Here is a 72089-nt window from a genome sequence, read left to right as displayed (position 1 = left end):
AACTCACACCCCAGAAGTGACTCGAACCCATACTCCCACAACTGGTATGTACAGGGACGCCTTAATCCGCTTGACCATCACGACCGGACAAAAGGAAGTGATAGCCGAGGCTATATGAACCACTTCCCCGCCGGCACTCGGATGGTAATCTTGGGCATAGCATTTTATCAAATCACCTCATTCTTTGGGGCACACGTGAGGAACACAAATGCAAACAAGCCTGAATGGTCCCCAGGACTATATACAACTGAAAACTCACACCCCAGAAGTGACTCGAACCCATACTCCCACAACTGGTATGTACAGGGACATACCGGTCGTGATGGTCAAGCGGATTAAGGCGTCCCTGTACATACCAGTTGTGGGAGTATGGGTTCGAGTCACTTCTGGGGTGTGAGTTTTCAGTTGTATATAGTCCTGGGGACCATTCAGGCTTGTTTGCATTTGTGTTCCTCACGTGTGCCCCAAAGAATGAGGTGATTTGATAAAATGCTATGCCCAAGATTACCATCCGAGTGCCGGCGGGGAAGTGGTTCATATAGCCTCGGCTATCACTTCCTTTTGTCCGGTCGTGATGGTCAAGCGGATTAAGGCGTCCCTGTACATACCAGTTGTGGGAGTATGGGTTCGAGTCACTTCTGGGGTGTGAGTTTTCAGTTGTATATAGTCCTGGGGACCATTCAGGCTTGTTTGCATTTGTGTTCCTCACGTGTGCCCCAAAGAATGAGGTGATTTGATAAAATGCTATGCCCAAGATTACCATCCGAGTGCCGGCGGGGAAGTGGTTCATATAGCCTCGGCTATCACTTCCTTTTGTCCGGTCGTGATGGTCAAGCGGATTAAGGCGTCCCTGTACATACCAGTTGTGGGAGTATGGGTTCGAGTCACTTCTGGGGTGTGAGTTTTCAGTTGTATATAGTCCTGGGGACCATTCAGGCTTGTTTGCATTTGTGTTCCTCACGTGTGCCCCAAAGAATGAGGTGATTTGATAAAATGCTATGCCCAAGATTACCATCCGAGTGCCGGCGGGGAAGTGGTTCATATAGCCTCGGCTATCACTTCCTTTTGTCCGGTCGTGATGGTCAAGCGGATTAAGGCGTCCCTGTACATACCAGTTGTGGGAGTATGGGTTCGAGTCACTTCTGGGGTGTGAGTTTTCAGTTGTATATAGTCCTGGGGACCATTCAGGCTTGTTTGCATTTGTGTTCCTCACGTGTGCCCCAAAGAATGAGGTGATTTGATAAAATGCTATGCCCAAGATTACCATCCGAGTGCCGGCGGGGAAGTGGTTCATATAGCCTCGGCTATCACTTCCTTTTGTCCGGTCGTGATGGTCAAGCGGATTAAGGCGTCCCTGTACATACCAGTTGTGGGAGTATGGGTTCGAGTCACTTCTGGGGTGTGAGTTTTCAGTTGTATATAGTCCTGGGGACCATTCAGGCTTGTTTGCATTTGTGTTCCTCACGTGTGCCCCAAAGAATGAGGTGATTTGATAAAATGCTATGCCCAAGATTACCATCCGAGTGCCGGCGGGGAAGTGGTTCATATAGCCTCGGCTATCACTTCCTTTTGTCCGGTCGTGATGGTCAAGCGGATTAAGGCGTCCCTGTACATACCAGTTGTGGGAGTATGGGTTCGAGTCACTTCTGGGGTGTGAGTTTTCAGTTGTATATAGTCCTGGGGACCATTCAGGCTTGTTTGCATTTGTGTTCCTCACGTGTGCCCCAAAGAATGAGGTGATTTGATAAAATGCTATGCCCAAGATTACCATCCGAGTGCCGGCGGGGAAGTGGTTCATATAGCCTCGGCTATCACTTCCTTTTGTCCGGTCGTGATGGTCAAGCGGATTAAGGCGTCCCTGTACATACCAGTTGTGGGAGTATGGGTTCGAGTCACTTCTGGGGTGTGAGTTTTCAGTTGTATATAGTCCTGGGGACCATTCAGGCTTGTTTGCATTTGTGTTCCTCACGTGTGCCCCAAAGAATGAGGTGATTTGATAAAATGCTATGCCCAAGATTACCATCCGAGTGCCGGCGGGGAAGTGGTTCATATAGCCTCGGCTATCACTTCCTTTTGTCCGGTCGTGATGGTCAAGCGGATTAAGGCGTCCCTGTACATACCAGTTGTGGGAGTATGGGTTCGAGTCACTTCTGGGGTGTGAGTTTTCAGTTGTATATAGTCCTGGGGACCATTCAGGCTTGTTTGCATTTGTGTTCCTCACGTGTGCCCCAAAGAATGAGGTGATTTGATAAAATGCTATGCCCAAGATTACCATCCGAGTGCCGGCGGGGAAGTGGTTCATATAGCCTCGGCTATCACTTCCTTTTGTCCGGTCGTGATGGTCAAGCGGATTAAGGCGTCCCTGTACATACCAGTTGTGGGAGTATGGGTTCGAGTCACTTCTGGGGTGTGAGTTTTCAGTTGTATATAGTCCTGGGGACCATTCAGGCTTGTTTGCATTTGTGTTCCTCACGTGTGCCCCAAAGAATGAGGTGATTTGATAAAATGCTATGCCCAAGATTACCATCCGAGTGCCGGCGGGGAAGTGGTTCATATAGCCTCGGCTATCACTTCCTTTTGTCCGGTCGTGATGGTCAAGCGGATTAAGGCGTCCCTGTACATACCAGTTGTGGGAGTATGGGTTCGAGTCACTTCTGGGGTGTGAGTTTTCAGTTGTATATAGTCCTGGGGACCATTCAGGCTTGTTTGCATTTGTGTTCCTCACGTGTGCCCCAAAGAATGAGGTGATTTGATAAAATGCTATGCCCAAGATTACCATCCGAGTGCCGGCGGGGAAGTGGTTCATATAGCCTCGGCTATCACTTCCTTTTGTCCGGTCGTGATGGTCAAGCGGATTAAGGCGTCCCTGTACATACCAGTTGTGGGAGTATGGGTTCGAGTCACTTCTGGGGTGTGAGTTTTCAGTTGTATATAGTCCTGGGGACCATTCAGGCTTGTTTGCATATATATATATATATATATATATATATACATATATATATATATATATATATATATATATATATATATATATATATATATATATATATATATATATATATATATATGCAATTGACGATCACAAAACACTGATCATTTTATGCGGAAAATCCACAGAGAAATATGAAATGAGGTGAACGTTTCGGCTTTGTTAAAGCCTTTGTCAACACCAGACTGACTAAGGAGAAGGGAGAAGGGGGAGGATATATAGGCCGACACCTGACCAACCCATCCCTAGGGTTGGTCAGGTGTAATTAACCAAAATCAGGTATAGCTTAGCTTAAAATGGTCAAAGAGGATTAAGCGGTCAGAGAATAAGGATGAAAGATTAAAGAAAAGCCTCATGAACACACAATATATGAATATACAATTATAATGAGACATTGTAAGCCTCTCTATCAGAGTTGTTTCTTAAACTGTTGTGCAATATTATAACTTAAAAATGGATCAAGTTTGTACATTCCAGTACTAACATTAAGAAGATTTGGACACTGACTGATTAGAGCAGACTCAATCAAATTCCGTTCCACGAAATCCCCACAATTGGTAATGCTTTTTGCCCCATCCCAGTTAATATTGTGATCGCATAAACTCGTATGTAGATACAATGCATTAGACGTTTGGGCAGTTCTAATACTATAAGCATGTTGTGACAACCGCAATTGTAAGGACTTTCCTGTTTGTCCAAGGTACACAGAATCACAATCATTGCAGGGAATTGAATACACACAACCTGCTGTATCAGGGGAGTTTTTTATTAAATTGGATTTGATCGTACTATTAGTGAACACCAAATTTATATTAAGTTTCTTAAAAATCAGAGACAATTTTTCAAGTCCACTCGCATAAGGTACCACCAATGAGTTAATAATTTTTGGTTTCGCCTTAGGGACGTGATTATAAAACGTACGTTTGGCTTGTACAAACGAGAAATCCAAAAACCTCTTAGGATATTGTAAACTCTTCCCAATTTCATATATTTTAGCAATCTCTTCATCAAAAAACTCAGGGCTGCAAACCCTCAAAGCTCGTAGAAACATTCCTGAAAATACTGCCTGTTTAACTTTACTATGATGATTCGAATAAAAATGAACATACGACCCCACGTTGGTAGGTTTCCTATACACATTAAATTTGAACTTTCTAGCGACTCTATGAATCATAATGTCCAAAAACGGAAGAGTACCATTCTCCTCAGTCTCACAAGTGAATTTTATTGAAGGTACCAAAGAATTGAGTTCATTAAGAAAAACTATCTGGTCTTTGTTGCACGGCCATAAGCACAAAATATCATCAACATACCTATACCAAACCACATTAGCCGGCATAATCCTGGATAAGATTTTTGTTTCAAAGAATTCCATATACAAATTGCTTAAAACTGGGGACAGGGGATTGCCCATCGCCATACCAAATGTTTGTTTGAAAAATTTTCCATTAAAACTAAAATAATTGTCTTTTATACACAATTTAATAAGTTCCAATACTTTATTGGTCTGCAAGCTCAAATTATATTTAGGCAGTTCCTCACGTAGAAATTCTAACAGATCATCAACAGGAACTTTAGTGAATAAAGAGGTTACATCGAAACTTATAAGTTTAAAATCAAAATTTAAATTCAGTGTGGATAGCTTATTAACTAAGTCCACATTGTTTGTCAAGTGTGAGTTGGAAATAGTACCAACTATAGGGGACAAAACTTTGACTAACCACTTAGAGAGTTTATAACCCGCCGAACCAATTGAACTAATAATCGGCCTTGCCGGATTATATGGCTTATGAGTTTTTATAAGACCATACATGTAAGGAAGAGAGGGGGATCGACTTGTTAGCCTAGATATCAACTCTTTATCGCCTTTACACACAGTTTTAAGAGTTTTGTTAAAATGTGCAATCACTTTTTCAGTAGGATCTCTGTTAACCAATAGATAAGTATCCCTGTCTTCCAAGAGTAACTCCATTTTTCGGACATAGTCATCTTTATTCATAATAACTACTGCATTTGACTTATCAGCCTTGGTAATATGTAATGAACTATCTTTTTTGAGATTTTTGAACGCATGAACAAATCGACTTGGACAATTAGGAACAGAATTGTTAAGTAAAACGCCATACATCATACCTTTGCACACATTAATATCTTCAACTGAGACATTGCTATACTTTTCAAGATTGCTGAAACCTTTGGCAATATCTACATAATTGACTGTTCCGTTAGATGTGGCAAAGCTCAGGCCATATCCTGTTCTGTTCTGTTCCTAATTGTCCAAGTCGATTTGTTCATGCGTTCAAAAATCTCAAAAAAGATAGTTCATTACATATTACCAAGGCTGATAAGTCAAATGCAGTAGTTATTATGAATAAAGATGACTATGTCCGAAAAATGGAGTTACTCTTGGAAGACAGGGATACTTATCTATTGGTTAACAGAGATCCTACTGAAAAAGTGATTGCACATTTTAACAAAACTCTTAAAACTGTGTGTAAAGGCGATAAAGAGTTGATATCTAGGCTAACAAGTCGATCCCCCTCTCTTCCTTACATGTATGGTCTTATAAAAACTCATAAGCCATATAATCCGGCAAGGCCGATTATTAGTTCAATTGGTTCGGCGGGTTATAAACTCTCTAAGTGGTGTCGGAAAATCCGACACCATAATATCATACAGATAATAGCTGTATTGTATAAACAAGTTACCCATAGAAAACGTAACTTGTAGTGGAATTACCGTCTATAGAAAACGGGATATCATCACCACATACTATTATAATTCACCAGCTATTTTGCTGGGAATTATTCTTAAATACATTAGTCTTTGGACTTTACCATCATAAAACATCTTATATAAATTAACTTAATTATCAATATTAAAGTAGAGTAAATGTGACCCTTCTATCACTTTCTGACATGTGGACAAAGTAAGCCAGGCGTCAGAGGGAGGAGGAGGGCAGCCATTGTTGTTTATGTTGAGACCAGAGGCTCACACGGGAGCAAATTCGGCTCCTGTTAAATTTACTTGGACGTAGTGTTATGGAAACCAAAGGTGTACCATTTTCAACACGCTGTCTACATATCAAGTTAAGTGTTCTTTCCGAAACCCATTATCTATCATTAGTGGCCATTAATGTCATTGGGTAGGGTTACCCGGTTAGAACGCGAAATCGCCTCAAACTAAAGGTAATTAAGCCAGGTCTTCAATGTTCCATGTACAGTTTTCTCTGAAATACTTGTCATATATAGAACCTGGCTTCACAGCTAGCGCACTTTTGACAGGTCAAGACGAGGATGCAAGATTATGTGCACCAGTTACTGGGTGATAGAAGCTACCTCAAAGAGGATAATTTGGTGTCTACACCCTAGTTATACCTGGTGGACTAACCTGCTGTACTATAAGATAAGGAACCTTTTCAATGTATGTAGTTACTGTAGTTTGATTGGCTGCATATATATTAATTTAATAACCCCCCCTAATGTGTAGAGGATCGATTTGTGAGATTAAGAGATTATTGCAGAAATACAGTCCACTTATCATTATACAAATTGCTATCGAAGTATATAAATTAACGTAAATATATATTCATATAAATTAAATAAATATAAATCTCACAGGTCGGTTCCCACATTATTTGGTCATCTTCGAACCGGATGACGGATTATTTGATCCTATGAACCCACATTTGGTCATCTTAGTACCGGATGAACCAGTTAACCAGTGGATTCATTAAATATACTAGTGCAGTGTTATTTAAACAAAGCCAGCAGTCAAGACGGCAGCCTAGCCTCGAGGGAGCTCAGGAGCCTCCCTCAGCCCAGTTCAGCTTCGTCAGCGGTTTCATGCACACCCACAGATATTTGGTGGCGTGTTATTTCGTGAAATGACAGCGCTAATATAGAAGCCAGCCAAAGTAGTGGCTGTGGTGTCGCGTGATTGTTCACGGATTTCGTGGTGTTACATTTCGCGAGAGATTATCTACGAATTTTGTGGAGTTTATTTCGCGAGGTCACTAATAATATTTAATACTTCTAGATAATATTAGAAGTTTCATAGAGGCTAATTAAGAGGCTATTATCAATAATTGTGTATATTATTTCTCCAAAATAGAGAATCATTTAATATATATTGCACTAGTGATCACAGTATAATATTTACTAATTGCCAACCCACAACAGGGTAGGATATGACTAGTTGAACTATTATTGCTCATCCTAGTCCCATTATTACCATAGTCAGTTGTACTATATTGATCAACCTAACACCATTAATGAATGGTCCAGACCCTATTTTGGGTGTAATTTTTATCAACTCGAGTTGAGTTGTGTATATATAATAATTTACTTATGATCATTACACCTTTGAGTGATTAATTAGTGTCTCTACCATCCTAGGGTGATATAGAAGAGCTAACTTAAAGGTACTTCCAGTGACACTGGTTTATCACTCAAATCATTAGTGTGTATGATTGTATATATATAATGTGTATTAATTTTAAGTGCTAACCTCTAGTAGAGGTAGGATTATTGCCTAGTGAGTGCAGAATTTACCCTAGGCTACCATTAGTGTTTGTTCAGTATTATGAGCAGCCCAAGTACAAGTCCCACAAGGCTTCACCAACGAGCCAGTATGGATAATGCAGGGAGAATGAAAAGAACCCTTGCAGGTCTTAAAGGCCACTTAACAAGACAGATCAAGAAATGTGAAGATTTGTCACAACAATCAACAGTTGATTATGCTGACCTGGAAAGCTATTATCAAGCAGCTGCAGGTAAATTTGTGCAAATCAAATGTCAAATAGCAACATATGTGGCTGAACTTGCCAACACTAATTTATCAGAAACAGAAATAGACGACATTATGGTTGATCTTGCGAATTATGAAGATCAAACTCAGGCCACGTTACAGCCTTATGTCAAATTAATTGCCCAGAACAAGGCAACAGCAACAACAACAACAGTTGCATCTAATACGAGTCAAGCAGAAGCTCGACTCCCTCCAATTAATTTACCCACTTTCTCAGGAAAAGATGAGGAAGATTGGGACGAATTTTGGAACAAATTCGTTGACCATGTAGACTCAAAACAATCTTTACCAAAGAGTAGTAAATTCTCTTATTTGCAAGGCCAATTATCAGGTGAGGCTAAAACAGTAGTATCCCATCTGAGATTAACTAATGACGGCTATGATCTGGCAGTAAAACTCCTCAAGGATAATTATGCTGATCCAGAAGTAAGAACATCACATTTAGTTCATGAGCTGTTGCATTTACCCCCACCGGAGGCTTCAGCTGATTCACTCCAAGTCTTCAAGCTGGAGGTAGAATCAATGATCAATGCCCTCAGCCTGACAGCAGATACAAACGGGGCTGAGTGGGTCTTGAAAATAATTGTCCAGGAGAAAATACCTAGGGACATATTGAGACAAATGAGTGCTCATTACAATAAAAGCATCTTATCCATGAATGAAATATCTGAAGGTTTAAAGTCAGTAGTTCATCAATTACGAACACATGACAAATTAAAACCACCAAGTAAACCCTCAGAAACCAATAATAGTAAACCACAGAGTACCAAAGGTACTCCAAATCAATCTAGACAATATAATTCAACACCAACGTGGAACAGTAGCAGTGTGGGCGTATATGCAGTGGGACCCTCCAAGCCTATAGTTACTGTGTCACCCAAGAACGTGACACCAAAGGGTACTGGAAACTATGGAACATGTTTGTTCTGCAATGAGAAACATTCAATGTACCACTGCTCTAATTTTCCTGATAGTGACGCCCGTGTTGAGCGACTCAAAGATTTGCAACATTGCACGAGGTGCCTCAGGAAACATAACATCAAGGATTGTGATACCCAATTACACCCTTGTAATAGGTGTAACAAAGGTCAGCACCATGCAGCATTGTGCAGAGACACCAAAACAACGTCTCCAAACCCCAAGGTGGAAGATAGCATTCCCACCACAGTACAGTACTGCAAGGTGCAACAAACAAAGAGTGTCCAATCGGCAAAGTCTAAAGGTAATACGACTTTGCCTACTGCCCAAATTACCATCCTGAATAAGAGGGCCAAGGTCCATACCCGTGGGTTGTTTGACCAAGGATCCCAGAGAACATATATTACTAAAAAGTTGGCAGATGAATTACAATTAAGGCCTGTAGCCCAGATGTCATTCAACATCTCAGGGTTTGTAACAGATGCAGGACCTCAAGTCTACCAGGTGGTACAACCATCAGTACGTTTAGGCAGGTACGTCTGTCGAGTACAAGCCATTGTGGTGGACAAAATACCAGTAGACCTACAAGTTCAAGGTCTGAGAGCAACAGCCAAATTCCTGAGAAATAGAGGAATAAAATTGGCAGATAATATTAAGTCTGATCACCTCAACGACTTCGGTGTCCTTGTAGGGACAGACTATTGCCATCGATTCATCGGTAGCCCTACTAAATATCAGGGTATAACCATGTTAAACTCTGCAGGAGGTAAATTACTCTCAGGCCCAGTATCAAGCCTGAGGAGACCTATGCCTGCAGATAAACAATACCAGTAGAAATCTAAATTTGTCAGCTGATTATATTTCTCCAGTAGCATTATACTAAGGAGATTACAGCTGACTATAGTAACAGAGGTTGATGTTAGTATCATCATTTAAAGCTGGAGATGAGTTCATGAGGCCTCAGTGGCAAATCAGTGAACAGTAGCCTAAAACAGCTACAAGTCACTGCGACCAATGTCACTGAACCCACTGCAGTCTCAGAACCATACTTTACTTTAATGATGAGCTATTCAATCCTCTGAATCAATTAACTAAATTAAACCCCAATAAATCTGATGACTGATTTGATACATTTATTATTTAATCAAGATGTATTCCATGGGCCTCAGTGTTTATATATCAGTGACTAGTTACCTGAACAAACTTCAAGTTATATCTAATATCACTGATCTCACTGCAGTCCCTGAATCATACTTGACTGTAGTACTTGATCACATTCAGTCTTCTGGGTTAAATAATATGTAATAAGGCTTGAATATTAGCCTTTCAAGAGTTGACAGGGAAATGAAATCGCATTAGACTTCTAACCCCTGCAACTCTAGTACGGGACATCCGTCCTGTACGAACAGATGCACAAATGTGTGATTACTAACATCAAATTAATCTATTAATTCGAAGGAGGAGTATCGGTGTTCGTCTGTTCTAAAGAGGACTTCGACCCGTGAGCAGCCCCCTGGGGAATTATGTCGGAAAATCCGACACCATAATATCATACAGATAATAGCTGTATTGTATAAACAAGTTACCCATAGAAAACGTAACTTGTAGTGGAATTACCGTCTATAGAAAACGGGATATCATCACCACATACTATTATAATTCACCAGCTATTTTGCTGGGAATTATTCTTAAATACATTAGTCTTTGGACTTTACCATCATAAAACATCTTATATAAATTAACTTAATTATCAATATTAAAGTAGAGTAAATGTGACCCTTCTATCACTTTCTGACATGTGGACAAAGTAAGCCAGGCGTCAGAGGGAGGAGGAGGGCAGCCATTGTTGTTTATGTTGAGACCAGAGGCTCACACGGGAGCAAATTCGGCTCCTGTTAAATTTACTTGGACGTAGTGTTATGGAAACCAAAGGTGTACCATTTTTCAACACGCTGTCTACATATCAAGTTAAGTGTTCTTTCCGAAACCCATTATCTATCATTAGTGGCCATTAATGTCATTGGGTAGGGTTACCCGGTTAGAACGCGAAATCGCCTCAAACTAAAGGTAATTAAGCCAGGTCTTCAATGTTCCATGTACAGTTTTCTCTGAAATACTTGTCATATATAGAACCTGGCTTCACAGCTAGCGCACTTTTGACAGGTCAAGACGAGGATGCAAGATTATGTGCACCAGTTACTGGGTGATAGAAGCTACCTCAAAGAGGATAATTTGGTGTCTACACCCTAGTTATACCTGGTGGACTAACCTGCTGTACTATAAGATAAGGAACCTTTTCAATGTATGTAGTTACTGTAGTTTGATTGGCTGCATATATATTAATTTAATAACCCCCCCTAATGTGTAGAGGATCGATTTGTGAGATTAAGAGATTATTGCAGAAATACAGTCCACTTATCATTATACAAATTGCTATCGAAGTATATAAATTAACGTAAATATATATTCATATAAATTAAATAAATATAAATCTCACAGGTCGGTTCCCACAAGTGGTTAGTCAAAGTTTTGTCCCCTATAGTTGGTACTATTTCCAACTCACACTTGACAAACAATGTGGACTTAGTTAATAAGCTATCCACACTGAATTTAAATTTTGATTTTAAACTTATAAGTTTCGATGTAACCTCTTTATTCACTAAAGTTCCTGTTGATGATCTGTTAGAATTTCTACGTGAGGAACTGCCTAAATATAATTTGAGCTTGCAGACCAATAAAGTATTGGAACTTATTAAATTGTGTATAAAAGACAATTATTTTAGTTTTAATGGAAAATTTTTCAAACAAACATTTGGTATGGCGATGGGCAATCCCCTGTCCCCAGTTTTAAGCAATTTGTATATGGAATTCTTTGAAACAAAAATCTTATCCAGGATTATGCCGGCTAATGTGGTTTGGTATAGGTATGTTGATGATATTTTGTGCTTATGGCCGTGCAACAAAGACCAGATAGTTTTTCTTAATGAACTCAATTCTTTGGTACCTTCAATAAAATTCACTTGTGAGACTGAGGAGAATGGTACTCTTCCGTTTTTGGACATTATGATTCATAGAGTCGCTAGAAAGTTCAAATTTAATGTGTATAGGAAACCTACCAACGTGGGGTCGTATGTTCATTTTTATTCGAATCATCATAGTAAAGTTAAACAGGCAGTATTTTCAGGAATGTTTCTACGAGCTTTGAGGGTTTGCAGCCCTGAGTTTTTTGATGAAGAGATTGCTAAAATATATGAAATTGGGAAGAGTTTACAATATCCTAAGAGGTTTTTGGATTTCTCGTTTGTACAAGCCAAACGTACGTTTTATAATCACGTCCCTAAGGCGAAACCAAAAATTATTAACTCATTGGTGGTACCTTATGCGAGTGGACTTGAAAAATTGTCTCTGATTTTTAAGAAACTTAATATAAATTTGGTGTTCACTAATAGTACGATCAAATCCAATTTAATAAAAAACTCCCCTGATACAGCAGGTTGTGTGTATTCAATTCCCTGCAATGATTGTGATTCTGTGTACCTTGGACAAACAGGAAAGTCCTTACAATTGCGGTTGTCACAACATGCTTATAGTATTAGAACTGCCCAAACGTCTAATGCATTGTATCTACATACGAGTTTATGCGATCACAATATTAACTGGGATGGGGCAAAAAGCATTACCAATTGTGGGGATTTCGTGGAACGGAATTTGATTGAGTCTGCTCTAATCAGTCAGTGTCCAAATCTTCTTAATGTTAGTACTGGAATGTACAAACTTGATCCATTTTTAAGTTATAATATTGCACAACAGTTTAAGAAACAACTCTGATAGAGAGGCTTACAATGTCTCATTATAATTGTATATTCATATATTGTGTGTTCATGAGGCTTTTCTTTAATCTTTCATCCTTATTCTCTGACCGCTTAATCCTCTTTGACCATTTTAAGCTAAGCTATACCTGATTTTGGTTAATTACACCTGACCAACCCTAGGGATGGGTTGGTCAGGTGTCGGCCTATATATCCTCCCCCTTCTCCCTTCTCCTTAGTCAGTCTGGTGTTGACAAAGGCTTTAACAAAGCCGAAACGTTCACCTCATTTCATATTTCTCTGTGGATTTTCCGCATATATATATATATATATATATATATATATATATATATATATATATATATATATATATATATATATATAAATATATATATATATATATATATATATATATATATATATATATATATATATATATATATATATATATATATATATATATATATATATATATATATATATATATATATATATATATAGAACGTCGAACTCTGCCTACTTCTAGGCCCGATTTGCCTAGTAAGCCAAGTTTTCCTGAATTTAAATATTTTTCAATATTTTTTCTTATGAAATTATAAAGCTATCCATTTTATTTTATATGAATGAATTATTTTTAAATTTGAGTTAAAACTAACGTAGATATATAACCGAACCTAACCAACCCTACTTAATCTAACCTAACCTATTCTAAGACTGGAGTTTTGCTAGGTTCCCAGCCATATTGGTGTGTCCTTAAATGAGCGTGTGGATGCTGCCATTAAGGAAGCTATCCACAATTGTCCCATCTCCCGTAAAGGTGCTCTTAATTCTGACTTCTACCCAGTTATTCATTTCTCAATCCTTGCCCGTTGGCAGGGTCGTTGGTCTTCTGTTACTGGTAAAAACTGCGTGCTCATAAGGGTAGTGTGTCCCTATGGCCTTCCTCCTACCTCCGTAACCGGGGGTGGGAAAGGGCTTTGGCAAGGTTACATATTGGTCATACACGTTTAACTCACGGGCACTTAAAGAAGCGCCGCCCTGCTCCTTATTGTCCAAACTGCATTGTTCCTGTCATGGACGTGGATATATCCTTGTTGAATGTCTTGTCCTCCTGGACGTGCTTTCATCTTGCTTCTCAACTGTCCCTCGCGGTCACCTGTCCCTATATAGCATCCTTGGTGAATCAGACACATTTGATATCATTTGCCTTATGCACTTTTGTTCTTGTATTGGCATCCTAAGTAATATTTAGCCCCTTTTGAATATCCAGCATTTGATGATGCTACATTGTCTCCTCAGCTTGTTGCCATCTTTTGATAATTACTTACTGAAATGAATTACTTATTTCTAAATGAACATTAGAAATATTCAATAAATATTTCCAAAATCAGTGAATAATGATGCATATTTCTAAAATAAGTAAAAATAATTGATTTGAATTGATTATTTTCAAACTATTTACAGAGTTAGCTGGCAGCCAGTGCCAAGAATCGTCGTGGGGGTCTAAATGTGATCCAGGATCGCTGTTCTCTTCTTAATTATGGCGACCCCGACAAGCCTATGTTCATCCCAAACCCCAGACCATTGTCTCTGCCAATTTGGGTGAACCTAACCCCAAACGTCTGGCCTCATACTTGACGACAGACAATGTATCTTCTAGTATAGATTAGGGTGGTACCCAGCGTTGTCCGGGTCTGTCTGCCTCCCATTTGTCCATATATCTATCTATCCATCTACCTATACTTAACTATATATATTCATCTACCAATCCATCCGTTTATACATTTATCAATCCATCCATCATCTATACATCTATTCATCTATCAATCCACTCATCTGTGTATCCATCTAGCTATCGATCTTTCTGTCCGTCTACCTAATGGCCTATTTACCACCTATCTATCCAACTGTCTGTCCACCTATCTATCCATCCACTTAAAAATCTATTTATTCATCTATCCATCCTTCTACCAATCATGTCATCCTTATTTATTTATATATAGAAGAGTTCTTTTACTATTGTACAGCCACCAGCAACCATAGCGTTTCGGGCAGGTCCTTAATCCTATGTTCCCTGGAGTACGACCCACCAAGTCGTTTAACAACCAGGTACCCATTCATTGCTGGGTGAACACAGGCTACAGTTAAGGACTGGCGCCCAGTCAATCCTCCCCGGCCATGATACAAACCCAGGGTAGATCGCTCGGCAAGCGCGGGGCGAGGGTTGTAACACCGCGCCACGGGGATTTCGATCTATTTATCCATTTATCTACTCATCAATCTGTGAATAGCTCTATCAATCTATTCATCCTTCTGTCCATCCATCTATTCATCTACCTATCCATCTATCTGTTAATCTGTCCATCACTTTGTCCATTTATCCATATATCTAGCTATAAATTCATTCAGCTATCTATGCAGCCATTTATCCTTCAATCTATATATATCCCTCTAGCTTTCTATCTGTTCATCTATATATTGTGACGGAGTTCCCCCCCCCCCCTTATATTTCTCCCACGCCTGCAGTAAGAGTCATGTCTACTTTTCCCAAGCGTTCTCTACGTTGCAGGCTACAATTTGATATATGGGAGAGAGTGGAGTGTTCTCGGAGAGCCGAGAAATTTGTGAAATAGTAATATTTTGGCCTGTGGTATAGGCCCTTTAGGGAGCCAAGATGGCGCTGGCCTTCCTGATTTCCCGCGAAAACCATGTGACGTCAGTGGCACCGGATTGGTCACCGACAGCAATGTGGCACCGGGAGCCAATGAGAACTTCCCGTGGCGAAAGTGACGTCACGAAGGAAGGGGGTCCAGGCCGCGCCCCGTGCTGGCGAGGCAGTCAGACACGACACGTCAAAGAGGTCGGACGTGTGACGATTGGTCCTGTCAGTTTGACAGTTGTTTCCCGCTCCCGTGGATTTACGCGTCACCTGAAGTCTGCCAGTACTCTGAGAGGTCTTCCCTAGTTCATGTGTTGAACCAGAGAGGGAATCGACGGTTATTTGAGCAACAAGTGCTCCAGTCAGGTACTGTGCAAGAAGCAGTGAAGCCGTGCAGTGACGTATGTGACGTCTGTGGCAGTTCACCAGTTCGTGACAGCGTAGTGGCTGACAGAGCCACTGGGTAGCTGAGGAAGGAGAGGACTATTTGGGGAATCCGGACGACTGTTGCTGAGACGTAGGCGGCAGCCGTTGCTGGGAGAAGATGACGGCCAGGAGACCGACTCCAACCCTTCAAGAAGTCAAGAAGGAGGACGGACCTGCAGTGAAGAGGGCACGGAGACGACGCGCTAAACGGTGGGACGACGAGAGGCTCTGGTAGGACACGACGACGTGTCGTGTGGGGGCATTCCCGACACGAGGACCAGGAGCTACATCTCGACTCTCATCGGAGGATAGGATAGGATTGGTTCCCTCCCCATTCCCCTTTAGTTAGCTATATTATTCGGCTATATTATCTAGCCTGAGGATTTTATATGTCGTGAGCAAGTCTCACCAATGTCACAGTAAGGCACCAGTTTGCCGTGTAGTACTATCAAGAGTACTTATAATACTTATGTTGATTATTGGTGTGTACAGGCACCAGGAACGAGTGATAAATTTACTGTGTTGTGTATATCTTTCTAGAGATTTTGATGTGAAAATATAGTGATAAATTATATATAATATTATGCCAGTATGTGGAGGTTAGGCTACGTGCTTAGAAACTATTTATTTTCCATGTATTGATGTTTGATTGGTATACACTATATATGTCTTATGTTCATGCAGTGATTAATCATTTGTGAGTACAGTGAATTATTGCGTTATCGCCCACGAGAGAAAGTACTGAAAACTCCAGTGTTAATATTTCATAATATATTGTTGAATGAAGGGCAATGTAAGACCATTACAGTGAGTCATTGTAGCATTGATTGTAGAAACGACTGTTTGAGCCCGAGTATAGTGTAACTAAGTAATACGTGCTATTGTGCCAATATCGAGTGTGCGAGTTTCTGGTAATATTGGAGAACTTAAAGAAACAGCGCGCGTGAATCTAGAAAACAAGCAATAAGCTTTCGCGCGGGAGCCAGGCGATCAGCTGTTCTTGACACTTGATGAGGAGGGGAGGTGTTGCCACTTAGTGAGTGCATACTATTCGTGGGAACTACCGGCCGCTGCCAGGATCAGTTGATTTACTTATTATTGTTTGGCCTTGTGACATCTTTCATACATTTTAAGTAAAATACAAAATTACCATTGTGTTTATATCATCTCCTCCATTGATCTTGTGGCTATATTATACTGAAAGCATAGAGTGATAACAGTAAGTACCTGCCTGATTCCTGATCTTGTGAGTGTGACCTTGCCAAGGCTACCACTAATTCCACCAGTCCACTGAGGTGTTACTGGCCACCTAAAACACCAGTTGGCGACCTTGTGGTTAACCGTAGAGCCCGATTGTTGGGGAGGGCACATGACAGTCAAGTGAACGAGTCGTGTTCCCACTCTTTCTTAATCAGAGGCCGTTGAGATTGACTGGGAGACTCTCCTGGCGTGCAGTGGCGCCGTGAGGATCGAGTGAAGACCCGCAGGGCTACGGTGAGTGACCTTGAGCATAACTATTGCTCACCCCAGAGTAAGGATAGAGAAAGTAGAAACCCCAACAATATTCATCTATTCATAGATCTATCTATCTATCTATCTATCTATCTATCTATCTATCTGTCTGTCTGTCTGACTCTGTCTTTCTTTGTGTCTGTCTCTGTCTCTTTATCTAACTCTAGCTGTGTGTGTCACTGTCTCTGTCCACCTGTCTGTCTCGTATAAACATTATAACTGTCTAATGTGTGGGAGTTCGAGAGCGAGAGGAGTTCAGTGGTGTGAAATACAAAACAATAATAGTTACTGCTTACTGTGCCACAGTGCCGTTGCTTGAGAAACCTCTGACTTTGTGTAAGGATCGTGTGTTTTATGCCAGTGCGGCAAAATTATTAACAGCACAAAATTCTCGTAATTTTCCCAAGATCAGTGAATAATGGTGAATATTCCTTTAAGATTTTTTTGAGGACGAAAGGATTTTGTTTTGAAAATATAGATATGTAGATGTCCGCCAGTGCCCAAACCTATAGAGAAGGAGGAGGTGGCGTTAGCACGCTGTTCTCTTTTGACTTATGCGACCCGACCAGCCTATGTTTATCCCTTACGCAAGACCATTCCCTCTGCAAATTTAATTTGGGTGACGGTAGCCTCAACCTTGTTACCGCCAACTTTGAACAGACAGACATTATCTCTTATAGTATAGATGAAAAAGATACGAACAATAACTTGTGACAATACTTTATTAAACATGAAACTCGAGGAGAACAATAAGTGAACGTTTACTAAGATGAACTTCTTCAGCGGTTAACTGTTACACATACGAGTGTTTACTCGAGCTATTGTTTACACTAACTAGTGTTTATCACAGCTAATGTTTACACTAACTAGTGTTTATCACAGCTATTGTTTACACTTCCTAGTGTTTATCACAGCTAGTGTTTACACTAACTAGTGTTTATCACAGCTAGTGTTTACACTAACTAGTGTTTATCACAGCTAGTGTTTACACTAACTAGTGTTTATCACAGCTAGTGTTTACACTAACTAGTGTTTATCACAGCTTGTGTTTTCACTAACTAGTGTTTATCACAGTTAGTGTTTACACTAACTAGTGTTTATCACAGCTAGTGTTTACACTAACTAGTGTTTATCACAGCTAGTGTTTACACTAACTAGTGTTTATCACAGCTAGTGTTTACACTAACTAGTGTTTATCACAGCTTGTGTTTTCACTAACTAGTGTTTATCACAGTTAGTGTTTACACTAACTAGTGTTTATCACAGCTAGTGTTTACACTAACTAGTGTTTATCACAGCTTGTGTTTTCACTAACTAGTGTTTATCACAGCTAGTGTTTACACTAACTAATGTTTGTCACAGCTAGTGTTTACACTAACTAGAGTTCACATAAGTGAGTGTTGACACTTGAAAGTGTTGACACAAGTAAATGTTGTAGTAGAGAGAGGAGGTATACATGTGCATATATGTATTATGAGAGAAAGAGGAAGTATACACCTACGTGAGTGTGAATGTGAGTAATATGTGTGAGGCAGGTATATTCATGTGTGTGTGTGTATATATGTGTTGTCTCTGACGGTTGCTGTGAAGAGACGTCATCCTTCACTTCTTCAAGCAACATATACACGTCTGAAACTTAAGTTTGCGAGTTGTTCATAATTCCTTGATATCAAAGTTAAGGTCTCTGGAGTTAGGGCTTCCTGTAGACGCCCATGAAGAGTATGGTGTTAGGGCTTCCTGTAGACATCCCCAGAAAGAGTATGGAGTTAGGGCTTTCTGTAGACGCCCATGAAGAGTATGGTGTTAGGGCCGGTCGGCCGAGCGGACAACACGCTGGACTTGTGATCCTGTGGTCCTGGGTTCGATCCCAGGCGCCGGCGAGAAACAATAGGCAGAATTTCTTTCACCCTATGCCCCTGTTACCTAGCAGTAAAATAGGTACCTGGGTGTTAGTCAGCTGTCACGGGCTGCTTCCTGGGTGTAAAGGCCTGGTCGAGGAACGGGCCGCTGGGACACTAAAAAAAAAAAAAGCCCCAAAATCATCTCAAGATAACCTCAAGATAAGGGCTTCCTGTAGACGCCCATGAAGAGTATGGTGTTAGGGCTTCCTGTAGACACCCATGAAGAGGATGGTGTTAGTGTGGTTGTCCCTGATGAAGAAGACGAAGGGGCGGTCACATCTGAACACTTTGGGTCCACGGACCCTTCTGAAGACGATGAGTGTGAAAGCAGCAGCCTCGGAGCCTTCCTCGTTCACCTCCACCACGGCCTTGTGGATGACGGTGTTCACACTCAGGCTGGTGCCCCGGACATAGTTGGTGAGATCACTGCGGCTCGAGAACAGGTCTTCGATCCCCAGAGCTTCTAGGGCCTGTCAGTAAGATAGGAAGCGTGGTCAACACTAAGAACATGTTAGACGGGTGGGTGAACACTAAGAACATGTCAGACGGGTGGGTGAACACTAAGAACATGTCAGACGGGTGGGTGAACACTAAGAACATGTCAGACGGGTGGGTGAACACTAAGAACATGTCAGACGGATGGGTGAACACTAAGAACATGTCAGACGGGTGGGTGAACACTAAGAACATGTCAGACGGGTGGGTGAACACTAAGGACATGTCAGACGGGTGGGTGAACACTAAGGACATGTCAGACGGGTGGGTGAACACTAAGGACATGTCAGACGGGTGGGTGAACACTAAGGACATGTCAGACGGGTGGGTGAACACTAAGAACATGTCAGACGGGTGGGTGAACACTAAGAACATGTCAGACGGGTGGGTGAACACTAAGAACATGTCAGACGGGTGGGTGAACACTAAGGACATGTCAGACGGGTGGGTGAACACTAAGGACATGTCAGACGGGTGGGTGAACACTTAGAACATGTCAGACGGGTGGGTGAACACTAAGAACATGTCAGACGGGTGGGTGAACACTAAGGACATGTCAGACGGGTGGGTGAACACTAAGAACATGTCAGACGGGTGGGTGAGCACTAAGAACATGTCAGACGGGTGGGTGAACACTAAGAACATGTCAGACGGGTGGGGGAACACTAAGGACATGTCAGACGGGTGGGTGAACACCAAGAACATGTCAGACGGGTGGGTGAACACTAAGAACATGTCAGACGGGTGGGGGAACACTAAGAACATGTCAGACGGGTGGGTGAACAAAAAGAACATGTCAGACGGGTGGGGGAACACTAAGGACATGTCAGACGGGTGGGTGAACACCAAGAACATGTCAGACGGGTGGGGGAACACCAAGAACATGTCAGACGGTTGGGTGAGCACTAACAACATGTCTGTGAGAAAGGTGAGTGAACACTTTGAACACGTCTGTGAGAAAGGTGGGTAAATCCTAAGAACATGTCTGTGAGAAAGGTGGGTGAACACGAAGAACACGTCTGTGAGAAAGGTGGGTGAGCACTAAGAACACGTCTGTGAGAAAGGTGGGCAAATCCTAAGAACATGTCTGTGAGAAAGGTGGGTGAACACGAAGAACACGTTTAACGAACACGTTAAAAGATAAGTAGGTTCTTGAATACTAAGAACACGTCTGTGAGAAAGATATGTAGGTTCTAAAACACTAAGAACACGTCTCTGAGAAAGATAAGTAGGCTCTTGAATACTAAGAACACGTCTGTGAGAAAGGTGGGTGAATACTAAGCATATGTCTGTGAGAAAGATAAGTAGGTTCTTGAACACTTAAGAACACGTCTGTGATGAAGATGAAAATGCTGTTGAACACTAAGAACTTGTCTGTGAGGAAGAAAAGAAAGTTCTTGAACACTAAGTACTAAGTTCTTCCTTACATGTCAGTAAGGAAGAACAGAAGATTGTTAAGTACAAAGAACACGTCTTTGAAGAACATGAGATGATTGGTGAACTCTAAGAAGTGGCTCAAACCAACAGTATGGAGCTGACAACATTTTTCTGTAAGACTAATACAAAACATTTTTAACACAGGGTGTCACCAGTCATGGTAGTGTTGTGTCCACTACACTAACAGTATACCACCAAAGTCACCAGTCATGGTAGTTTTATGTCCACTACACCAACAGTATACCACCACAGTCACCAGTCATGGTAGTGTTGTGTCCACTACACCAACTCAGACCCCTCAAACAAACTCAGTTTTCTTGTTATAAGGGGTCTGAGTTGGTGTAGTCGGTTGAGACGTACCAGTTATAGCAGCGACGCGAACACCTGTACTCTCTGGGTTCGATTCAACTACTGGGAGGGTGGGAGGGTGTCTATTTGTATACACACATATATATATATATATATATATATATATATATATATATATATATATATATATATATATATATATATATATATATATATATATATATATATATATGTATATATATATATATATATATATATATATATATATATATATATATATATATATATATATATATATATATATATATATATATATATATATATATATATATATATATATATAACCCAGTATATAGGCAAGACAACAACATCTCTTTCCAGGCGTTTAACGATGCATAAGCAACAGGGCTCCATTAAGGAACATATAATCTCTTCCCACAACCAAACCATCGCCAGAGAAATCCTAGTAAACAACACAGAAATCATCGATAGATACAGCGATAGCAGGCGGCTTGACGTTTGCGAGGCACTACACATCAAGAAGTCAACATATATATATATATATATATATATATATATATATATATATATATATATATATATATATATATATATATTTTATTAAATATGACCGAAAAAGTAAGATTAATAATTCTAACACGAATTTTCTCAATCTTTCGTACATTATGCTTCACTGTTGGAGGTAAATCAAAAATCACTTCTCCAAAATTCATTTTTATTTCTAGTCTGACGCGACACGGGCGCGTTTCGTAAAACTTATTACATTTTCAAAGACTTCACAAATACACAACTGATTAGAACTTGCATTTCCCTGATTTTATATCTACATTTGAGTGAGGTGGGAAGGGTGATGTGGCATTACATTTGAGTGAGGTGGGAAGGATGATGTGGCATTAGAGGATATTAATAGGGTATTAAAAGTATCAACACAAGACAGAACACGAAACAATGGATATTGAATAGAAGTGTTTGTAGAAAGCCTATTGGTCCACATTTCTTGATGCTTCTATATTGGAGCGGAGTCTTGAGGTGGGTTGAATATAGTTGTGCAATAATTGGCTGTTGATTGCTGGTGTTGACTTCTTGATGTGTAGTGCCTCGCAAACGTCAAGCCGCCTGCTATCGCTGTATCTATCGATGATTTCTGTGTTGTTTACAAGGATTTCTCTGGCGATGGTTTGGTTATGGGAAGAGATTATATGTTCCTTAATGGAGCCCTGTTGTTTATGCATCGTTAAATGCCTAGAAAGAGATGTTGTTGTCTTGCCTATATACTGGTTTTTTTGGAGCTTACAGTCCCCAAGTGGGCATTTGAAGGCATAGACGACGTTAGTCTCTTTTAAAGCGTTCTGTTTCGTGTCTGGAGAGTTTCTCATGAGTAGGCTGGCCGTTTTTCTGGTTTTATAGTAAATCGTCAGTTGTATCCTCTGATTTTTGTCTGTAGGGATAACGTTTCTATTAACAATATCTTTCAGGACCCTTTCCTCTTTTTTATGAGCTGTGGAAAAGAAGTTCCTGTAAAATAGTCTAATAGGGGGTATAGGTGTTGTGTTAGTTGTCTCTTTGGAGGTTGCATGGCTTTTCACTTTCCTTCTTATGATGTCTTCGATGAAACCATTGGAGAAGCCGTTATTGACTAGAACCTGCCTTACCCTACAGAGTTCTTCGTCGACTTGCTTCCATTCTGAGCTGTGGCTGAGAGCACGGTCGACGTATGCGTTAACAACACTCCTCTTGTACCTGTCAGGGCAGTCGCTGTTGGCATTTAGGCACATTCCTATGTTTATTTCCTTTGTGTAGACTGCAGTGTGGAAACCTCCGCCCTTTTCCATGACTGTTACATCTAGAAAAGGCAGCTTCCCATCCTTTTCCGTCTCGTAAGTGAAACGCAGCACGGAACTCTGCTCAAATGCCTCCTTCAGCTCCTGCAGATGTCTGACATCAGGTACCTGTGTAAAAATGTCGTCAACATACCTGCAGTATATGGCCGGTTTCAAGTTCATGTCGACTAAGACTTTTTGCTCGATGGTACCCATGTAGAAGTTTGCAAACAGGACACCTAGGGGAGAACCCATAGCGACCCCATCTACTTGCTTATACATATGCCCATCCGGGCTCAAGAAGGGTGCCTCTTTAGTACAAGCTTGGAGTAGTTTCCTCAGAATACTTTCTGGCATGTCAAGAGGAGTACAGGCTGGATCACGATACACTCTGTCGGCTATCATTCCGATTGTCTCGTCCACAGGTACGTTGGTAAACAGCGATTCTACGTCCAACGAGGCTCTTATCCCTGTGGCCCGTGCGCCCCGCAGTAAGTCCACAAATTCCTTTGGAGACTTCAGGCTGAAGGCGCAAGGAACATAAGGAGTCAGCAGGCAGTTGAGTCGCTTTGCCAATCTGTACGTGGGTGTGGGTATCTGGCTAATGATTGGCCGAAGTGGGTTTCCAGGCTTGTGCGTCTTGACATTTCCATACGCATATCCAGGTTTATATTCCCCAATGATCTTTGGCAGGTGGAGTCCGGATTTCTTGGCGTTCACAGTTTCGATCAGTTTGTTGACCTTTGCTTTTAATTCGGCTGTAGTGTCCTTCGTTACCCTTTGGAACTTAGTTTGGTCAGAGAGTATGATGTTCATTTTCGCCAGATATTCGTCTTTTTTAAGAATGACATATATTGGCGACTTGTCACCTCTCCTGACAACTATCTCCTTGTTCTCACGAAGGCTTTTAGCTGCCGCTCTAAGCTCGGGGGACAGTATGGTGCTTCTGTAGTTGCCTCGATTCTTTCCTCCTTCTGCAATAAGTTCTGCTTGTAAGGTATCTTTGGTAGTGACCTTCTTTTGTGTCTCGAGGTCGAATATGTCGTCCAACAGAATTTCCAACTCCACTTTCCGGGCCATTTCACTCGGTCTGGACATAACATGACAGTTTATGCCCAGATTTAGGAGAGTGACTTGGTCCTCAGTGAGGTTAATTCCTGCAAGGTTCAGGAAGCCATCTCTTGGTCGTGGAATTGCCATAGGTCCTCCATATAATGTTGTTAGTTTCTTGATAATCCTTGTTTCAGTGCTGAGGTGATGTTGGTCTGTGAGGATGTCGAGGTGTTGTTCAATGCGGGTACGGATACTATGGTCGATGTTGCTATTTCTCCACTCGTTTGTAGCATGAAGTAGTTGCGTTTTTTTGTCTTTGATTTCATTCTCTGCCTTGTATATCTGATCACGAATCAGATCCTGGCGATATTTTATCGTGAAGGCTTGATTCCTTGCTGCTGGGTCGTGCACTTTAACATTAGTATATTTTGGTAGCAGTCTTTCCTGTAGACATATTTTATTAAATATGACCGAAAAAGTAAGATTAATAATTCTAACACGAATTTTCTCAATCTTTCGTACATTATGCTTCACTGTTGGAGGTAAATCAAAAATCACTTCTCCAAAATTCATTTTTATTTCTAGTCTGACGCGACACGGGCGCGTTTCGTAAAACTTATTACATTTTCAAAGACTTCACAAATACACAACTGATTAGAACTTGCATTTCCCTGATTTTATATCTACATTTGAGTGAGGTGGGAAGGGTGATGTGGCATTACATTTGAGTGAGGTGGGAAGGATGATGTGGCATTAGAGGATATTAATAGGGTATTAAAAGTATCAACACAAGACAGAACACGAAACAATGGATATTGAATAGAAGTGTTTGTAGAAAGCCTATTGGTCCACATTAGGTCACTACCAAAGATACCTTACAAGCAGAACTTATTGCAGAAGGAGGAAAGAATCGAGGCAACTACAGAAGCACCATACTGTCCCCCGAGCTTAGAGCGGCAGCTAAAAGCCTTCGTGAGAACAAGGAGATAGTTGTCAGGAGAGGTGACAAGTCGCCAATATATGTCATTCTTAAAAAAGACGAATATCTGGCGAAAATGAACATCATACTCTCTGACCAAACTAAGTTCCAAAGGGTAACGAAGGACACTACAGCCGAATTAAAAGCAAAGGTCAACAAACTGATCGAAACTGTGAACGCCAAGAAATCCAGACTCCACCTGCCAAAGATCATTGGGGAATATAAACCTGGATATGCGTATGGAAATGTCAAGACGCACAAGCCTGGAAACCCACTTCGGCCAATCATTAGCCAGATACCCACACCCACGTACAGATTGGCAAAGCGACTCAACGGCCTGCTGACTCCTTATGTTCCTTGCGCCTTCAGCCTGAAGTCTCCAAAGGAATTTGTGGACTTACTGCGGGGCGCACGGGCCACAGGGATAAGAGCCTCGTTGGACGTAGAATCGCTGTTTACCAACGTACCTGTGGACGAGACAATCGGAATGATAGCCGACAGAGTGTATCGTGATCCAGCCTGTACTCCTCTTGACATGCCAGAAAGTATTCTGAGGAAACTACTCCAAGCTTGTACTAAAGAGGCACCCTTCTTGAGCCCGGATGGGCATATGTATAAGCAAGTAGATGGGGTCGCTATGGGTTCTCCCCTAGGTGTCCTGTTTGCAAACTTCTACATGGGTACCATCGAGCAAAAAGTCTTAGTCGACATGAACTTGAAACCGGCCATATACTGCAGGTATGTTGACGACATTTTTACACAGGTACCTGATGTCAGACATCTGCAGGAGCTGAAGGAGGCATTTGAGCAGAGTTCCGTGCTGCGTTTCACTTACGAGACGGAAAAGGATGGGAAGCTGCCTTTTCTAGATGTACCAGTCATGGAAAAGGGCGGAGGTTTCCACACTGCAGTCTACACAAAGGAAACAAACATAGGAATGTGCCTAAATGCCAACAGCGACTGCCCTGACAGGTACAAGAGGAGTGTTGTTAACGCATACGTCGACCGTGCTCTCAGCCACAGCTCAGAATGGAAGCAAGTCGACGAAGAACTCTGTAGGGTAAGGCAGGTTCTAGTCAATAACGGCTTCTCCAATGGTTTCATCGAAGACATCATAAGAAGGAAAGTGAAAAGCCATGCAACCTCCGAAGAGACAACTAACACAACACCTATACCCCCTATTAGACTATTTTACAGGAACTTCTTTTCCACAGCTCATAAAACAGAGGAAAGGGTCCTGAAAGATATTGTTAATAGAAACGTTATCCCTACAGACAAAAATCAGAGGATACAACTGACAATTTACTATAAAACCAGAAAAACGGCCAGCCTACTCATGAGAAACTCTCCAGACACAAAGCAGAACGCTTTAAAAGAGACCAACGTCGTCTATGCCTTCAAATGCCCACTTGGGGACTGTAAGCTCCAAAAAAACCAGTATATAGGCAAGACAACAACATCTCTTTCTAGGCGTTTAACGATGCATAAACAACAGGGCTCCATTAAGGAACATATAATCTCTTCCCATAACCAAACCATCGCCAGAGAAATCCTAGTAAACAACACAGAAATCATCGATAGATACAGCGATAGCAGGCGGCTTGACGTTTGCGAGGCACTACACATCAAGAAGTCAACACCAGCAATCAACAGCCAATTAATGCACAACTATATTCTACCCACCTCAAGACTCCGCTCCAATATAGAAGCATCAAGAAATATGGACCAATAGGCTTTCTACAAACACTTCTATTCAATACCCATTGTTTCGTGTTCTGTCTTGTGTTGATGAAATTAATACCATATATATATATATATATATATATATATATATATATATATATATATATATATATATATATATATATATATATATATATATATATATATATATATATATATATATATATATATATATATATATATATATATATATATATATATATATATATATATATATATATATATATATGACAATGTGTGTGTCATATATATATAGACCACGGAGGAAAAATGAAACAGAAATTTCCTTAAGTACTTTCGTATATTAATACATCTTCAGAAGGAGTGATGTTACAGATCGAGTGATGGGTATAAATAGGCAGGAGAGAGTGGTGAAGTGAGGTGAGGTACAATACTTGGACAACGCAGACGGCCCATTGGCCCATCAGATGCAGCCAATTGGCCCATCTGATGTAGCCCAATGGCCCATCTGATACAGCAAACATACAAGCACAATACATAGGTAATTATAGCATAAAATGGTAAATATATACAATGAATTAGTGAGACAAATGTTTTCCAATGATCCTACTTAAGTCGCCCTTTAGCTGATCTATTAGAAATGGATCTAAGTTATATAGACCACTTCTAATATTCAAATTACTTTCTTTTGTGATCTGTATCAAAGCAGATTCAATTATGTTTCTGTTATAGGTGCTTTTACAATTTGTTATTGAAGAAGCACTCTCCCAATCAATTTGGTGAGTTTTTTCTGACAAATGAACAAAGAAAGCATTAGACAATTGGCCATGTCTTACAGAGTATTTATGTTGCGATATTCTACATTTTAAATCTTTAGATGTTTGCCCAACATAGAACTTATTACATTCCTTACAAGGTATTTTATAAATGACGCAATTATCACTACGAAGTTAGTTAGTAAATGGAATGCACTAGGAAGTGATGTGGTGGAGGCTGACTCCATACACAGTTTCAAATGCAGATATGATAGAGCCCAGTAGGCTCAGGAATCTGTACACCAGTTGATATACAGTTGAGAGGCGGGACCAAAGAGCCAAAAACTCAAATTTGTACACCCCTCACCAATATGTACTCAAAGAATGCAAATAAGTGAGTACACACACACACACACACACACACACACACACACACACACACACACACACACACACACACACACACACACACACAATGTACACATATGTACACTTAAAAAATTGTGCACATAAGAATGTACACATTAGAAATTCCAGGAGGTCTTCACCTTAGAGTAAGGAGAAATTCCAGAGATAAGAGAGGGAATAGTTAACCAGGAACCACTAAAAAAGTTTGAGATTACCAGTGGGTAAGTAAGGAAGTTTTTACTAGAGATGGATGTGACAAAGGCTATAGGCCCAGATAGAATCTCCCCTTGGATACTGAAGCAAGGAGCAGAAGCATTGTGCCTGCCACTCTCTATAGTATATAGCAAATCACTGGCAACAGGGGGAACTGCCATAAATTTGGAAAGCAGCTAATGTAGCCCCGATATACAAGAAAGGGGATAGACAGGAGGCACTGAACTACAGGCCAGTGTCCATAACCTGCATACCATGGATGCTGACGGAGAAGAATGCGTGAAGAAAGCTAGTGGAACATCTGGAGCGAAAGAACTTTGTAACACAGAATCAACATGGGTTCAGGGATGGCAAGTCCTACCTCACAGGGTTAATGGAATTCTACGACCTGGCAACAAAAATCAGGCAAGAAAGAAAGGGGTGGGCAGACTGCATAATTTTGGATTGTCAGAAAGCCTTTGACACAGTGCCACACAAGAGGCTAGTGAAAAAGCTGGAGATGCAGGCTGGAGTGAAAGGGAAGATACTCCATTGGATAAGGGAGTACCTAAGCAACAGAAGACAACGAGTCACTGTGAGGGGCGAAGTCTAAGATTGGCGAGACGTCACAAGTGGAGTCCCGCAGGAGTCAGTCCATGGACCTATACTGTTTCTGATATATGTAAATGATCTCCCAGAGTGTATAGACTCGTTTCTCTCAATGTTTGCTGACGATGCAAAACTTATGAGGAGAATTGAAACAGAGGATGATAGTAGGAGACTACAAGATGATCAACACAGACTGAATGAATTCTCCAACAAATGGCTGCTAAAGTTCAACCCGAGTAAATGCAAAGTAATGCAACTAGGCGGTGGAAACAGGAGGCCAGACACAGGATACAGAATAGGAGATAAAGTGCTTCGTGAAACGGACAGAGAGAAAGATCTAAGAGTTGATATCACACCAAACCTGTCTCCTGAAGCCCACATAAAAAGAATTACGTCTGCAGCATATACGAGGCTGGCTAACATTCGAACAGCCTTCAGGAACCAGTGTAAGGAATCATTCAGAATCTTGTGTACCACATATGTAAGACCAATCCTGGAATATGCGGCCCCAGCAAGGAGCCCGTACCTTGTCAAGCACAAGACGAAGCTGGAAAAAGTTCAGAGGTATGCCACTAGACTAGTCCCAAAACTACGAGGCATGAGTTACGAGGAATGGCTGCGGTAAATGCACCTCACGACACTGGAAGACAGAGGAGTAAAAGGAGACATGATCACAACCTACAAAATCCTCAGGGGAATTGACAGGGTAGATAAGGATAAACTGTTTAACATGGGTGGTACGCGAATAAGGGGACACAGATGGAGACTGAGTACCCAAATGAGGCACAGGGACGTTAGAAATAAATTTTTCCAGTGTCCGGGTAGTTAACAGATGGAATGTCAATGTAAGTATAGTATGCTCATGTAAAATGTCTGTGTAAGTATAATATGGTCATGTAAAGTGTCAGTTTAAGTATAATATGGTCATGTAGAGTATGTCAGTGTAAGTATAATATAGTCATGTAAAGTGTGCATTTAATACAGTATTCGACTATATATTTTAGTAACTAAATGTGGGAGGCCTTATCTTTATGGATGATGCCTAGACAAGCAGATATGGACATGGATGAACACTCCTCGTGGTTGAGGCTGGCATCAACACATGTACTGGTTGTGCCAAGTAGTTGTTAATTGTGCTTCTTCTTCTTCAATTACACCTGTCATAGGTCACTCACAAATAATAGCAGTAACCTAATATGACAGCTATATCAGGGGACTATTATAATTTTTTAAATAAAGATCTGAGAATATTGCTCACCCTATTTTTTCTCGACTAGTGTTCTAACCGACATACCCTATATCTACCTAACATAACTGGCCAGGAATGTAGATATAATAAGTGGGTTTCGGTAAGGACACCTCCCTGATTTGTAGACAAAGATCGTGTTGATAATGGGAGCACTTTACAACCTATAACACAGTTTTCCAAGGGAAAATTTATTGGAGCTCGATTTGCCCTGGTGAGACTTGTTAACTTTATATGGCGACTCACTGTGGCCTTCTCCCACTGATGCCTTCTCTGTTTTGTCTAGATGTCTTCACAAAGGTTAGAGGGCCCACATTTACTCTATTTTGGTACTGATAATTAAGTTGATTAAATTAAATTATTTTTATGATGTTTACAGTCCAAAGACTGATGTATTAAGAATGTTTCCCATTATTTGGGGGTAAAACTAATAGCGACATGTGGCAATTATATTCCCCGTTTTCTACTGAAGAAAATAATCTGTGCTACATCTTCTATGAGTTAATTTGTTTATTACAAAAAAGGCAGCAATATTATCTGCATTAAATGTATTAAAATTTAGTAAATGGTATCGGTTTTCCGACAAGTATACTATGATCATGTAAAGTATGTCATTGGAAATATAGTTTGATCATGTAAAATATGTCAGTGTCTCTATAGGTATTCTTAATATTTATTTGGTTTTTATTCATATCATCTATGTTGAGGTAACTTGTATTACAAGTTAGGTTTTGGGTCAGGATGGCTCAGTGTCTTTTAATCCTGTACACTCGTGACAGAGAATATGTTAATGTTTTACCATTAAAGCTTCGATCCATCTGCTTGGCCAAAACATCTTTCCAGTCTAATTATGCAGCCCCCTCTTCCTGTTTTAGAAGTACTTATAGTAACAATGTACAGTACATATATCGACTTACAACGCAAACCTAAAGTAGAAATCTGTTCTATTGAATGTTGCTAAGACAACCTAAACTCACCTTATCAAACATTCCTAGGACTAATACACGCTAACTGAGGCCTAATATAGTGCATATGTGTGCTATACTAGGCATAGGAATATTTTAAAAAAATTGCTTAATTTTTTTATAACTATATAATAAATAGTACCAAATTCTACTACATAATTGCTTAGCACGTCAATATTTATACTATGGTGTACATAGCTACAATAACTACTGTCTAAACAGGAGGATGGGTTGAATTATGATATATTTTATTATTTTCTGTCTAAAATAACTATATTTTTAATTTCAGGGAAATTGATTGGTTAATAGCAAAACTACACTTATAAATATATAGAATCGGGTCCAAGAACTAACTTCTGATGAACTTTTAAGAAATATCTGCTCAAGTCTGTAGAGTTTAATTATATACGTAAGAACTCTTTTAAGACTGCAGCGAGGATTAAAACTGAAAAAATCGGCCATAAACTAGTCGCTGACAAATTTCTGTCTTTAAATGGACTTTGAAAAAATTTGGTCTCAAATTTAACTCTGAAAAAAATCAGCCTGAAACTATATGACAGAGCGATGACTTCTTGGGAGTTCGCTAAATACAGTGATCAGCAGCAGTGACTTTTGGGAGTTTATTCAATCTGGTGGTCGGTAGCGAGAATTTTTTGGGAGTTCGCTCAATACCATGGTCTGCAGATATGATCTTCAAAAACAAAAAAATAAAAATAAAATAATGCTAAGCTGTCAATCCTACTACTATAGACCTCCAGGAAGTACCAATAAGTAGTGCTGGACCACCAGGAAGTATCAATATGTAGTGATAGACCACCAGAAAGTTTAATTTGTATTATTGAAGTTGGACACACCTAAAACTTCTTTACCCGCAACATAACTTTACCTGAATTTACTTGAGGAACACTAACACTCTAGTGGCCTCGACGAGGACAGGAAGCCGGTGACTTGTCAAAGGAACCCACAATTATCCTGTTGATTTTTCAAGCTGGATTTTAAAGTTCAAAAGAGTTTTGGGATTTACGACTTCGGCGGGTAAGCGGTTCCGTGGATTTATTACCTGAGGGTCAAAAAGCATCTCCAGTTTTGTGTTCCACAATGTGACTTATTGAGCTTGAACCCGTTGCTCCTTGTTTGTCTTACATCTGACCTTTTGAAGGAATTGTCTGGATAAACAGCTTTTCAATTTGTTAAGTATTTTAAGTGTCGATGAGATCCGTCCCGCGAAGCCTGGTCTGTAGTGTTGATAGCCCGGTGGCCCCTCAACCCTTACTGGTAAGACAGCTCATGTCTTAGTATAAGACCTTACCAATACTAACCTCCACCAGCAATCCTAGGCCTAATACAGTACATATATATATATATATATATATATATATATATATATATATATATATATATATATATATATATATATATATATATATATGCAAAATTAGGCCTAGAAAAATTATGGTTTGGTTTTACTTATATTTGTTATTTACTCCTTAAATTAATAGTAGACAGCCTGGTGTAATGGTGGCTCATTAGTTCTCTCGACCAAAACGTTACTTAAAGTACTATCGCCTCAGGAGTCTGCGTTGCTAAAAACAATGTGTGATCTCCTTGTCTGTGTCACACTCACACTCACATTCCTTAAATGTTTACCTTAATACTGACAACATTTATATAGAGATGCAAGTAAAACATCCTGACTACTCACCGCCTTAAGTTCCTCAGTGATTGTCTGCTCCAGTTTGAACCTTGGGAAGTGAAGATCTACTTTCTCCTCTTTCAGGTTGGCGAGGGCGTGGCGGAGGGTGTCGAGGGAGAGGCGCCGCAACATGGCGTCCAGGGGCGTGGCGGAGTTGCCGGGGGCGCCGCCGGGGGTGTTGTCAGGCAGCAACACCAACATGGACGCCGCCTTCCCCTTGTACGGCATCTCTAACACCGTCGCTCCCAGCTCACTCGAGACTCCTGCAACCACAGACCAGTGTTCACTCTCAGGACTGTCATACTAGTCTCCTACAACCACAGTCCACTGTAACCAGTGTTCACTCTCAGGGCTGTCACACTAGTCTACTGCAACCACAGTCCACTGTAACCAGTGTTCACTCTCAGGGCTGTCACACTAGTCTCCTACAACCACAGACCACTGTAACCAGTGTTCACTCTCAGGACTGTCACACTAGTCTCCTACAACCACAGTCCACTGTAACTGGTGTTCACTCCCAGGGCTGTCACACTAGTCTCCTACAACCACAGTCCACTGTAACCAGTGTTCACTCTCAGGACTGTCACACTAGTCTACTGCAACCACAGTCCACTGTAACCAGTGTTCACTCTCAGGGCTGTCACACTAGTCTACTGCAACCACAGTCCACTGTAACCAGTGTTCACTCTAAGGGCTGTCACACTAGTCTCCTACAACCACAGTCCACTGTAACCGGTGTTCACTCTCAGGACTGTCACACTAGTGTACTGCAACCACAGTCCACTGTAACCAGTGTTCACTCTCAGGGCTGTCACACTAGTCTACTGCGACCACAGTCCACTGTAACCAGTGTTCACTCTCAGGGCTGTCACACTAGTCTACTGCAACCACAGTCCACTGTAACCAGTGTTCACTCTAAGGGCTGTCACACTAGTCTCCTACAACCACAGTCCACTGTAACCGGTGTTCACTCTCAGGGCTGTCACACTAGTCTACTGCAACCACAGTCCACTGTAACCAGTGTGAACTCTAAGGGCTGTCACACTAGTCTCCTGCAACCACAGTCCACTGTAACTGGTGTTTACTCTCAGGACTGTCTAAATATTATATATATATATATATATATATATATGTATTTATATGAGCACAATTCAGCCCTCCGAATTGCTGTGGCCCTTCGCCTTGCTGCCCCAATCCACACCAGATATAGGTGTATTTGCGGCGAGGTGGTGGCTGACAGGTACGGCCACCATGGCCTACTCTGCCAAAGCACAGGGGGATGGCACTCGAGGCACAGTGAAGTTAATGACATCATCAAAAGGAGCCTCACCACAGCTGGATGCCCAGCTGAAAGAGAGCCCCGTTACCTATCGCCCCTTAACTCTGATGCTCTTATTGGTCGCCCGGATGGTATCACAGTGAACCCCTGGAAGAATGGCAAGCAGTTGGCATGGGACTACACGTGCGTATCAACTCTGGCTAACACCTACATTAACTTCAGTGTTGCACAACCAGGTGGCGCTGCCACCCACAGGGAAGCAGCCAAATCCCGTAAATATAGAGAACTGGATCACCACTACAATTTTGTCCCCATTGCTTCTGAGACACTCGGCGCCTGGGGTAAAAGTGCTACCAGTTTTTTGAAGGAACTGGGTTCTAGGCTTTCTTTTCCAGCGCCTCAGCGTGGCGATACAGAGGGGAAATGCGCATTGCATCCAGGGTTCCTGCCCGCCATCTGAGGAGCTGGAGGAACTCGACAACCTATGATAACCATCTTTGTAACCTATATGTAACTTCTTATTTGTAACAAGGTTCAAATAAAGCAAATATATATGTGTACATACAAAAGAATGGGGGTGGTAGGAGAAGATAATATTAGTGTTCAGTGAGAGACCACAAGGTCTCCTCTGAATACTTTGTATTTTCTTCTCCAAGGCTTTGGGTCCCCACATTGGCACCAGAGGTGGTACCCTCACAAATTTATATATATATATATATATATATATATATATATATATATATATATATATATATATATATATATATATATATGTATATATATATATATATATATATATATATATATATATATGTACATATATATATATATATATATATATATATATATATATATATATATAGTATATATATATATATATATATATATATATATATATATATATATACATATATATATATATATATATATATATATATATATATATATATATATATATATATATATATATATATATATATATATATATATATATATATATATATATATATATATAAAACTGAAAACTCACACCCCAGAAGTGACTCGAACCCATACTCCCAGGAGCAACGCAACTGGTATGTACAAGACGCCTTAATCCACTTGACCATCACGACCGGACATAATGAGGTGATAGCCGAGGCTATTTGAACCACCCCACCGCCGGCACTCGGATAGTAATCTTGGGCATAGCATTTTACCTATGATTACTATTAGTAATTACTATTAGTAATCATAGGTAATTACTATTAGTAATTTAATATGATTACTATTATGATTTACCAAGATTACTATCCGAGTGCCGGCGGTGGGGTGGTTCAAATAGCCTCGGCTATCACCTCATTATGTCCGGTCGTGATGGTCAAGTGGATTAAGGCGTCTTGTACATACCAGTTGCGTTGCTCCTGGGAGTATGGGTTCGAGTCACTTCTGGGGTGTGAGTTTTCAGTTGCATATTGTCCTGGGGACCATTCAGGCTTGTTCGCATATATATATATATATATATATATATATATATATATATATATATATATATATATATATATACATATATATATATATATATATATATATATATATATATATATATACATATATATATATATATATATATATATATATATATATATATATATATATATATATATATATATATATATATATATATATACATATGCATTTACATATGCATATGTATATATACCCTTACCAAATCTGAATTTTCGAAGTTGGGTCATCATGTCAACAAGGCTGTGTTGGCTCGGGGTGGTGAAGAACTTCTGCTTTGTTGTTTGGGTTAGGTTGAATTGATTCAACCAGAAACCTTTGAAGTAGACGGTGTTGACCAGCGTCATCAGTGTCCTGGCCACGTCGCTCTCTGTCACCGCAGTTGGGATCTTGCCTCGCGTTGTTTTGTTCACGAACTGGTTGATTGTCGCAGCTGCTTTGGCCGCCTGTCAACATAACGATAAGATTAAGCTCAGTGCCTTTACGTGACTCTTCAATCCATCACATTATAAGCTGACAATTGTTCCTACCGACCTTTCAAGGGGGAGAGTTAGAGAAGTAACATAAAGAAGTTCTTTGGATTTTAAGAAAAAAGTTTTCTGAATCCAATTTCAGAGGATTGGAAGTTAACTGTTGTAGAGAATCTAAGCTCAGGTGTTCAGACAAGACCTTAGTGATGGTGCACAAGACACCATAACATGGTGGTGACCACAGCTCAGGTGTTCAGACAAGACCTTAGTGATGGTGCACAAGACACCATAACATGGTGGTGACCACAGCTCAGGTGTTCAGACAAGACCTTAGTGATGGTGCACAAGACACCATAACATGGTGGTGACCACAGCTCAGGTGTTCAGACAAGACCTTAGTGATAGTGCACAAGACACCATAACATGGTGGTGACCACAGCTCAGGTGTTCAGACAAGACCTTAGTGATGGTGCACAAGACACCATAACATGGTGTCGTGTGTCATCACGCTACCCTCCCCAACCATCGGGAGGGGTGATGATACACGACCATCACCATCACCCTACCCTCCACCTCATACCATCACCCTACCATCCCTCCTCATACCATCACCCTACCCTCCTCCTCATACCATCACCCTACCCTCCCCCCTCACCCCCATCAACCTACCCTTCCCCTCACACAATCACCCTACCCCCCTTCACACCATTACCCTACCCTCTCCCCCTCACAACATCACCCTCCCCTCCCCCTCACACCATCACCCTACCTTCCCCCTCACACCGTCACCCTACCCTCTCCCCCTCAAACATCACCCTCCCCTCCCCCTCACACCATCACCCTACCTTTCCCCTCACCCCGATCAACCTACCCTCCCCCTCACAACATCACCCTTCCCCTCACACCATCACCCTACCCTCACCCTCACACAATCACCCTACTCTCCCCCTTACACCATCACCCTACCCTCCCCTCCTCGCCCCACCTCACATCCACCACTCAACCCTAACCCTCACACAATCACCCTACCCTCCCGCCTCACACCACAACCCTACCCTACCCCTCACACTACCACCCTACCCTCCCTCTCACACCATCACCTTCCCCTTCCCCTGACGCCGTAACCCTCCTTCCCCCACACTCCCTCTCCCTCTCCCTACCCCTCCCCCCTCACACCATCATCCTACCCTTCCACCTCACACCATCAGCCTACCCTCCCCTCCCACTCCCATTACCCTCCCCCTCACACCGTCACCCTACCCTCTCCCCTCACACCATCACCCTACCCTACCCTGTCATACCCATCACCCTTCCTTCCCCTCACACCATCACCCTACCCTCCCCCTCTCACCTATCACCCTACCCTCCCCCTCACACCTATTTCCCTACCATCCCCCTCACCCTCTTCACCCTACCCTCCCCCTCACCCCATCACCCTACCCTCCCCCTTCACACCCATCACTCTACCCTCCCCCTTCACACCCATCACCCTACCCTCCCCTGTCACCCTCATCATCCTACCCTCCCTCCTCCCTTCATTACCCTACCCTCCCCCCCTCACACCCAACACCCTACCCTGCCCTGTCACCCTCATCGCCCTACCTTTCCCGCACCCTCATCATCCTACCCTCCCCCTCCCCCCTCACCCTACCCTCCCCCCCCTCAAACCCAACACCCTACCGTCCCCTCATCCCCTCCCCCCCTCACCCTACCATCCCCCCCTCACACCCAACACCCTACCCTCCCCCCCTCACACCCAACACCCTACCGTCCCCTCATCCCTTCACCCGCATCACCCTACCATCCCCCACCATCAAGTATCTTACCCTGCTCTCACACTGGTGACGAGTTTAGGAGATATTTTAGAAGTACTCTATTCTGCTGTCACACTGGTATCGAGGCCAGGAGATACTCTTGAAGTACTCTATCCTGCTGTCACACTGGTAACGAGGTCTTGAGAGACTCTGGCAGAACCCTACCCTACTGTCACAAAGGTGACGAGGCACCACTTGACAGCTTATTTTCTAAAAATCACCACCTTCCTCGTCGCTTCCAGCTTGCCCTTGCCTCCCTGAAATCTAACAATTCTATTCTTATCCTTCCCTCCGACAAAGGCAATTCGGTGGTTGTTCTTGACCGTGAGGACTACCTCCAGAAAGCAGATGTCCTGCTCTCTTACTCCCGCACATATGCCCACTGACTTCTAACCCTTTGGATCGCCTTAAACCTTCCTTTAACCGCAAACTAAGACAGCTCTCTAGTCTTTGTCCTCCTGACTTCGATCTCAATAAACGTTTCTGTGTCATCTGACCTTCTCTTCCTTATTTTTAGGGTCTATCTAAGACTCATAAACCTGGTGTTCCTCTTCGTCCAATCATTTATTCACGGGGCTCTGTCAGCTATCCTCTTGCCTACTGGCTCGCTAAAACTCTGACGCCTTACCTTGGCACTTTTTCTCCTGCCCACCTTCATCACGCTCAGGACTTAATAGAAAGACTGCGCCTGTAGCCGTCCTGTAAGATGCTTAGTCATGATGTCGACTCTCTGTTCACTAATGTTCCCCTCGATGACGTTCTCTCTTTCCTTAGACAGAAGGCTACTGGGGTCCTTCTTCCTCTCCCGCTTCCCACTGACGTTTTCCTTAAACTCATTAGACTCTGTATTGACTCTCCTCTTTCAACGGTAAATATTACACTCAAACTAGGTGTCGCTATGGGTTCCCCTCTCTCCCCTGTTCTTGCCAATTTCTACATGGAATACTTCGAGACTGTTCTTCTTTTACTTCTTCCTTCTATTGATACTCGTCGCTCTCTCTGGCTTCGCTATGTTAATGACATTTTTTCTTTATGACCTCATGACCTTAGTCTTTTCCAGCCTTTCCTCTCCTCTCTTAACAATCAGGCTCCTTCCATCCATTTCAAAGTTGAATGAGAATCTAATTCCCTCCTTCCTTTCCTTGACGTTCACGTTCACAGCTCTGTGTCCGGGTTCTCTTTCTCTGTCTACAGCAAACCCCTGCATAGCGGCATGTACATTCACTTCTTTTCCTACCATCCTCCTTCTGTTAAGAAAAGTGTCCTCGTCTCTCTCTTCCTCCGCGCTCTACGCATCAGCGACCCTCAGTTTCTTGATTCTGAAATTGCCTTTATCTACAAATCATTCTCTCGCCTTGGTTACCCTTTGTATTTTATATACTGTGCCTACTCTCAAGCTAATCGAAATTTCTTTCATGCTAAACCTGCTTCCAACTCTAGTAGCACTGTGCTCTGCCTTCCCTTCATATCTGAACTCAAAACGTTTGCTAATACCTTTCGTCCTCTTGACATAAAGCTCACCTTTCGACAAACTAACGCACTTCGCAGCAATCTAGTTCACACTGCTCCTCCTGCTTCTAATGCCGCTGGTGTCTAATCTATTTCCTGTTCGTCTTGTCCTCTCCAATACTTAGGTGAAACTGGCCATACACTTAATGACAGACTTAAAGAACACAAAGAAGTGTTAAGTCTGCAGACACAAACAATGCTCTCGTCTGTCATGTTTGGGATTCTAATCATTCTATTGACTGGTCTTCCTTCAAAATAATCTTTCCTGCCTCTACAGAGACGCCGTCGTGTTGAATCGGCTCTGATACACAACATAACCAACATGAACTTGAGTCCTGGTTTTATTGCTGTTGACTCTTACCTTTCACAGTATTTACTCAACTGCTCTAAACTTTCTAACAAGCGTGACCTAACGTAGGCTTACCCTTCCATTTATCTTAGTTTGTTTCTTTCTTTTTTTTCCTTGTTTTCTCTAACGATCCCTTTTTTTATTTCTTTATTATATTTTAATTATTTCTTATTCCTTTATTTTTTAAGAATTATTTCTTATTTCTTTATTTTTTAAGAATTATTTCTTATTCCTTTATTATACTTTACCTTTCGTACCTTTTGCCTTGCTTTTTCCTCCTCTATGATTTCCTTCTCCTTATCTCTCTCTTGCCAATCTATTGCCTTCGCCTCCTTCTCTCATCACAATCGACTTGAGAATGGTATATCTAGGATATCCTGAGATGATTTCAGGGCTTAGCGTCCCCGCGGCCCGGTCCTCAACCAGGCCTCCTTTTTGTTACATACCCCCCAGGAAGCAGCCCGTAGCAGCTGGGCTGCTACAGGCTGTTTCTGGGGGCATGGGGGCCCTGCGGGTACCTGGGCCCGTACCCAGCAGGTACGGGCCCAGGTACCTATTTACTGCTAGGTAACAGGGGCATCAGGGTGAAAGAAACTTTTTTGCCCATTTGTCTCCGCCTCCATCGGGGATCGAACCCGGAACCTCAGGACTATGAATCCGAAGCGCTATCCACTCAGCTCTCTGGCGCCCGTACAGGACGGGCCGAAACGTCGTCGTCCCTTCACTTTCTAATGTGTGGGTTTGGTCAACATATTTCAGTCACGTTATTGTGACTCCTCGTCTGCACTCTATAAGTTCTCTACCCTGCTGTCGCACTGTTGACGAGGCTAGGAGATACTCTTGAAGTGCTCTACCCTGTTGTCACACTTTTGACGAGGCTAGGAGATACTATAGAAGTACTCTACCCTGCTGTCACACTGTTGACGAGGCATTGAGGGACTCTTGAAGTACTCTACCCTGCTGTCACACTGGTAACGAGGACTTGAGGGACTCTTGACGTACTCTACCCTGTTGTCACACTGGTAACGAGGACTTGAGGGACTCTTGAAGTACTCTACCCTGCTGTCACACTGGGGACGAGGCCTTGAGGGACTCTTTGAAGTACTCTACCCTGCTGTCACACTGGTAACGAGGTCTTGAGGGACTCTTGAAGTACTCTACCCTGCTGTCACACTGGTAACGAGGACTTGAGGGACTCTTGAAGTACTCTACCCTGCTGTCACACTGGTAACGAGGACTTGAGGGACTCTTGAAATACTCTACCCTGCTGTCACACTGGGGACGAGGCCTTGAGGGACTCTTTGAAGTACTCTACCCTGCTGTCACACTGGTGACGAGGCCTTGAGGGACTCTTGAAGTACTCTACTCTGCTGTCACACTAGTAACGAGGACTTGAGGGACTCTTGAAGTTCTCTACCCTACTGTCACACTGGGGACGAGACCAGGAGGCTTCATGTGAATTATAATATTTCACAAATAAATATAGACAGAAGGTGATATGCAGAAATAGACTGACCTGTGAGAAGTCGATATTCTCCACCTCTTTCTTAAGGACATCTCTGATGCAGTCCCGAAGAGGGAAGCCGCTCTTCACATACACTTTGTTGGCCAAGTCTATCACATAGTCACTCATGTTGCTCTGTCTCTCTGCGTTTCTGTAGGGGCATCTTAATTATTATATATAATACATGCTTTTATATACGCTCATAAATAACAAGTTACAGAGGACTCAAATATTTAATTATACATATAATAATTAAGATGACAAGTAAGGAATGTGAGTGGACTCACAGACGGTCGAGGGCCCTGTAGGTAGCCAGAGTGGTTGAAGGGTCTCTGAGACGAAGAGTGTCCTGCAGCTGCTGACGAGTCCTGCCAGCAGACCCAAAGTAGGCCAGGACCAGGGCGGTCCACACGCTGTAGGGCGAGAAGAAAAAGTTTCCTGTGGCGGTGGGTGGATAGAGCTGCTTGAAGAGGTCCAAGCTGAAGGGGGTGATGTAGGCCAGGTCAGGTGGGGAGGTCACCACCAGCTTGTCATTGTTGGAGATACACTGAGGCCTCACCACACTCACCATCGTCACCACCAACACTGCTGCACACCACAGCTTCCTCATACTGTGGGGAAGAGGACTGTAGCAGCGGCGCTCCACCAACACTGATGACTACTTTATTGTATTACAAATACCAATATCGTAATGAATTAAATATTTATACAAGTAGAAGCTCGCAGTCGTGTGAGGAGAGTTGTGGTGTAATAGTTTTGTTGTTGATGGGTGGTGGTGATGGAGGGGGGGAGCTGGGTGCAGGGAGGTGGTGATGGAGGGTGGGGGGGGGGGGAGCGGGGTGCAGGGTGGTGGTGATGGAGGGGGGGGGAGCTGGGTGCAGGGTGGTGGTGATGGATGGTAGTGATGGGTGCAGGTGATGGGGTGCTGGTAATGAACGGTGGTGATGGGTGGTGGTGATAGATGGTGGTGATGGGTGGTTGTGACGCACTATACACTCACCCACTATAGACACTCACCCACTACACACATACACACACACACACACACACATACACACACACACACACACACACACACACACACACACACACACACACACACACACACACACACACACACACACACACACACATACGCACGCACACGCACACACACACACACACACACACACACACACACACACACACACACACACACACACACACACACACATACCGACGTTGGGTGGTGACTGTGATCAGTGGTACAGTAAATTAGTGTAGACAGAGCAAAACTGCCATCATCAATCTACTAGCACTTAGTGAATCACCAAGTGGGAGACAACGACGGATTACCTTCGTCATCCATACAGCGTCATTACTCATCTGGTTGTGTGAGCGGGAGGCAGACTGGTATGTACACCTCACTGGTCAACTAATCAGGTGTACAGATTGAGGTAAAATATTATCAAATTCTTGTTCATGATATCATATATATATTTAAAAATCTCAAAGTGGCTTATTTTAGGTAGAAGTTAACGCTTACGGGACCCCCGTAATACACGCACGCACGCACATGTACGTTTGCAAGCACACACGCACGTACACGCAAAAATAAACACACGCACGCACACTTGCTTGATCTGATATTTACCCTAAATGCGTCGGATATAAAGGAAGTTAAGTTGGAAGCCCCCTTGGGAATGAGTGATCATAGTGTATTGAGCTTTGAGTACCTGGTTGAGCTAGGAATTATCACCTCCCAAAAAAGAACTGGGAAACAAAGGGCTGGCGTACCGAAAGGGAAACTATGAGGAGATGAATAAATTCCTATGGGATATACATTGGGACACAGAACTCGGAACCAAGTCCGTACAAGACATGATGGACTATGTCACCTAAAAATGTCAGGAGGCTGTAAGCAGGTTTTTCCCAGCACGACAGGAAAAAACAGAGAAGCAAAGGAAGAATTCGTGGTTTAATAGGGAATGTATGAAAGCAAAGGAGCTGAACAAAAGGGCATGGAAGAACTCCCGTAATAACAGAATACCAGAAAAGAGAGAGAGATACCAGAGAACCAGGAACGAGTATGTTAATGTGAGAAGAGCAGCTGAGTAAAGGTATGAAAATGATATAGCTAATAAAGCCAAGACTGAACCAAAGCTACTACACAGTCACATCAGGAGGAAGACAACAGTGAAGGAACAGGTGATGAAACTTAGGGTGGGCGAGGACAGGTACACAGAGAAAGACAAAGAGGTGTGTGAAGAACTCAACAAAAGGTTCCAAAAGGTCTTTACAATAGAACAGGGAGAAGTCACGGCGCTAGGAGAGGTGGCAGCAAACAAGGTGACCTTGGAGAGGTTCGAAATTACAAAAGATAAAGTCAAGAAACACCTATTGGAGCTGGATGTGAGAAAAGCTGTTGGGCCGGACGGAATCTCACCATGGGTATTGAAAGAGTGTGCAGGAGCACTTTGCTTGCCACTCTCCATAGTGTATAGTAGGTCACTGGAAACGGGAGACCTACCAGAAATATGGAAGACTGCTAATGTAGTACCAATATACAAAAAGGGTGACAGACAGGAGGCACTGAACTAAAGGCTAGTGTCCTTAACTTGTATACCATGCAAGGTGATGGAGAAGATTGTGAGAAAAAACCTAGTAACACATAAGGAGAGAAGAGACTTCGTGACAACCCATCAACATGGGTTTTGGAGGGTAAATCTTGCCTTACAGGCTTGATAGAATTCTACGATCAGATGACAAAGATTAAGCAAGAAAGAGAAGGATGGGCGTACTGCATTTTTTTGGACTGTCGGAAAGCCTTTGACACAGTACCCCATAAAAGGTTGATGCATAAGCTGGAGAAACAGGCAGGAGTAACTGGTAGGGCGCTCCAGTGGATAAGGAAGTACCTAAGCAACAGGAAGCAGAGAGTTACAGTGCGGGGTGAGACCTCAGAATGGCGTGAAGTCACCAGTGGAGTCCCACAGGGCTCTGTACGTGGACGTATCCTGTTTCTGATATACGTAAATGATCTCCCAGAGGGTATAGACTCATTCCTCTCAATGTTTGCTGACGACGCCAAAATTATGAGAAGGATTAAGACAGAGGAGGACAGCTTGAGGCTTCAAGAAGACCTGGATAAGCTGCACGAATGGTCGAACAAATGGCTGTTAGAGTTTAACCCAAGCAAATGTAATGTAATGAAGATAGGGGTAGGAAGCAGGAGACCAGATACAAGGTATCATTTGGGAGATGAAATACTTCAAGAGTCAGAGAGAGAGAGAAAGATCTGGGGGTTGATATCACGCCAGACCTGTCCCCTGAAGCTCATATCAAGAGGATAACATCTGCAGCATATACCAGGTTGGCTAACATAAGAACGGCCTTTAGAAACTTGTGTAAGGAATCATTCAGAACATTAAATACCACATATGTCAGACCAATCCTGGAGTATGCGGCTCCAGCATGGAGTCCATATCTAGTCAAGCATAAGACTAAGCTGGAAAAGGTTCAAAGGTTTGCCACCAGACTAGTACCCGAGCTGAGAGGTATGAGCTACGAGGAGAGACTACGGGAATTAAACCTCACTTCGTTGAAAGACAGATGGGTTAGGGGGGACATGATCACTACATTCAAGATTCTCAAGGGATTCGACAGGGTTGATAAAGACAGGCTACTTAACACAAGGGGCACACGCACTAGGGGACACAGGTGGAAACTGAGTGCCCAAATGAGCCACAGAGATATTAGAAAGAACTTTTTTAGTGTTAGAGTGGTTAACAAATGGAATGCATTAGGAAGTAAAGTGGTGGAGGCTGACTCCATTCACAGTTTCAAGTGTAGATATGATAGAGCCCAATAGGCTCAGGAACCTGTACACCTGTTGATTGACGGTTGAGAGGCGGGCCCAAAGAGTCAGAGCTCAACCCCCACAAGCACAACTAGGTGAGTACAACTAGGTGAGTACACACACACACAAACACACACACACACGGTGACACTGGAAGACAGAGTAAGGGGAGACTTGATCACTACCGACAAAATTCTCTGAGGAATTGACAGAGTAGATAAGGATAAATTTTTTAACATGGGTGGTATAGGAACAAGGGAACACATGTGGAGACTAAGTGCCAAAATGAACCACAGGGACATTAGAAAGAACTTTTCAGTGTCAAAGTAGTTAACAGGTGGAATGCATTAGGCAGTGATGTGGTGGAGGCAGACTCCAAACACAGCTTCAAATGTAGATATTGATGAAGCCCAGTAGGCTCAGGAATCTGTACATCTGATTTATTTATTTATTTATTTATTTATTTATTTATTTATATATATACAAGAAGGTACATGGGGTTTGTAAGAATACATTGGATAGTACAGTATTTACACTCTTGTAAAGCCACTAGTACGCGCAGCGTTTCGGGCAGGTCCTTAATCTAACAGATAATTTTAAGTAGGTAATTTCTATCAGAATTGATAAATTATAAAGATACATTGCAAGAGAAAAATGAGATGAGAGAGCTTAGTAAGTATATTAAAGCACATTGTTATATTAAAGCTCTGATTGATTACATTGACAGCTTGATTAGTAATTTAAACAAAATTAATAGACACCATACAGCAGATTAACAGCACATATAAGACAGCAATGATCACAATGGTAAAGATGTTCAGATTGGGTACATAAAGATTGGGAGACTGGGTAGCAAAAGATACAGATAAACAAGATTAATAAACACCATGCAGCAGATTGGCAGCACATATAATAAGACAGCAATGATCACAATGGTAAAGATGTTCAAATTGGGAACATAAAGGTTGGGAGATTGGGTAGCAATAGATACAGTGCAATTTTAAGGCAAAAAGTGAAAAACTATGAAGATGAAATTAGGTACTTTTTAGTATTGATTTTGAATGATGTAAAAGTTGGACAGCTTTTCAATTCAGTAGGGAGTGAGTTCCATAAACTGGGTCCCTTTATTTGCATAGAGTGTTTACACAGATTAAGTTTAACTCAGAGGATATCAAAGAGATATTTATTTCTGGCGTTGTGATAATGGGTCCTATTACATCTGTCCAGGAAGAGTTTCAGAGCAGGATTTGCATTTAAGAACAGGGTTTTGTAAATGTAGTTGACACAAGAGAATTTATGGAGTCAGATTATGTTTAGCATGTTTAGGAAGTTAAACAAGGGGGCTGTGTGTTGTCTGAAAGCAGAATTTGTTATTATTCTAATAGCAGATTTTTGCTGGGTAATGATGGACTTGAGGTGGTTTGCAGTGGTTGAACCCCATGCACAGATACCATAGTTGAGATAGGGATAGATTAGTGCTTAATATAGAGAGATGAGAGCAGAGTTAGGTACATAATATCTGATTTTGGAGAGCATACCAACTGTTTTAGAGACTTTCTTAGTTATGTGTTGTATGTGTGTACTGAAGTTGAGTCTCTTGTCTAGGAATAGGCCATGAAACTTTTCATCATTTTTATTGCTAATGTTTACATTGTCTATCTGAATCTGAATTGCATTTGTAGATTTGCTTCCAAATAGGATGTAGTAGGTCTTTTCTATGTTAAGTGTTAGTTTGTTGGTTGACATCCATAAGTGGACTTTTTTTAGTTCATTATTAACAACATCATTTAGTGTATGTGGGTTGGGGTTGGAGTAGATGAGGGTAGTATCATCAGCAAACAAAATAGGTTTCAGAATGTTAGAGACATTAGGCAGATCATTGATGTATATAAGAAATAGAAGAGGTCCCAAGATGCTGCCCTGTGGCACTCCAACAGTTAATGGTAGAATAGGAGAGGTTATATTATTGATGGCTACACATTGGTGTCTATCACTAAGATAGGATTGGATATAGTCCAGTGCATGGCCTCGGATTCCATAATGATGGAGTTTACATAAGAGGTAATCGTGATTAACAGTATCAAAGGCCTTTCTCAGGTCAATGAAGAGTCCAATCGGAAACTCATTTTTGTCAAGGGCTGAGTAAATTATATCAAGGAGACTAATAATTGCATCGTTTGTACTCTTTTGAGAGCGGAAGCCAAACTGACAGGGGCTAAGAATGTCGAATTTTACGAGATAGGAGTAGAGCTGTTTGTAGATTATTTTTTCAAATATTTTTGATAGTATGGGTAGGTTCGATATTGGTCTATATTTGTTTATGTCTGCCGGATTACCTCCTTTATGAACTGGCGTTACTCTTGCTTTTTTAAGGATATCAGGGAAGGTATGACACTCAAGGGATTTGTTGAACAGCAGAGCTATAGGTGGCGCAAGGGCATGGGAGGCACTCTTGTATACAATGGATGGGATTTCACTGATGTTCCCAGCTTTGGTTTTTAGTGAGTGTATGATGGAAACAACATCTGTCGGGCTGACTGGTGAAAGGAGAAGAGAGTTTGGATAGCTGCCTGAGAGATATGTGTTGATATGTGTCTGAGTCTGTGGGATTTTACTTGCAAGGTTAGCACCAATCGATGAAAAGAAGCTTTTAAATTCATTCGCCATTTCTAAGTCAGATGACGGTGTAAGGCCATCCTTAGAGAGTATTATCTGGTTGTAGGAATGTTGTTTAGTTCCTAGGATATTAGAGATGGTTTTCCATGTGCTTTTCATGTTGCCTTTTGCTTCTTTGAATCTAGTCTCATAATATGAAAGTTTTGCTTTTCTTATGATACTGGTAAGCACTGATGAGTACCTTTTAACTACTTCCTTTGAAACTAGGCCACTCCTAAATTTCTTTTCATATTCATGTTTTTTGTTGATTGATTTAATTATGCCACTTATGAGCCACGGGTTATTTTTTCTTTTATCAGTTACTTGTTTGGTAGGCTTAGAGTTTTGGAGAGAAAGAGGTTAGTTGATGAGTTTATATCCTGTGAATTATTAAATTCAGATTCCCAGTTAATATTGTGAAGTGCATTAGAAAGACTGCCTAAAGCTGATTCACTATGTAGCCTGAATGAGAGTTTCTTGGTCTCTGGTGGTGATGTGTCCATGTTTGCTATGAGGAAGGTAGGTTAGTGGTCAGTTGTTCTGTCATAAATTACCCCAGATGTAAGGGGTGCAGTTATATTAGTCCATAGGTGATCCAGGGTAGTGGCAGATGTATGAGTGACTCGGGTGGGCTTGGTGATTGTGGGGATTAGCATACAGGAGTGCATGCTGTTACGGAAATAGTCAACTTGAGGGTTGTTTTGAAGACCCAGGTCAATATTGAAATCACCTCCCAGAATGATGTGATTTTTGTTGAGATTGTTATTTATGATAAGATTCCTTACATTGTCTGAGAATAAAGCTATGTTGGTATTAGGAAATCTATAGATGGCACCGATAGTCAGGGAGGATTTAAGGGATTTACTGGAGAACTTGGCAAAGGTATATTCACAATAGTCGTCTCTATCACTAATAACACTATTGCAAATGAAGGTATCTTTGTAATATATTGCTGTACCACCACATTTTTAATTTGGCCTGCAGTTATGAATGGCTTTATAACCAGCTAAATTGTAGAGTTGGGTATAGTCATTACTTAGCCAAGTTTCTGTTAAAATGATGAATGATAATTTAGTACCTAGTGCTGTAAGTAGTGCATTTATATCATCAAAATGTTTACCAAGTGACCTAACATTTTGGTTGTAAACTGATAAGCAGGTGCTATTTAAGAGTTTGTTTTTTGCAATATTTGCTGTGTAATACCTGCAATAATGATGATCAATGTGCTGATTTGTGTGGATATGGGACAGAAGATTTCGATCAGGATCAATATCGGTAAGCATATAGATAAAATAATGTTACGATACAGTAAGATAAGCAATTACAGGAACAGATAAATACTAAATCTGCTGTAAAATAGAAAGTAATTAGAGCAAAACACAACAATACAATAATATAACAATACAATAAGAGCTTACAAAGTATTAAGTCTGCTAAAATTAGAGAATAATTATGGCAAAACACAACAATAAATGCAAGTAAACAAAAGAATTGAAACAATTAGAGGTAGAATAAAGGTCATTAGATAGGCATGGAGGATACACAAGTTTGGTGGAGAGAACAAAAAATCAGTAGAGACTGTCAAGATGAATATATAAAAAATTTGAAAAATGATAATTGTAAAGTAAAATAATCTTAAAGATAATAAATTCCATTTAGCTTAGTTTTTAACCTATAATTAGTATGAACTTAATTAAGAGAACAAAATGAGATCAATAATTGATTTCAATAAATGACATAAATCAATACAATTAAATTTAAAATTTAAAAGGAATAGGGTAAGATTAGATTTAAGAGTAAAATTTTACAATGAAACTGAGGTAGATGCTTGCATAAGTGCATGGAGACTTGACGGATTATTTAGGAAATTATATGAATGAGAGAACATTAGATAAATGGTAAGGCAGAGACAGCACCTTGGATTAAGTTAGGTTAGGCTCAGGCACTGAAAGAGTTATTTTAAGTACTGGCATTGGTCGGGTTCAGGTTTTCAGATATACCACAATCTCTAAAGAAGGCCAGTAGTTGTTGGTCACACTTTATTTCATATCTTTTTCCTGCACTCTCCTTCTTTGCAATAATCGTTCCATTCCTAGTGTAGCACTGCTTGATAAGACCAGGGTTTAGTTTGCGAATTTGACGCAGCCTAAAGAGGAGGGATCCACGCTGCTTTGTAAGACACTCATTTATATAGAGGTTGGTTTTATGCTTAGCAGCTGATTGTATGAGGTCAAACTTAACAGAGGGATTTGCAAGTTTGATGAGCATTCTCCTACTGCTACGGGGACTGTTTTTATCTATCCTGATAGCTGATTTGATATCAACATTGACTTTGATCTTTGAATTAATTAGGGTGTGGGCTATGTTACAACAATTCTCACCTTGTTGTTCATCAGGTAGATCAGTAGAGCTAATTAACAGGGAGTCATGAAGTTGTTGTTGCTCTTGGTCATCTTCGGAAGCCGCCTGGTGAATCTGAAGGAGATTGATCTGTTTTCCAGCTTTTGAAGGAGGTCACTTTGAGCTGAGAGGGTTTCCTCTGCCTGAATCTTATGTATTTGATCCATTGCATCATTTGCAACAGTTTGTAAGTTGAGAATTTCTTGGTTGTTGTTCGTCAACGATTCACGGAGGCGGTCTATGGTTTGTTGTTGTCGGGTGACTGTGGCTTGGAGGGCCGAAATAGCTTCAGATTGCATTAACACAAGGTTGTGCAGTTTCTGCAGCCATGGGTTACTTCTGAGAGTTTTGAAGTTTAGACAGGGAGCCATAGATTGAATGAATTCTAGAGCTTGAGATTCGAGTTGAGTTGAAGGGGGGGAGTGAGGAGGGGGAGCGGATGCTGTGTTTACCAACATCGGCGAGGATTGCAGCGTTGCCAGTGTTCCATTCAGATCTCTAGGAGTAATGGATGCAGAGCGCGAGGCACCCCTACCTGCTTGTTGCTATGTTTGGGCTTGTTTTCGGCGATAGATTCTTGGTAGTGTTCCTAGAAGTAGATACTTGGAGAATTATGGTGGGGATAGGCGTATAGTGAACGCTTGGCAGAAGGGTCGTAAATAGGCAGGCGAAAATTGGTTAATTTTGGTTGATTACTGTTGAGGTTCGCTGTGAGTTATGGCATATTAAGTCTCCATGCACTTAACTCGTGCTGGGCAGCAGTTAGGCTATGCAACGTTGAGTGAAGACGAAATTAACGCGAATTTTCTGCAGCAGTGTCGGTGCCGGTGCCACCCGCCAGCGTTTCCCGCCAATTATAATTTCCCGCACAAGATGATTGATGGTTGAGAAGCGGGACCAAAGAGCTTCTCAACCCCAACAAACACAACTAGGTGAGTAATTAGGTAAGTACACACACCAAGAGCACAGGGAAAAGTCAAATTGACCAAATGAAGGAAATGTTCTCCCAAGTTTGGCAGGAAATCAGGAAGGAGATGCATGAAATGAAGTATAAAACAAACAACCTGCAAAGCGAGTTGACCCAGCAAAGGAGGAGATTAAAAACCCTCAGTGAAAACAATATGGAGACTGAACCTCAGATAATCATCTAAAGGGATGATGGCAATGGTTCATCGGAAAGGAATGCCTCTGTATGTGAAACATTTGCAGAAATACTGAAAAAGAGTTCAGAAGCAATGGCCACAGTGAGAGAAGTAGCCATGCAAGCAGCTACCTCACAGGAAGCAGCAAGGTGTACCAGCTGCTGGAAAGAAAAAGATCAGTGGTAGCTGTGGGCATCAGAAAACAGGAAGGCTCATGAACAAATCCACAAAGGCCATGATGAGGGTTCGAACCTATGTCTGAGAGGATCTGACAGAGCCCGAGTGCATGGGGAATTGTGTAAAACCCTGGGTTTGTGTCGTGGAGAGACTGCAGGATCCATGAGAAGAAAAATGAACTCCCGGTTGCAATTCTTTTGACCATGTCATGGCCTAATCGATTAAGGCAGCATCTGGGATTTGCTAAGATGTAGGTGCGAACCCTCATCACGGCCCTTGTGGATTTGTTCATTTGATGCATCACACTATTGTGATTTGTGTGTGTAACAGGAAGGCTTCAATAGGCAAGAATGGAATAGTAAGGACAGAGAGGCAGTGAATGGAATGCTAAAGGGGTTAAAGATGGAAGGGGCCAAAAAAACATTGAGGAGCTTTTCAGGATGGGCTGGTACAACAAGGACAGAGACCACCCGATAAAGATAGTGTTTGCAAACAAGACCATGAAGGAGGATATTCTAGAAAGGAAGTGTCATCTGCAATATGTGGGAGAATACAAAAAAGTATTCCTCCAGAGGGACAGGTCGAGGGAGGAGAGAGTAATGGCAACAGAAGCAAGGATGAAGTGCAGTGTGTGAGGAGAAAACCAGGAAATCACAGCCCCCAACACAACATTCCCAGAGGCAAGGGGAAACCCACAACCAGCTTCCCAGCAACACCAGAGGGAGGGCAATACCACCATCCTCCACCACACAGAAACCATCCCTACCCCTCACCCTCCCTGCCCCCACTCAAATGCTCAGTCAACCCTCCCTTCCCCCTATTATAACCCCATGTAGCATGGAGGAGCGAGTCTACTCAGGGAGAGTTATTCTGCTTTCCGGACCTGAGATTAAGAAGTCAGAGAAAGAAAATATAAAATAAATGCCAGTGAATAATTTAAAAATACTAGCAGAGAATGAGCATCTGGTAATAAATAACATGAAATGAGATGTCGATACTTTGGTGACATGACATGAACCTAGCAGGACGTTGTGACCTCATCTGAGATACAGCAGTTGTCAGAGATGGTTGTACTTTGTTGATCTCCTGAAAGGAGGAAGAAAATAGTTCCTTGTGATAGTGGTGGAGTGAAGGCTACTTGCTCGCAAGTGTGAGGAAGCTGTTGGGGACACAGTAGACCATTTCTCTGTGATTTGGATAAATTAGAGGCGACCTGGAAGTGAGCATTGGTTAGAGTTAGAACAGGAGTTAGACCTTTGTGGAATTTTAATTATGTGTGCTCCTTCAAGAGGAAGGAAGTAAGCAGGCGTTTCTGTTGTGGAGCCTGCTGGGCGACTCCATGTACTCAAATCAGGACTAGAAGAAGCCTTGTGAAGCAGTCTTATAGCGATTTTTGTGGGCGGCCTGTGTGAGCGTCATGTTGAGCACCAGGGAGTGAGCACCCTGTGTCATAGATCCCTGTATTAAGCCTGTTTAATCAGTTGTTAGATTAGCAATCAGTGTTTGATCATGTGCCCAGCGATCATAGTGAACATATGTATATATGTTGGGTAGTAATTTTATTGAGCCAGTTAGCAAATATAGGGTGTTGAAGTTGAGTGGACATGCTGGCGGGAGGAGCGGTGCACCCCTCACACTCCCGTGTCTGGTGAGCAACTGAGGAGCAACGACCCCCAGTGACATGGCCGGAGGGAAACTCCGTGGCATGTCAAGACATGTTTCCAATTTGGATCCGACCAGTATTGGGGAGTACCCATCACGGTTGGACAGCGCGGAGCGCTGTCAGAAAGCAAGTTTTAGTACTAAGATAAAGGTTTATTACTTATGTTTTGTCAGGTAAACATTTTTCTTGGCATGGTAATAGGATTGCAGGTTTGTTTGGGAAGAAGTGATTGGACGAACTTCGAGGTTGAAAAAGAAGTTAATGGAGGAACTTCGAGGTCGGAGAAGAAGTGTATGCTGAACTCTTTGGTAGAGCAGAACTCCATAGTGAGGAGTTGACTTCAAGCAGTGTATGGAAGGTACACGTTTCCTTATAGAATCAGTGGAGAAGCATCACTGATGTTGGAGCAGGACTTCGTTTTGCAGTAGACTGGGAGAACTGCAGAAGTGTCTTTCCTGATGTTTTGGAGGACCCAGATATACGCATTGATTAAGGTGCCTCTAAGAGAAGAACAGAGGTTCATTGTGGACACATGATTGTATAAGGGAGTGCTTGAGTGCGTATTGGCATGTAAGACGCAGAGTAAGGCGAGAGATTGATTTCTTCTTTTGATGGGGGGTACTTATATAGATGTTTCAGGTATTTCAGCCTCAAACAGAGTTTCATATAATTTTAGGGTTGAGGATACAGTAATGTTGTGACAGGATTTCCGCCTCAAACAGTGAGGGAGTAGTATGTGGAAAGCCCAGAGTTGTGCAGCCACTTGCTATGGAGAGCTGGTGAAGCCAGGATATGATTTGGAGCGCTATTGGGTTGTAGCAGCTTAGACCGTTGTATGGTGATGTTCAATTTTATGTCATGAATTATGTACTTTTTTTTGTATAATAAATGTTAGGTTGCTTTTGCCCTTGTGCTGGTGAGGTTTCCCAGAAAGGGAGAGAAAGAAAGAGGGTCATGGCTGCAGATATGTGACAGTAGACACTAATTCACAAAAGGGGTATTTAGGAGATCATTCCAAACAAGGAGAGAGTGGGGAGTCATGGCAGCTCGAGTAGGGTGTGTGTACACAAGACAACGAGGCCAGTTTGGGAGCCACACCGCTAAGTAGGTGACGCTGAACCACTCCCCAAGATCAAGATGCATACAGAGTACTCTCCTGGGTAAATTACAAGCACCTAAGTGTCCATTGCTGGTCAACCGACGGTAGCGGGAGAGTGGCTGCCGAGGTTGGCTGTTTATTTCTGTCGGAGAGTGATTGAGAACGCTGTCCACCTGTATGCAAGTAACAGTCTGGTGCAATGACCAGAGATCATTTTTGGGTTTTAAAATCCACAACCAGCTCAAATACCCGTGATATGAGACCTCTCACCCCGAACTGACCCTGTCATCCCTACCCCATTCCAACCATGTCCCCCCTCCCGCTTTCCCTCCCTGTCCCCGCTTCCCCTTCATCCCATACCCTCCCTATCACCCCTCCCCCTCACTCCATATCCTCTATATCCCCCCTCCCTCCTTACCCCATTCCCTCCCTATCCCACCTTCCCTTGACCCCCCATCCCTTACCCAGTATCCTCTGAGACCCTGTTAACCACTTCACAAATCCTCACACCAATGGAACAGCTTCCTCCATCAGCAGAACACTCACCAAGAATGGAACATGAGAATGAACAGAAGTGAGCTTCAAGGCAATGTACACTGACATAGATGGGATTACAAATAAAACAAGTGAACTTGGAGAATGGGCACTAGAAGAAAACCCAGACATAATAGCACTCACAGAAGAAAAGCTGATGAAAACCATAACAAATGCAATGTTTCCACAGGACTACTATGTAGTGAGAAAAGAGAGAGAAGGAAGAGGAGGTGGTGTAGCTCCGCTGATGAGAAAATACTGAAGTTTTGAGGAGATGGTTATTCAGGGCTGTGAAGATTTCAGTGACTGCATAACAGGTACCATAGCAATTTTAGGAAAAAAAATTATAGTAGTAGTCATATATAACCCCCCACCAAACGACAGAAGACCCAGACAGGAATATGGTAGGAACCACATGGCCACTATTAATATAATAGAGAGAGCAGCTTCTGTCTCTATCAGGAACGTATCCAGACTACTAATCAAGGGAGACTTCAACCATGGGAAGATAGATTGACAGAACAGAGACCCACATGGAAGACCAGACACATGGAGAGCTAAGCTGCTGGACGTGGCAACAAGAAACTTTCTAAGCCAACACATCAAGGGACCGACAAGAATGAGAGGAGAGGATGAACCAGCCATGCTTGATCTGATATTTACTCTAAATGAGACGGATATAAGGGAAGTTAAGTTGGAAGCATCCTTGGGAATGAGTGATCACAGTGTATTAATATATGAGTACTTGGTAGAGCTAGGATTTATCTGCCCTCCCCCCCCCCCCCAAAAAAAGGAAATAAAATGGCTGCCGTACCGAAAGGGAAATTATGAGATGAGAAAATTCCTAAGGGATATACCAAGGGACACAGAACTCAGAATTAAGTCTGTACAAGACATGATGGACTGTGCTACCCAAAAGTCTCATGAGGCAGTAAACAGGTTTGTCCCTCACCAAAAGGAAAAACCGAGAAGCAAAAAAATAAACCATAGTTTAATAGGCTATATATGGAAGCAAAGGAACTGAACAAAAGGGCATGTAGGAATTTCCGAAATAACAGAACAACAGAAGGCAGAGAGATACCAGTGAACCGGGAACGTTACTGCGAGAAGAGAAGCTGAGAAAAAGTTTGAAAATGATATAGCTAATAAAGCCCAGACCGAACCAAAGCTATTCCACAGTCACATCAGGAGGAAAACAACAGTGAAGGAACAGGTGATTAAACGGGTGAGGACAGGTACACATAAAATAACAAAAAGGTGTGTGAAGAACTCAACAAGAGGTTCCAGGAGGTCCTCACAATAGAGCGAAGTGAGGTCACTGCCCTAGGAGAGGTGCAGTAAACCGGGCGGCCTTAGAAGGGTTCGGAATTACAAGAGATGAGGTCAAGAGGCATCTGTTGGATCTGGGCGTGAGAAAGGCTCTTGTCGCATGTGGAATCTCACCATGGGTATTGAAAGAGTGTGCGGAAGCACTTTGCTTGCTACTTGCCATAGATTGCTACTTGCTTGCCACTTGTCATAGTGTATAGTAGGTTACAGGAAACGAGAGACCTATCAGAAATATGGAAGACGGCTAATGTAGTCCCAATATTTAAAAACGGTGACAGACAAGAGGCACTGAACTACAGGCCAGTGTCCTTAACTTGAATATTGCAAGATGATAAAAAGATCGTGAGAAAAAACCTAGTAACACATCTGGAGAGAAGGGACTTTGTGAGAACCCATCAACAGGGGTTCAGAGAGGGTAAATCTTGCCTTACAGGCTTAATAGAATTCTACGATCAGTTAACAAAGATTAAGCAAAAAATAGAAGGATGGGCGGACTGCATTTTCTTTGACTGCCAGAAAGCCTCTGACACAGTGCCCCAAAAGAGGTTGATGCATAAGCTGGAGAAACAGGCAGGAGTAATTGGTAGGGTGCTCCAGTGGATAAGGGAGTACCTAAGTAATAGGAAGAAGAGAGATACAGTGAGCGGTGAGACCTCAGATTGGCGTGAAGTCACCAGTGGAGTCCCCAGGGCTCTGTACTTGGACCAATCCTGTTTCTGATATACGTAAATGATCTCCCAAAGGGTATAGACTCATTCCCATCAATGTTTTCTGACGACGCCAAAATTATGGGAAGTATTAGGACAGAGGAGAATGGCTTGAGGCTTCAAGAAGACCTGGACAAACTGAAGGAATGATCAAACAAATTGTTGTTAGAGTTTAACCCAAGCAAATGTAATGTAATGAAGATAGGTGAAAGGAGCAGGAGACCAGATACAAGTTATCATTTGGGAGATAAAATTCTTCAAGAGTCATAGAGAGAGCGAAAGACTTGGGGATTGATATCACGCAAGACCTGTCCCCTGAGGCCCATATCAAGAGGATAACATCAGCGGCATATGCCATGTTGGCTAACATAAGAGCGGCCTTTAGATACTTGTATTAGGAATCATTCAGAACTTTGTATATCACATAGGTCAGACAATCCTGGAGTATGCGGCTCCGGCATGGAGTTCATATCTAGTCAAGGATAAGACAAAACTGGAAAAAGTTCAAAGGTTTGCCACCAGACAAGTACCCGAACTGAGGGAGTATAAGCTACAAGGAGAGACTACGGGAATTAAACCTCACGTCACTGGGAGACAGAAGAGTTAGGGGGGGGGGACATGATCATCACATACAAGATTCTCAATGGAATTGATTGGGTAGATAAAGAAAGACTATTTAACACAAGAGGCACACGCACTAGGGGACACAGGTGGAAATTGAGTGCCCAAATGAGCCAAAGAGACATTAGAAAGAATTGTTTCAGTGTCGGAGTAGTTGACAAATGGAATGCATTAGAAAGTGATATGGTGGAGGCTCCATATAAACAGCTTCAAGTGTAGATATGATAGAGCTCCGTAGACTCAGGAACCTGTACATTAGTTGATTGGCAGTTGAGACACGAGACAAAAGAGCCAGAGCTCAACCCCTGCAAGCACAACTAGGTAAGTACCTACCACAGCCACCCACACACTCACCCACTACTCACACACATACACACACACACACACACACACACACACACACACACACACACACACACACACACACACACACACACACACACACACATATATACACATACACACCATATATGAGTTTCCCTCTTTGCCCTGATCTTGCCAACTCTACGTGGAACATTTCGAAATTGTTCTTCTTCTTCGTTCTATTGATACTCGTCCCTCTCTCTGGCTTCGCTATGTTGATAACATTTTGCTTCATGGCTTCATGACCTTAGTCTTTTCCAGCCTTTCCTCTCCTCTCGTAACAATCTGGCTCCTTCCATCCATTTCAAAGTTGAATGGGAATCAAATTCCCTCCTTCCTTTTCTTGACGTGGCCTCCCCAGCCTGGCCTCCCCAGCCTCTCCTCCCCAAACTGTCCTCCCAAGCTTGGCTTCCCCAGCCTGGCCTCCCCAGCCTGGCCTCCCCAGCCTCGCCTCCCAAGCTTGGCCTCCCCAGCCTGTCCTCCCAAGCTTGGCCTCCCCAGCCTGTCCTCCCAAGCTTGGCCTCCCCAGCCTGTCCTCCCAAGCTTGGCCTCCCCAGCCTGTCCTCCCAAGCTTGGCCTCCCCAGCCTCGCCTCCCAAGCTTGGCCTCCTCAGCCTCGCCTCCCAAGCTTGGCCTCCCCAGCCTCGCCTCCCAAGCTTGGCTTCCCCAGCCTCGCCTCCCAAGCTTGGCCTCCCCAGCCTGTCCTCCCAAGCTTGGCCTCACCAGCCAGGCCTCCCAAGCCAGGCCTCCCAAGCCTGGCCTCTCAAGACATTCCTCCCCACCCTGTCCTCCCCAGCCTGTCCTCCCCAGCCTGTCCTTCCCAGCCTGGCATCCACAGCCTGGCGTCCCCAGCCTGGCCTCCCCAGCCTGTCCTCAACAGCTTGTTCACCCCAGCCTGGCCTCCACAAACTTGCGTCCCCAGCCTGTCCTCCCAAGCTTGGCCTCCACAGCCTGGCCTCCCCAGCCTGGCGTCCCCAGCCTGTTCACCCCAGCCTGGCCTCCACAGCCTTGCGTCCCCAGCCTGTCCTCCCCAGCCTGGCATCCACAGCCTGGCCTCCACAGCCTGGCGTCCCCAGCCTGTTCACCCCAGCCTGGCCTCCACAGCCTGGCCTCCACAGCCTGGCGTCCCCAGCCTGGCCTCCACAGCCTGGCCTCCCCAGCCTGGCCTCCCCAGCCTGGCCTCCACAGCCTGGCCTCCACAGCCTGGCCTCCACAGCCTGGCCTCCACAGCCTGGTCTCCACAGCCTTGCGTCCCCAGCCTGTCCTCCCCATCCTGGCCTCCACAGCCTGGCCTCCACAGCCTGGCCTCAACAGCCTGGCCTCCACAGCCTTGCGTCCTCAGCCTGGCCTCCACAGCCTGGCCTCCACAGCCTGGCCTCCACAGCCTGGCCTCCACAGCCTGGCCTCCCCAGCCTGGCCTCCACAGCCTGGCCTCCACAGCCTGGCCTCCACAGCCTGGCCTCCACAGCCTGGCGTCCCCAGCCTGGCGTCCCCAGCCTGGCCTCCACAGCCTGGCCTCCACAGCCTGGCCTCCACAGCCTGGCGTCCACAGCCTGGCGTCCACAGCCTGGCGTCCACAGCCTGGCCTCCACAGCCTGGCGTCCACAGCCTGGCCTCCACAGCCTGGCCTCCACAGCCTGGTCTCCACAGCCTGGCGTCCCCAGCCTGGCGTCCCCAGCCTGGCCTCCACAGCCTGGCGTCCCCAGCCTGCAGCGCTGATTATTTTTAAACACTATTTCCTGTTCAACTTAATACTTGGCGCTGCTCCCAATAATATGGTGGTGGTAGAATATTGTGGTGGTAGAATATTGTGGTGGCAGAATATGGTGGTGGTAGAATATGGTGGTGGTAGAAGATGGTGGTGGTAGAATATGGTGGTGGTAGAATATTGTGGTGGTAGAATATGGTGGTGGTAGAATATGGTGGTGGTAGAATATGGTGGTGGTAGACTATTGTAGGGGGTAGAATATGGTAGGGGTAGAATATGGTGGTGGAAGAATATAGTGGTGGTAGAATATGGTGGTGGTAAAATATGGTGGTGGTAGAATATGGTGGTGGTAAAATATGGTGGTGGTAAAATATGGTGGTGGTAGAATATGGTGGTGGTAGACTATTGTAGGGGGTAGAATATGGTAGGGGTAGAATATGGTGGTGGAAGAATATAGTGGTGGTAGAATATGGTGGTGGTAGAATATGGTGGTGGTAAAATATGGTGGTGGTAGAATATGGTGGTGGTAGAATATGGTGGTGGTAAAATATGGTGGTGGTAGAATATGGTGGTGGTAGAATATGGTGGTGGCAGCATATAGTGGTGATAAAATATAGTGGTGGTAAAATATGGTGGTGGTAGAATATGGTGGTGGTAGAATATGGTTGGGGTAGAATATGGTTCTGGTAGAATATGGTGGTGGTAGAATATGGTGGGGGTAGAATATGGTTGGGGTAGAATATGGTTCTGGTAGAATATGGTGGTGGTAGAATATGGTGGTGGTAGAATATGGTTGGGGTAGAATATGGTTCTGGTAGAATATGGTGGTGGTAGAATATGATGGTGGTAGAATATGGTGGTGGTAGAATATGTTGGGGGTAGAATATTGTAGGGGTAGAATATGGTGGTGGAAAAATATGGTGGTGGTAGAATATGGTGGTGGTAGAATATGATGGTGGTAGAATATGGTGGTGGTAGAATATGGTGAGGGCGGGGGGGGGGGGTAGAATATGGCCAAATACTCTGGGCATTGATCGTGTACAAGCCATGTATAATTACCTCACAACTGTAGCGACGAGAGAACAAGTCAAGCAGACAACGGCAGCAGCAGAGACCGACAGCAGCAACAGCAGCAGACCGCAGCAGCAGCAGCAGACAACAGCAGCAGCAGAGACCGACAGCAGCAATGGCAGCAGCAGCAGCAGCAGACAACAGCAGCAGCAGACAACAGCAGCAGCAGACAACAGCAGCAGCAGACAACAGCAGCAGCAGCAGCAGACAACAGCTGACGATGGTGTGGCCAACAGTGTCGGAAAAAACTAGGCAGCAGTTCTTATATACACCTCACACCCAGACTCCTCCCACCCTGTCTCCTCCCACCCTGTCTCCTCCCACCTTGTCTCCTCCCACCCTGTCTCCTCCCACCCTGTCTCCTCCCACCTTGTCTCCTCCCACCCTGTCTCCTCCCACCCTGTCTCCTCCCATACAGTCTCCTCCCACCCTGTCTCCTCCCACCCTGTCTCCTCCCATACAGTCTCCACCCACCCTGTCTCCTCCCATCTTGTCTCCTCCCACCCTGTCTCCTCCCACCCTGTCTCCTCCCACCGTGTCTCATCCCACCCTGTCTCCTTCCACCCTGTCTCATCCCACCCTGTCTCCCCCGGTCTCCTCCCACCCTGTCTCCTCCCACCCTGTCTCCTTCCACCCTGTCTCCTCCCACCGTGTCTCATCCCACCCTGTCTCCTTCCACCCTGTCTCCTCCCACCCTGTCTCCCCCGGTCTCCTCCCACCCTGTCTCCTCCCACCCTGTCTCCTCCCACCGTGTCTCATCCCACCCTGTCTCCTTCCACCCTGTCTCCTCCCACCCTGTCTCCCCCGGTCTCCTCCCACCCTGTCTCCTTCCACCCTGTCTCCTCCCACCCTGTCTCCTCCCACCCTGTCTCCCCCGGTCTCCTCCCACCCTGTCTCCTTCCACCCTGTCTCCTCCCTCCCTGTCTCCTCCCACCGTGTCTCCTCCCACCCTGTCTCCTCCCACCCTGTCTCCTCCCACCCTGTCTCATCCCACCCTGTCTCATCCCACCCTGTCTCATCCCACCCTGTCTCATCCCACCCTGTCTCATCCCACCCTGTCTCCTCCCACCCTGTCTCCTCCCACCCTGTCTCCTCCCACCCTGTCTCCTCCCTCCCTGTCTCCTCCCACCCTGTCTCATCCCACCCTTTCTCCTCCCTCCCTGTCTCCTCCCACCGTGTCTCCTCCCACCCTGTCTCCTCCCACCCTGTCTCCTCCCACCCTGTCTCCTCCCACCGTGTCTCATCCCACCCTGTCTCATCCCACCCTGTCTCCTCCCACCCTGTCTCCCCCGGTCTCCTCCCACCCTGTCTCCTCCCAACCTGTCTCCTCCCACCGTGTCTCATCCCACCCTGTCTCCTCCCACCCTGTCTCCTCCCACCCTGTCTCCTCCCACCCTGTCTCCCCCGGTCTCCTCCCACCCTGTCTCCTCCCACCCTGTCTCCTCCCACCCTGTCTCCTCCCACCCTGTCTCCCCCGGTCTCCTCCCACCCTGTCTCCTCCCACCCTGTCTCCTCCCAACCTGTCTCCTCCCACCCTGTCTCCTCCCACCCTGTCTCCTCCCAACCTATCTCCTCCCACCGTGTCTCCGCCCCCCTGTCTCCTCCCTCCCCGTCTCCTCCCACCCTGTATACTCCCACCCTGTCTCCCCCGGTCTCCTCCCACCCTGTCTCCTCCCAACCTGTCTCCTCCCACCCTGTCTCCTCCCACCCTGTCTCCTCCCAACCTGTCTCCTCCCAACCTGTCTCCTCCCACCTTGTCTCCTCTCACCCTGTCTCCTCCCACCCTGTCTCCTCCCTCCCTGTCTCCTCCCTCCCTATCTCCTCCCCACCGCCGACCCTCCCCCACCGCCGACCCTCCCCCACCGCCGACCCTCCCCACCTCCGACCCTCCCCACCGCCAACCCTCCCCCACCGCCGACCCTCCCCACCGCCGACCCTCCCCCACCGCCGACCCTCCCCACCGCCGGCCCTCCCCACCGCCGGCCCTCCCCACCGCGAACCCACCACACCGGCCGGCCCTCCCCACCGCCGGCCCTCCCCACCGCCGACCCTCCCCACCGCCGACCCTCCCCACTGCCGGCCCTCCCCACCGCCGGCACTCCCCACCGCCGACCCTCCCCACCGCCGGCCCTTCACCACCGCCGACCCTCCCCACCGCCGGCCCTCCCCACCGCCGACCCTCCCCACCGCCGACCCTCCCCACCGCCGACCCTCCCCACCGCCGGCCCTTCACCACCGCCGACCCTCCCCACCGCCGGCCCTCCCCACCGCCGACCCTCCCCACCGCCGGCCCTCCCCACCGCCGGCCCTCCCCACCGCCGGCCCTCCCCACCGCCGGCCCTCACCACCGCCGGCCCTCCCCACCGCCGGCCCTCCCCACCGCCGACCCTCCCCACCGCCGGCCCTCCCCACCGCCGGCACTCCCCACCGCCGACCCTCCCCACCGCCGGCCCTCCCCACCGCCGGCCCTCCCCACCGCCGACCCTCCCCACCGCCGGCCCTCCCCACCGCCGGCCCTCCCCACCGCCGACCCTCCCCACCGCCGACCCTCCCCACCGCCGGCCCTTCACCACCGCCGGCCCTCCCCACCGCCGACCCTCCCCACCGCCGGCCCTCCCCACCGCCGGCCCTCCCCACCGCCGACCCTCCCCACCGCCGACCCTCCCCACCGCCGACCCTCCCCACCGCCGGCCCTCCCCACCGCCGGCCCTCCCCACCGCCGGCCCTCCCCACCGCCGACCCTCCCCACCGCCGACCCTCCCCACCGCCGGCCCTTCACCACCGCCGGCCCTCCCCACCGCCGACCCTCCCCACCGCCGGCCCTCCCCACCGCCGGCCCTCCCCACCGCCGGCCCTCCCCACCCCCGACCCACCCCACCGCCGACCCTCCCCACCGCCGGCCCTCCCCACCGCCGGCCCTCCCCACCCTCCCCCAGTATCTACCAGCAGGCGTCCACAAAGGTCAACAACACCACCTGGTGTGGCGTGTAAGATAATATCTCGGAAAATTTTTCCTGTTTTGTTCATGGGAATCCCCTCAAATGTTGTCATGCTAGCACTTGTTGTTGTTGTTGTTGTGGTTGATGTTTCCTTGTTGATGTTGTTGTTGTTGATGATGTTCCCTTGTTGTTGATGATGTGTTGTTGTAGTGCTGTTATTGATGTACCCTTGTTGTTGTTGTTGATGTTGATGTTGTGATGCGAGAGTGAATTGCTTGTTGTTGTCGTCGTTGTTACCCCGTCCTGGGCCAGGAGCACCCCTCCGTGCTCTGGGTGGGGGTGTTGGATAATCCTAGCAAGCAATTATTTTTATTCTTTGTGAACATTTATTTTCTATTTTTTATCACTTCAATATTTATGATTATGATTCTAAGTGGACTGTATATTTGATTCAGCCTGCCAGAATTTACTTGCACATAGTTGGAGGAACGTTTACAGCTTATACAACAATTGGGGGTCATATAATAAGCTATAAACATTTACCTTATTATAATATAAATTATACCACATGTGGTGGTAATTAACCAACAGTATGGTTAGTACTACTCAATCTTATAGTAAACATGGGTTAGTACAAATGTGAGATCTTAGCCATGATGTAGGTATGGCCTGATTAGGCAGTGTGATAGCTGTTAGAGTGTGGCTACATGTGGTCCAGTTGTAAAATGGGGGCTGGCACTCAGGTGGCGTCTGTGGAACAGCTAGGGTAAGCAAGAACATCACAAGTTATGTTGGCCAGCTCACCTCATTATCTTCAACTCACAAACTTACCTACCAAAGAATGGGATTAATAACGGTTCCATTAACATATAAAGTACAGTTTTGACATGAATTATTTGTGTGTGTGTAGTGCTGAGTAAAACACTACTCACTTTGTTGTGGGCTTCGTCTGCAGCTTAACCAACTACCTATCCTATATTTAATAGTGATCACAACCAATAAAGGATGTAAAGGGAGTCGGGAACTAAGCTCTTATCTTTGTTATTGAGGGTTGGTCGTATCGTTGTGGATCCATTGACAAGTTGTGCTTGTCGTGAGGAGCCATCTTTGTTTTGTTTCTGTGTCTGAGCCAGAGCGTGACTGCCAGCCTCCTTCCCTGAGGTTGCGTTCCAATACTCTGTTGGTTCCTACTCTGTTTTAAGGACTAGGTTTATTGAACAATAGCAAGGAAGTCTGTAGTGTATTTTTATTGCTAATTATAATGTCCTAGCGAATACTTTTTTATTATGTTTAAACACTAGACTAGTTTAAAAGAATAAATGGAGTTTATTATATACGTGTTGTGAATATGGGTCTATTGTGATGACACTGAATCTCCCATTTTCCTTATATTCGGAAATGGCTAACTATAGTATGTTAACATGTGTGTAGGATTTCCAACAGGGGGTTAAGACTTATCCCTCCCTGGGCCAGGAACACCACACAATGCTCCGGGAGGTGGTTAAGATTTACCTCGCCCTGGACCACAGCACCACACAATGCTCCGGGCAGGGGTTAAGACTTCCCCGGCCCTGGGGCCATGTTACGAACACTTCCGTAACCGGGTTCTTATAAACTCTACGATCATTCCCAAGGTCAGAGATCCCATTGTGGAAATGTAGTGTAATCTTTAAGGTAAGAAATTATATTGCACTTAAAATTAACCGTTCTTATTATCTACCACCACAACTATATACAATTCACTACTAGTGATTATCCAGAGCATCGTTAGCCCTCACGCTAGCTAGCTGCGAAGATGACGGACACTATTTACATTCCTCTGACGAGGTCTTCAGCGCAACACTAGCCCCTAGCCCACTAGCTGCAGTTATAGCGATGTCTTCAAGCGCCCCACTAGCCCACTCGCTAGTTCGCTCAAACAGTGAAGTCTTCCAGAGCTCTACTAGCCCTCTGGTTAGCACACCCAAACGGTGAAGTCTTCCAGAGCTCTACTAGCCCTCTGGTTAGCACACCCAAACGGTGAAGTCCTCAGAGCTCCACTAGCCTTCTCTGGCTAGCACACCCCAACAGTGAAGTCCACAGTGCTCCACTAGCCCTCTCTGGCTAGCACACCCCAACAGTGAAGTCCACAGCGCTCCACTAGCCCTCTCTGGCTAGCACACCCCAACAGTGAAGTCCACAGCGCTCCACTAGCTTCTCTGTCACCAGTAACTCATCACCTACCAGAACAGCTGACTAGAAGATGGGAAACTGATATTAATGGGAGGTTCAACTATTTAATTCGGAACCTGGATCATAGATGGCGCGCAGGTCCGTTACAGGCCAGGAGCACCACACCATGCTCCGGGCGGTGGTTAAGACTTTCCCTGCCTGGGGCCAGGAGAACCAGACCATGCTCCGGGTAGGTGTTAAGACTTACCCCGCTCTGAGGGAAGAGCCCCACACCATGCTCTGGGATTAGGTTATGTCTTACCCAATCCTGGGCCAGGAGCACTACACATGCTCCTGCCAGTGGGTTAAGGCTTACCCCGCCCTGGGGCCAGGGGCACCATAGCATGCTCCAGGCAGTGGTTAAGACTTACTCTGCCCTTGGGTCAGAACCACCGCATCTTGCTTTGGGCGGGGATTAAGACGTACCCATATATGGGGCCAGTAGCACTACACCATGTTCAGGGTGGGTGTTAAGACTTACCAAGCTCTCGGGCCAGGGGCACCAAACCATTCTCTGGAAGGTGGTTAAGACTTACTTCGCCCTGGGCCACAGCACCACACTATGCTCCGGCAAAGGTTAAGACTTATCCTACACTAGGGTCAGGAGCACCCCACCATGATCCGGGTGGGAGTTAAGACTATCCCCGCATGCCTGATGTCATGCTACGAACCCTTCCGTAACCGGGAGCCAGATTCACGAAGCAGTTACGTACGTACTTACAAACGTTCTTTTTTAGCATCTTCATAGTGGCTACGTCAGTATTCAGGTAGGCATTTAAGTAAGAAAATCTTCGTAAGTAAACTTCGTCGCGCTAAGGACGCTCTCGACCAATCGTAGCTTTACATTGACTGTATATAACTCAATTTTTCTTTACGACACAACACAGACAATCGATTTTATTATAAACAAAAAATTTAGCTGGCGAGTCTCATCAAGAAGGAGTCCTTTATGTTAGCTATTTATGCTTTCTATGCTTGAAATTTGTACAAAATTCGGTGTATAGTTACGATTGGACAAGTGGTTACGATACACTGTACGCCAGATGCATAGTGCTCCTGGCTGTCTGGGTTCGAGTCACTCCTTGGGTATGGAGTTTTCAGTTTATATATATATATATATATATATATATATATATATATATATATATATATATATATATATATATATATATATATATTTACCTCTGGTGCAAGTGTAGGGACCCATAGCCTCGGAGAAGAAAATAAAGAGTACTCAGAGAAGACCTTGTTGATCCTCACTGAACACTTTAATGTTTTCTTCTCCTGCTACCCCTATTCCTTTGGTATATGTGTATATTTATCTAACTTTATTTGTTAGATTAACTTATTATTTATTAGATAACTTTATATATATATATATATATATATATATATATATATATATATATATATATATATATATATATATATATATATATATATATATATATATATATTATTATATGTGACCGAAAAAGTAAGACTAATAATTCTAACACGAATTTTCTCAATATTTTTTTATGTTTCTTTTCACTGTCGTTGGTAATTGAAAAATCAATTCTCCAAAATTCATTTTTATTTCTATTCTGACGCGACACTTGAACGCGTTTCGTAATAACTTATTACATTTTCAAAGACTTTAGTTTACACACACACAAAATTAACCTGCAAACACTAAACAGAGTTCTACTGTGCTAGAATTTAAACAGCTTTCATTTTATATGCCTGCATTTGGGTGAGGTAATATGTTATAACAGTTTTGGATGAGGTGAAAACATACTTTCAACACAAGACTGAACACGAAACAATGGGTATAATATAGGGTAAGTTAAAGGGAAGAATGGAAGTAACTGCAAAGGGCCTATTGACCCATATATCTTGATGCTTCCATATTGGTGCGGAGTCTTGAAGTGAGTAGAATATAGTTGTGCATTAATTGGCTGTTGATTGCTGGTGTTGACTTCTTGATGTGTAGTGCCTCGCAGATATCAAGCCGCCTGCTATCGCTGTATCTATCGATGATTTCTGTGTTTTTTGTTAAGACTTCTTTGGTAATGGTCTGGTTGTGGGAAGAGATTATATGTTCCTTAATGGAGCCCTGTTGCTTATACATCGTTAATCGCCTGGAAAGAGATGTTGTTGTCTTACCTATATACTGAGTTCTTAGAGGGTTACAGTCCCCAAGTGGGCACTTGAAGGCATAGACGACATTGGTCTCTTTTCAAGCGTTATGTTTTGTGTCTGCAGAGTTTCTCATGAGTAGGTTGGCCGTTTTTTTGGTTTTATAGTAAATCGTCAATTGTATCTCCTGTTTGCGAACTTCTACATGGGTACCATCGAACAAAAGGTCTTAGTCGACATGAACTTGAAACCGGCCATATACTGCAGGTATGTTGACGACATTTTTACACAGGTACCTGATGTCAGACATCTGCAGGAGCTGAAGGAGGCATTTGAGCAGAGTTCCGTGCTGCGTTTCACTAACGAGATGGAAAAGGATGGGAAGCTGCCCTTTCTAGATGTAACAGTCATGGAAAAGAGCGGAGGTTTCCACACTGCAGTCTACACTAAGGAAACGAACATAGGAATGTGCCTAAATGCCAACAGCGACTGCCCAGACAGGTACAAGAGGAGTGTTGTTAATGCATATGTCGACCGTGCTCTCAGCCACAGCTCAGAATGGAAGCAAGTCGACGAAGAACTCTGTAGGGTAAGGCAGGTCCTAGTCAACAACGGCTTCTCCAATGGTTTCGTCGAAGACATCATAAGAAGGAAAGTGAAATGCCATGCAACCTCTGAAGAGACAACTAACACAACACCTATACCCCCTATTAGACTAGTTTACAGGAACTTCTTTTCCACAGCTCATAAAACGGAGGAAAGGGTCCTGAAAGATATTGTTAATAGAAACGTTATCCCTACAGACAAAAATCAGAGGATACAACTGAAGATTTACTATAAAACTAGAAAAACGGCCAGCCTACTCATGAGAAACTCTCCAGACACAAAGCAGAACGCTTTAAAAGAGACCAACGTCGTCTATGCCTTCAAATGCCCTCTTGGGAACTGTAAGCTCCAAAAAACCCAGTATATAGGCAAGACAACATCTCTTTCTAGGCGTTTAACGATGCATAAGCAACAGGGCTCCATTAAGGAACATATAATCTCTTCCCACAACCAAACCATCGCCAGAGAAATCCTAGTAAACAACACAGAAATCATCGATAGATACAGCGATAGCAGGCGGCTTGACGTCTGCGAGGCTCTATACATCAAGAAGTCAACACCAGCAATCAACAGCCAATTAATGCACAACTATATTCTACCCACCTCAAGACTCCGCTCCAATATAGAAGCATCAAGAAATATGGACCAATAGGCTTTCTACAATCACTTCCATTTCAATATCCATTGTTTCGTGTTCTGTCTTGTGTTGATGAAATTAATACCCTATTAAATACCACCTCACCCCATCCACCTCACTCAAATGTAGATATAAACAAATCGGAGATATGTAAGTTCTATTTAGTTGTGTATGTGTAAGCTAAAGTCTTTGAAAATGTAATAAGTTTTATGAAACGCGCTCAAGTGTCGCGTCAGACTAGAAATAAAAATGAATTTTGGAGAATTGATTTTTGAATTACCACCAACAGTGAAAAGAAACGTACGAAAGAACGAGAAAATTCGTGTTAGAATTATTAATCTTACTTTTTCGGTCATATTTAATAATATATATATATACAGGCGATGAGTCACAATAACGTGGCTGAAGTATGTTGACCAGACCACACACTAGAAATTGAAGGGACGACGACGTTTCGGTCCGTCCTGGACCATTCTCAAGTCGATTGTGATGAGGACAGGTAGGGACAGGCATTAAATAGGCAAGAGAGAGCTGAGGAGGAAAGTCAGGTGTAGGGGATAGTAGTAATGAGAACTGCAGCAGGCCGCTGCAGTTTTTTTGTTTTCTAAAAATAACCACCTTCCTCGCCGCTTCCAGCTTGCCCTTGCCTCCCTGAAATCTAACAACTCTATTCTTATCCTTCCTTCAGACAAAAGCAATTCGGTAGTTGTCCTTGACCGTGAGGACTACCTCCGAAAAGCAGATGTCTTGCTCTCTGACTCTCACACTTATGCTCCTCTGACTTCTAACCCTTTGGATCTCCTCAAAACTTCCTTTAACCGCAAACTAAGACAGCTCTCTAGTCTTTGCCCTCCTGACTTTGATCTCATTAAACATTTCCGTGTCATCTGCCCTTCTCTTCCTTATTTCTATGGTCTTCCTAAGACTCATAAACCTGGTGTTCCTCTTCGTCCTATCATTTCTTCACGGGGCTCTGTCAGCTATCCTCTTGCCTCCTGGCTCGCTAAAACCCTGACACCTTACCTTGGCACTTTTTCCCCTGCCCACCTTCGTCACTCGCAGGACTTCATAGAAAGACTGCGCCTGCAACCCTCTTGTAAAATGCTTAGTCTTGATGTCGACTCTCTGTTCACTAATGTTCCGCTCGATGACGTTCTCTCTTTCCTCAGACAGAAGGCGTCAGAGGGTCTCCTTCCTCTCCCACTTCCCACTGACGTTTTCCTCGATCTCATTAGACTCTGTGTTGAATCTAACTCTTTTTCTTTCAACGGTAAATATTACACTCAAACTTTCGGTGTCGCTATGGGTTCCCCTCTCTCCCCTGTTCTTGCTAATTTCTACATGGAATACTTCGAAACTGTTCTTTTTCCTTCTATTGATACTCGTCCCTCTCTCTGGCTTCGCTATGTTGATGACATTTTTGCTTTATGGCCTCATGACCTTAATCTTTTCTAGCCTTTCCTCGCCTCTCTTAACAATCTGGCTCCTTCTATCCATTTCAAAGTTGAGTGGGAATCTAATTTCCTCCTTCCTTTTCTTGATGTTCATGTTCACAGCTCTGTGTCTGGGTTCTCTTTCTCTGTCCACCGTAAACCCATGCATAGTGGCATGTACATTCACTTCTTTTCCTACCATCCTCTTTCTGTTAAGAAAAGTGTCCTCGTCTCTCTCTTCCTCCGCGCTCTACGCATCAGCGGCCCTCAGTTTCTTGATTCTGAAATTGCCTTTATCTACAAATCATTCTCTCGCCTTGGTTATCCTTTGCATTTCATCAACTGTGCCCACTCTCAAGCTAAACGAAATTTCTTTCATCCTAAACCTGCTTCCAACACTAGTAGCACTGTACTATGCCTTCCCTTCATATCTGAACTCAAAACTTTTACCAATACCTTTCGTCCTCTTGACATTAAACTCGCCTTTCGACAAACTAACACACTTCGTAGCAATCTAGTTCACACTGCTCCTCCTGCTTTTAATGATGCTGGTGTCTACTCTATTTCCTGTTCATCTTGTCCTCTCCAATACTTTGGCGAAACTGGCCGTACACTGAATGACAGACTTAAAGAACACAAGAGAAGTGTTATGTCTGCAGACACTAACAATGCTCTCTTCTGCCATGTGAGGGATTCTAATCATCCCATTGATTGGTCTTCCTCCAAAATAATCTTTCCTGCCTCTACTCTACACAGACGCCGTCTTGTAGAATCGGCTCTTATTAACAATGTACCCAACATGAACTTGAGTCCTGGCTTTGTTGCTGTGGACTCTTCCCTTTCACAGTATATACTCAAATGCTCTAATCATTCTAACAAACGTGACTTAACATAAGCTTTCCCCCTTCCATTTCTTTCTTTCTCTTTCCCTTTCTTTCTCTCTTCTCCCTTTTTCTGTTCATTGTCTTCTACGCTCCCTTGCTATCTCCTTCGGTGGTTATAATAGGAGCTGCCTCGTAGGGGCCAATAGGCCTGCTGCAGTTCTCATTACTACTATCCCCTACACCTGACTTTCCTCCTCAGCTCTCTCTTGCCTATTTAATGCTTGTCCCTACCTGTCCTCATCACAATCGACTTGAGAATGGTCCAGGACGGACCGAAACGTCGTCGTCCCTTCAATTTCTAGTGTGTGGTCTGGTCAACATATATATATATATATATATATATATATATATATATATATATATATATATATATATATATATATATATATATATATATATTATTAAATATGACCGAAAAAGTAAGATTAATAATTCTAACACGAATTTTCTCAATCTTTCGTACATTACGCTTCACTGTTGGAGGTAAATCAAAAATCACTTCTCCAAAATTCATTTTTATTTCTAGTCTGACGCGACACGGGCGCGTTTCGTAAAACTTATTACATTTTCAAAGACTTCACAAATACACAACTGATTAGAACGTATCTCTGATTTTATATCTACATTTGAGTGAGGTGGGAAGGGTGATGTGGCATTAACACAAGACAGAACAGGAGGGGATATTAATAGGGTATTAAAAGTATCAACACAAGACAGAACAGAAACAATGGGTATTGAATAGAAGTGTTTGTAGAAAGCCTATTGGTCCATATTTCTTGATGCTTCTATATTGGAGCGGAGTCTTGAGGTGG

General features: G+C 43.6%; 1 protein-coding gene across 1 annotated transcript; it reads right to left on the bottom strand.

Moving 5' to 3' along the window:
* Positions 1-17826: 17826 nt before the first annotated feature.
* Positions 17827-60680, bottom strand: LOC123749022 (leukocyte elastase inhibitor). The gene is made up of 6 exons (XM_069323887.1): positions 60435-60680; positions 41428-41751; positions 41153-41291; positions 35697-35940; positions 32719-32972; positions 17827-19493 (listed from the first exon to the last, which is right to left on the bottom strand). Exons 2-6 carry the CDS (start codon positions 41748-41750, stop codon positions 19221-19223), a joined length of 1233 nt encoding a protein of 410 aa, XP_069179988.1. The 5' UTR covers position 41751; positions 60435-60680; the 3' UTR covers positions 17827-19220.
* Positions 60681-72089: the final 11409 nt, after the last annotated feature.

This window comes from Procambarus clarkii, chromosome 13, assembly GCF_040958095.1.
Source record: "Procambarus clarkii isolate CNS0578487 chromosome 13, FALCON_Pclarkii_2.0, whole genome shotgun sequence".
NCBI classification, from domain to species: Eukaryota; Metazoa; Arthropoda; class Malacostraca; order Decapoda; family Cambaridae; genus Procambarus; species Procambarus clarkii.
The sequence above is the reverse complement of the archived record's forward strand: the minus strand, read 5'-3'. Positions and strand labels throughout refer to the sequence as shown.

Bases quoted from the DNA above. Each gene is read 5' to 3' on its own strand.
- LOC123749022 (XM_069323887.1), bottom strand. From the start codon at position 41,750: ATGAGGAAGCTGTGGTGTGCAGCAGTGTTGGTGGTGACGATGGTGAGT. The intron at 32,973-35,696 runs GTAAGGGTATAT...CTGTGGTTGCAG, and splicing joins ACTTCGAAAATTCAGATTTG to GAGTCTCGAGTGAGCTGGGA. The intron at 19,494-32,718 runs GTGAGTAGTCAG...TCTTACTGACAG, and splicing joins TCACTGAGGAACTTAAGGCG to GCCCTAGAAGCTCTGGGGAT.